The sequence below is a fragment of the Lithobates pipiens genome, unplaced genomic scaffold (genome assembly GCF_037356315.1).
Source record: "Lithobates pipiens isolate NorthernLeopardFrog02 unplaced genomic scaffold, aLitPip1_a1.2 Scaffold_8, whole genome shotgun sequence".
Lineage (NCBI taxonomy): Eukaryota > Metazoa > Chordata > Amphibia > Anura > Ranidae > Lithobates > Lithobates pipiens.
This window is the reverse complement of record NW_027507903.1, coordinates 252352779-252424867: the sequence shown is the minus strand read 5'-3', so window position 1 is coordinate 252424867 and position 72089 is coordinate 252352779. Positions and strand designations below refer to the sequence as shown.

Here is a 72089-nt window from a genome sequence, read left to right as displayed (position 1 = left end):
CACACAAATAGAGCTTTCTTTTAGTGGTAATTAATCACTAGTGGGTTTTTTATTTTTTGTGCTATAAATAAAATAAAACATAAATTTTGTGAAAAAAATGCCTTTTTCTTTGTTTCTGTCATAAATTTTTGCTAATTAGTAATTTTTCTTCATAAATTTTGGCTAAAATTTATACTGCTACATATCTTTGGTAAAAATAACCCACATTAGTATATATTATTTGGTCATTGTGAAAGTTATAGAGTCTACAATCTATGGTGCCAATCACTAAAAATTCATCACTTCTGATCAGGCCTTCAGTACATCAGGTGTACCTCATTTCTTGAGACTCTAACTAGTCAGGAAAGTACAAATACCCCCCAAATGACCCCTTTTTACAAAGTAGACATCCCAAGGTATTAAGTAAGTAGCATGGTGAGTTTTTTTAAGTTGTCATTTTTTCCCACAATTCTTTGCAAAATGAAGATTTTTTATTTTTTTTTATTTTTTTTTACTAAATTGTCATATTATCAGGTTATTTCTCACACACAGCATATGTATACAACAAATTACCCCCCAAAATACATTCTGCTACTCTTCCCGAGTACGGCGATACCACATGTGTGAGACTTTTACACAGCCTGGCCACATACAGAGCACCAACATCGATGTAGTACCTTCAGACGTTCTACGAGCAAAAATGACGCATCTCATTTCTCAACCACCTATTACACTTTTGAAGGCCCTGGAGTACCAGGACAATGGAATTTCCCATAAAATCACCCCATTTTGGAAAGCTAACACCCCAACGTATAATCTGTGAGGCATAATGAGTCTTTTGAATGGTTAATTTTTTTCCAGAAGTTTTTGGAATATGTGGAAAAAAATTAAAACGCATTTTTTTTTACACAAAATTGTCAATTTATAAGATATTTCTAACACATAGCATGTATATAGCAAAAATTACACCCCAAAATACATTCTACTACTCCTCCCGAGTACGGCGATACCACGTGTGTGAGACTTTTACACAGCCTGGCCACATACAGAGCACTAACATTGATGTAGTACCTTCAGACGTTCTATGAGCAAAAATTACGCATCTCATTTCTCAACCACCTATTACACTTTTGAAGGCCCTGGAGTACCAGCACAATGGAATTTCCCATAAAATTACCCCATTTTGGAAAGCAAACACCCCAACGTATAATCTGTGAGGCATAATGAGTCTTTTGAACGGTTCATTTTTTTCCAGAAGTTTTTGGAATATGTGGAAAAAAATTAAAACGCATTTTTTTTTTACACAAAATTGTCAATTTATAAGATATTTCTAACACATAACATGTATATAGCAAAAATTACACCCCAAAATACATTCTGCTACTCCTCCCGAGTATGGCGATACCACATGTGTAGGACTTTTACACAGCCTGGCCACATAGATGGGCCAAACATTGAAGTAGTACGTTCAGGCGTTCTAGGAGCATAAATGACACATTATTACTTATTTCATTCCTACCCATCACACTTTTGAAGGTCCTGGACCACCAGGACAGTGAAATTACCCACAAAATGACCCCATTTTGGAAAGCACAACGTATATTCTATGAGACATGGGCTGCAAATAGGTACTCGGGTACTCTGATGGGCTGGAGATAGGTACTCGGGTACTCAGATGGACTGTGACAGGTACTCGGGTACTCAGATGGACTGGAACAGGTACTCGGGTACTCTGATGGCCTGGTGACAGGTACTCGGGTACTCTGATGGCCTGGTGACAGGTACTCGGGTACTCTGATGGCCTGGTGACAGGTACTCGGGTACTCTGATGGCCTGGTGACAGGTACTCGGGTACTCTGATGGCCTGGTGACAGGTACTCGGGTACTCTGATGGCCTGGTGACAGGTACTCGGGTACTCTGATGGCCTGGTGACAGGTACTCGGGTACTCTGATGGCCTGGTGACAAGTACTCAGGTACTCTGATGGCCTGGTGACAGGTACTCTGATGGTTTGGTGACTGGTATTTGGGTACTCTGAAGGGCGGTGACAGGTACTCAGATGAACTGTGACAGGTACTCGGGTACTCAGATGGGCTGTGACAGGTACTCCGTACTCTAATGGACTGTGACAGGTACTCGGTACTCTAATGGACTGTGACAGGTACTCGGTACTCTAATGGACTGTGACAGGTACTCGGTACTCTAATGGACTGTGACAGGTACTCGGGTACCCTGATGGGCCGTGACAGGTACTCGGGTACCCTGATGGGCCGTGACAGGTACTCGGGTACCCTGATGGGCCGTGACAGGTACTCGGGTACTCTGATGTGCCGTGACAAGTACTCGGGTACTCTGATGTGCCGTGACAGGTACTCGGGTACTCTGATGTGCCGTGACAGGTACTTGGGTACTCTGATGTGCCGTGACAGGTACTCGGGTACTCTGATGGGCCGGGACAGGTACTCGGGTACTCTGATGGGCCGGGACAGGTACTCGGGTACTCAGATGAACTGTGACAGGTACTCGGGTACTCAGATGGGCTGGGACAGGTACTCGGGTACTCAGATGGGCTGGGACAGGTACTTGGGTACTCTGATGGGCTGGGACAGGTACTCGGGTACTCTGATGGGCTGGGACAGGTACTCGGGTACTCTGATGGGCTGGGACAGGTACTCTGATGGGCTGAGACAGGTACTCGGGTACTCTGATGGGCTGGGACAGGTACTTGGGTACTCTGATGGGCTGGGACAGGTACTCGGGTACTCTGATGGGCTGGGACAGGTACTCGGGTACTCTGATGGACTGGTGACAGGTACTCGGGTACTGAGATGGACTGGTGACAGGTACTCGGGTACTCTGATGGGCTGTGACAGGTACTCGGGTACTGAGATGGACTGGTGACAGGTACTCGGGTACTCTGATGGGCCGGGACAGGTACTCGGGTACTCTGATGGGCCGGGACAGGTACTCGGGTACTATGATGGGCCGGGACAGGTACTCGGGTACTCTGATGGGCCGGGACAGGTACTCGGGTACTCTGATGGGCTGGGACAGGTACTCAAATACTCTGATGGACTGTGACAGGTACTCTGATGGACTGTGATTGACAGGTACTATGAGGGGTGGTGACAGGTCCTCTTTATTGGGGGGGGGGGGGGGCAATCAGTATGTTTGGTGTACACTGTATGCGGTAACGAGATGTTACCGCAATCTCCTCCTCACACACGATCGGTGTGTGAGGAGGAGAACCCGGTAACATCCCGTTACCGCGGTTTGTTTACATTTTAGTGATCGGCTGTGAAAGGATCACAGCCGATCACGTGGGTAAACAGCCAGCCAATGGCTGTTTACCAGTGTCGGTGACGAGCAGTGTTCCCGCGATCGCGCGCATGCGCCGTGCACGTAGGGGGTGTGACCATCTGTTCACCCCCTTCGGTGGCGAGCAGTGTCTCCGTGACACGCCGCCACCGAAGAAACAGGGATGCGCGTGCACGATCGCGCGCATCCCTGTTTAAACGGGAGGCCGTCATATGACGGCCTCCCGCCACAATAGCTGCGCCGCCTGGCCGTCATTTGACGGCCGGCGGTCAGCAACTAGTTAAAGGACAACTGTGCTTTTAGTACAACTGTCCTTTTTTTCAATTCCTCCCCCCACCCCTGAGTGCAGCCCACCTGCTTACTTACCTTTCTCCCTATCTAGCAATCTTCTCTGTGTAGTACTGCACAATGCCATACAGCTTTTCCAACAATAATATCCCAACCAGGTCTAACTCTTAGTGCGCATGTATAACAGAGCCCCATTAATTTCTATGGATAAGCCATTCATAGAAAAACGAAGAAGATTATTTTGCAGAATAGGCTGTGCGGTGTGGGGCAGAGCTGCACAGTAATGATTACTGGATCAAGGAGGGAGGTAAGTATTTGAGCTGGTGGGCAGCATTCAGAGGTGGAAGAGAATTGATTAAAGAACCACTGTACCAAAGATATATCCTAGCTGTTCTTTAAACAGCAGAATTGAAACAAACTGAACTAATACATTTGGATTCTGTTTAGCATAATTCAAATTAATCTTACTTCTTGTTAAAAAAAATAAAAGTTTTACCTGTCCTAAAACTTAAGGTGAGATGCCTGCATGTATCTGCATTAGCCTTCAAAATCAATTCCTGTGTCATGTAAAGCCCCTGAAGATCCTAGGTTCCAACTGTATGTATCTGCCCAAGTTGAGATAAAGTGCTGCTTCCTCCCAACAGTAAGGCCGCGTACACACGGGCGGATTGTCTGCCCAACTAAGTTCGTCAGACAATCCGACAGACAGTCCGTTCAACTTTTGAATGAACGGACTTGACCACACACGATGAGCAGACAGTCCGCCGAAAGCTTGCGCGATGACGTGTACGACGGGACTAGAAATTCGACGTCCAATACACTGCAATGCAACCTTGGGCGTGTAAATCCTTTCTGAGCATGCGCCATACTTAGTCCGTCCAACTTGCCTACACACGAGCGGATTGTCCGCTGAAACCAAGTTTGGACGGACAAAATTACGGAAATTCCGAAAGACTTAGTCCGTCAGACTGTCCGCTGAAAAAGTCCGCTGAAGCCCACACACGAGCGGATTGTCCGCTGAAACACGGTTCAGCGGACTAAGTTGGGCAGACAATCCGCCTGTGTGTACGCGGCCTAAGTCCTATGCCCCGTTATTTATCTGTCAGATCTTTCAAAGTCTAAATCTGTTTTGTTCAGCTTTAAATTGCTGCATCGGAAACATGGCACTTAATAATCAAAACAGGGGTTATTGGGCAAGTATGGTTATTTTTTTGTATCTATGTAGCACTGGTCTCACACAATGAAAATGGAAAATCTTTGTGTCAAAGCTATGTTAGTCAAAGCCAGTACATTTATGACAACATTTTCAGAAGCCGCCTTTCACAATGATTATGACGTGGTATAGTGTGAACAAACAGACATTTCCTCGAAGTTGATGCTCTTACCTTGTAATTTCTAGCTCCATTATTGCGATTTCCTTCTCTGTTCACTTCTTCAGCTCCATGTAAAACTGCCTATTCAAATCCTTTAAAGGTAGCTCAATAGAACAGAGATGCAGTAAGTTATATGTTTGGGGTCTGTATTTTACAGCAGTTACTGACATATGAAAGAAAGCTGCAGACAAAAAAACATATACTTGTAAAAACGTTGGGTCATTCTTTTTCTGCTAGGTACAGTTTGCATGTGCGGAATGCTGTTGCAGTTAAGTATCTATGGTTCTTTCTTGCTTAATAAAGGACATCTTTGTATCATTTATCGTAGTGTTCTTAGTTGCCTTTCACCTGCACATCATTCTGGGCAATGCAAGATATTGTAATGTGAAGGTTCACATTTACCCGAGTCATTGTGTAGCTATAGTTTTAGAGTTAGTTTCAATATTTCAAACGAAAACAAAGGGAGAAGCAGAACACAGATGTAGCACCCTTCTGGGCCCAAGTTGTCCAAGAGGCTAAGTGAGTCTTCATTACCCTCACAAGAATAGAGCCTGGTAGAAATCAGCAGGGGGAAACCGTTCATCCTGTGGCTGAGTGAGACCTCACGTGCTGCAAAGATGACTGTGTAGAGTCTTAGCCCTTGTACACACGATTGGACATTCCGACAACAAAATCCGTCTGATTTTGTCCGAAATTGGTGTTGCATACACACGGTCGGACAAAGTTGTCGGAAAATCCGACCGTTCGTAACGTGATGACGTAATTTAGTTATGACGGGACTACGTTCAGGCTAGTAGCCAATAGCTTTGGTCTAGGAATTTGATCTGAGCATGCGTGGCACTTTTCCGATCGGAATTCTCTACAAACGATCGGACAAAGTCCGATTGGATCATGTTGTCAGAAAATGTTTATATCCAGCTCTCAAACTTTGTTGGTCGGACATTCTGACGGAAAAAGTCAGATGAAGCCCACACACGGTCGGATTATCCGACAACACGGTCCGATCAGGCATTTTCTGTCGGAATGTCCGACCGTGTGTACAAGGGCTTAGTCTTTGGAAGAAGACAGGACCACATACAGCATACAGACTCTATAGGACTTTGGCTAAGAAAAGTACAGGCTGAAGTGTACCAGTAAAGCCAAGCAGGGGTGCAATACCATCAGGGTTTGTAGCAGCTGAAAGAGCACAAGCTTTTTTTTGTAAAGAAGTGGACAAGTGCAGCCAGAAAGTTAGTAGTCCTCAATCAGTTCAAGTTCCGGGGAGGGGGGGTTGTTAAAGTTTTTCTGACAAAAACAGTAAATATTAGTGGGAAAAAAAAAGCTATTTTCTGATTTATCAGTAATAGCTTAAAAATAGACAGTTGCACACAGATTTCTCAGTAAATTTGTCAGTGGAGGCACTGCAAATGTGATAAAACAATCACAGTGATCTATTTTCACCTAAAAAATTTTCACATTGGTGATGTTAGGATCAGGTAATGTTAGGATCGGGTGGAGATGGAGGGGGGAAATAAGGAATGGATGATACAGCTTATGATGATGATATCATGTGGGATATTAGGGCTGTCATGTCCAAGTAAATCTAAGCTGAGGGTCCAGACCACCACAGACTAGTCCTCTGTCTGGCAGAGAAAAGGGACTACAGGGCTGAGGTGTGCTGCACCACCCTAGCTGCCATGGTGGGTGTGGACAACAGCTCCCATGCATAGGTGTGTCCTACCCGCTGTCAGCATAAGTAGCACCCGCCAGTCGGTGTGCTGTGAAGGGCTTACTGGTGAAGTATAGCTTGCATATACAGAACCAGAAAAATTGGGAAGAGTCACAGAAATTCCAATGAAAGCCCTTTTGAAACTATTGGGGGAGAAGGTACACGGTAAAGGAGAAAATAATGTTTTTGAAAACACAGGCAGCAAAAAAGTAAAGTAAAAAAAACATTTAAAGCATCAGTAAACAAATACAGAAAAAGGAAAAATACAAATATGCATTTAATGAAAAAAAAACAACCTAATTAAACCCCATCCTAGAGCTGCACAATATTGGGAAAAAGGAGAACCACGATTTTTTTGCTTAGAATAAAGATCACGATTCTCACAGCATAACATCATCTCTCGCATTATACAAAAAAATTAGGCTAACTTTACGTTTTTTTTTTAATCCATTAAAGTGTATTTTTTTCCCCCAAAAATTGCATTTGAAATGCACAATGCACAAATACACTGCGACATCAAATATTGTATATATATAATCTTCGGGGGTTCTAAGTAATTTTCTAGCAAAAAATAATGATTTTAACTTGAAACCAACAAGTGTCAGGAAAAGGTTTAATCTTTAATTGGTTAGACTTCCCTCATTTACAGACCAAAGTTCATTCCTTTGATCTAAAGAACAAAACGTTACAATGTTTATAGTTAGCTCAGCGGCTGAGGAATGTAAAACTTGGCAGACTGCCTGATATTTTGGGTTTTTTTTATGACAGCTGGCGGCTTGAGCAGAGAACTCTGCATACAATCAGGAAAATGCTTTAAGATCATGATCGTTTTAAAAAAGTGCCAAGGATGAAAGTTCCTCCTTATGAAGGTAGGGAGATGGCCAGTTACTGGCTTGCGAGTGTTACAGAGCTTGCAAAGCAACATGGGAATGTTTTCTTAAAATTTATGTTTTTATAAACTTTCCCCGAAGCAGTGCCGCATGGTGAAATGAGAAATCAATTTTTCAGATATCTCTTGATTCATCCCTACTGTAGCTAGGTATGACTAAAGAAAAGCTTATAGTACCTGACATTTTTCTGAGGATTTTTACTAGGATTGGAATGGATTGGTTTTAAAATCATGTACTAAATGTGCTTGTACAGTCAGGCTGATGAATTGTCTATACTGCACGGTAACACAAATCTCACCCAATGTCTTACTTAGAAAGTAGCAGTGTGAATTTTTCTCTCAGGATATGATCAATACAAATGCTCTGCTATACCTATATTATTATTATTATTATTATACAGGTTTTATATAGCGCCAACAGTTTGTGCAGTGCTTTACAACATGAGGGCAGACATTTACAGTTTCATTACAATTTGGTACAAGAGGAATCAGAGGGCCCTGCTCCTTAGAGCTTACAATCTAAAAAGGAAGGGTCAATTGATACAAAAGGTAATAGCTGTGCCCCCCATGAGCTGATGGAGGAAGTAAAACAGTGTTAGTTAGAAGCAGGATAGGCTTCTTTGAAGAGAAGGGTTTTCAGGGATCGTCTAAAGATGGATAGATTAGGGGATAGTCGGACAGATTGGGGTAGGGAGTTCCAAAGGATGGGAGAAGCTCTGGAGAAATCCTGGAGGCGAGCATGGGAGGAGGTGACAAGGGAGCTAGAGAGCCGGAGGTCTTGGGATGACCGAAGAGAGCGGCTTGGTTGGTATTTTGGGACTAGGTTAGTGATGTAACTAGGGGCAGAGTTATGGATGGCTTTGTACATTATTGTTAGTACTTTGAATTTTATTCGTTGGGTGAGTGGAAGCCAGTGGAGGGATTGGCAGAGAGGGGTGGAGTACACTCAATGGCTGGTAAGGTGGATGAGTCGGGCAGCAGCATTCATTATGGACTGAAGGGGGGATAGTCTATGTAAAGGTAATCCAATGAGGAGAGAGTTGCAGTAGACGAGGCGAGAGATGACCAGGGAGTGAATTAGAAGCTTGGTGGTGTCATTAGTTAAAAAGGGGCGTATTCTGGAAATGTTGCGGAGGGCTTGTATGTGGGCCTGAAAGGACAGTTCAGAGTCTAAGGTTACCCCTAGCACCCTGGCATGTGGGGACGGACTGATATACGTGCCATTGATCTTGACAGAGAAGATCTTGACCTATATATTCAGCTATTTTCACACTTGCCATGTATCCCTTTTGGGGCATTTTCATTGTATGTGTGTGCAAGTTCTAGGGAGAGGCATTGATTTGCAGTGGTTCTTTTTATATTGACCATGAACACTCTATCTAATCTACTTAGTACTGAGTGCACATATGATTATAGTGAATACATGAACCTTTTTTTGTCCCGGTGACACTTCTGTGCCGTTTGTATATATTGGAATATTGTCTAGTCAGCTATAAATTTGCCTTTGGACACATCTGAATATTGCCAAGCTAAATATTTGGGCGCTTGTCAAGTAGAAATGAATGGGCCATACACTAATGCGATTACCATTGTATAACCAGCTTTAGTAAGTATAGGACTCACAGTCTCGCCTGTCAGCTTCCTGCTCCAATGTGTTTCACCCCACAAAGGTCTTAATCATGGAGACATAATGAAGTCATTTGTAGGTGAAACGTGTTGAAGCAGGAAGTGGACGGGGGGGGGGGGGGGGCGTGACTATATGTTGTGAATCCTCTACTTATTAAAGCTGGTTTTACATCAGTGTGCAGCCAATTCCTTTCTACCTAACAGAGCAGCTGAGCAGTGATGAGCTCCTGAGTGTTCCTGATGAGAGGTATAGGTCAGGGGAAGTGGCAAGTTTGGACAGGTATACACAAACTGTGAATATTTTGGTGGGTTTATTTAGAACACAATGTGAGTCTCATTTGTGTCTATAATCGTATTTACTATTATCTGCTTCCTCAGTATAGTAATGTATAGACTATTTGTACAATTAAATATGCTTTATTAAAGATGAAATTTATATTCTATTGATAGTGATACCTATGTGTCCCCAGATCTCATTTTAATTTGACCTTTTATAATTTCTTTCCTCATTAAGTCCTGAAAGATAAACCGTAATAAATCCCCTATTTGAAATAAGATAATCCCATAACAATAGCTCAGCCACATATTTATTTACTGGTAAAGATGTGTCTGGAATATCTGTTACAACGCTAAAAGCCTGTGTGATAAAAAATCGAATAGAATTAGCTATTCCCCAGATTGTGAACCACATACTTCTACTGAAGCAGTGACTTCACCCCACAGGGAAAGGGAATAGGATTCATTTCACTGCTTAACACTAAAAAGAAGAACACGAGTAAAGCAATGGCTGCCTTTATCACAGCATTATTGCAGAGGTTTTGCTCTGTGACAGATTCCATGTGATGCACTGCACAGAAGTCTGGTGAAATATTTCTAATGAGACTGTCTGTTCCCCTGTTAAATTTCTACATTTCTGCTTTGGAAGCTTGCCTTAAAGAGGAAGTAAACCGTGATGGGTTTTACTTCCTTTTTAGTTCCCTGCAGGGTAAAAGAATAATGTGCTAGTGTCACTTACCTGTAAACGAAGACCGCAAATTCCCCGCTGGAGGCCGCATCCATCTTCGCCCTTCTTCCTTCCGGGGGCCACAGACTCTGGCTGGAGTAGCGTGACGTCACTCCCACGCACGCGTGTGGGAGCCGCCAGTCACGGCACTCGCTAGTGAAGAAACGGCACAGAGGACCGTTTCTTCACAGGACATGCACTGGTGACATCGTTGGCGCACTACAAGGTAAATATCTCCTAAACGGTGCACGTTTAGGAGATATTTACTGTACCTATCGGTAAGCCTTATTATAGGCTTACCTATAGCTACAACTTCCGCACTGGGGGTTTACAACGATTTTAAAGTGACACTGTCCTTGAAAAAAGTGCTAGAGCCCTACAGGTCTAAAGTGACACATTAGTAACATGTCAGCTGGGTAGGGAGGGGAGATATATTTTAAAATGCTGTATTTGCTAGTCTCTTTCCAGCAACAGTGTCTCTAGGAATTGATCTTATATATGGGGGTTCAACATTCATCAGTCATACTTAGGATCATGTTTTTTTTTGTAAATCTATGGTCACAGCATACATTCTCATTAGTGATGGCCGAACGGTTCGCCCGGCGGTCGTTTCGCGGCGAATTTCGGCTGTTCGCGGTCCGCCCATTCGGCGGACTATTGGCGCCATTCGCCCGGCGGACTTCCGTGTTTACTGTGTAAAAGAACTTTGACCTATGATGACACCTCCATCATGGGGTACAGGACAGCCAATTGAGACATTACAGCACATGGACACTTGGACATTCCCCCTAACTTATAAATACACCCGATCCGGCGGCCATTTTACATTCTTTCTTCTGTCACTATAGGGAGAGGTTGCTGTGTGGAGCAGGGAGAGATTACAGTGACCCAAATCGCTAGCTATTTGGTACACAAAAGTTCTTTTCAGGACTGGTATAGGTGTTAGGTGTAGTTCAGGATAGGCAGTGCTGTGCTAGTGATTGTTGCAGCAGCCTGAGTGTCTTTTGTCAGTTTAGAGAAAGGGACAGGACGGTGTGTGCTGCAGGGACAGCCAGTTTAGTCATTAGCTGTTACTATCAGGTCCACAAAAGTGCTATTTCAATTATTGTTCCAGTAGCCTCTGTATTGTCAGTTTATATAGGGACAGGCAGGAAGCAGTGTGTGAGGCAGTGAGGGTCAGTTTAATCAGTAGCTGTTACTATTAGTTCCACAAGGGTTCTTTTCAGGACTGGTATCAGTGGTATGGTAATAGGCTTGTACACGTATAATATTCTTTCTTCCAAATATAGAAAGAATATTATACTTGCTGCAGTCTGCTAATCACTCACACACAACCTACTTAGTCCACAAAGCTCCTTATAAGGACTGGTAACTTGGTCTGTCTAGGGTGCTACAGTATATAGGGTTGAGTGAGGTACAGTCTGCCATTCTATAAGGACTGGTATAGGTCCACAGTACATAGGGTTGAGGTGCACTACTGCTGACCGCTGCCCTATACTGCAGCAGTCCTTCATCGGTATAGGGACTGACCTACAGTCTGCTAATCACTCACACTCAACCTACTTGGTCCACAAAAGTCCTTATAAGGACTGGTAACTTGGTCTGTCTAGGGTGCTACAGTACATAGGGTTGAGTGAGGTACAGTCTGCCATTCTATAAGGACTGGTATAGGTCCACAATACATAGGGTTGAGGTGCACTACTGCTGACCGCTGCCCTATACTTCAGCAGTCCTTCATTGGTATAGGGACTGACGTACAGTCTGCTAATCACTCACACACAACCTACTTGGTCCACAAAAGTCCTTATAAGGACTGGTAACTTGGTCTGTCTAGGGTGCTACAGTACATAGGGTTGAGTGAGGTACAGTCTGCCATTCTATAAGGACTGGTATAGGTCCACAATACATAGGGTTGAGGTGCACTACTGCTGACCGCTGCCCTATACTGCAGCAGTCCTTCATCGGTATAGGGACTGACGTACAGTCTGCTAATCACTCACACACAACCTACTTGGTCCACAAAGGTCCTTATAAGGACTGGTAAGGTATAGGGTACTACAGTACATAGGGTTGAGTGAGGTACAGTCTGCCATTCTATAAGGACTGGTATCGGTCCACAATACATAGGGTTGAGGTGCACTACTGCTGACCGCTGCCCTATACTGCAGCAGTCCTTCATCGGTATAGGGACTGAGAGTTTTGTCACAGGGTCATTAAAAAAATGACAGGCAGAGGAAGAGGCAGGCCCTTCCGCAGGGGTGGTAGGGGTAGGGCAGGAGCAACAGGCTTGAGCCAAAGTGGGAAGTTGCAGAAGGTGCGTTCAATTACTTTAAAGGACGCACCAGACTTGGTTGAGTGGCTCGCTCAGCCTTACTCTTCTGCACCCTCCTCATCCTCTCGATCTGCACCCTCTTCTTCACTCTCTGCTATGTGCACCCCCAAAGACACTACCACGAAAAACACCACCACCACCACCACATACCTTCCGCTTGAGTCACAGGAATTATTTTCCGATCCATATCAAGACATTTCTGATGCGCAGCCACTCTTGGTATTGGATCAGGAAGAGGAGGCAGCAACAACCGTTACTTAGCAGTCTGACGACAGTACCCAGATCAGCCCAAGGAGGAGGTTGGTCCCCGGTGTTGCTGCCTACTCCGAGATCTCTACTTATAGCGGTGGGGAAGGTGACGTTGATGATGACGTGTCTAGTGATGTCACGAGGGTGCCCACAAGAGAGGAAGAGGAGGGGAGTTCAGAGGGAGATATGGACCAGCAGATAGGGAGGAGAAACAGGAATAACTTACATTGCACAGGAGGGACAAAGCAGACTGCAAATGTATCAGGAGCGAGTCATCGACCATGTACGGTCACATCTGGCGCTCCCAGGACACCAGCACATGGCTCCGCAGTGTGGGCTTTTTTTAACGTGTCCGCTGCTGACAATAGCGTTGCCATCTGCAATCTTTGCAGTCAACGCATTAGTCGCGGTAAGCCCAACACTCACCTAGGGACGACCGCCTTAAGAAGGCACATGAGCAGCCATCACCGAGCCAAGTGGGAGCAACGGAACACACAAAGCCACACTGCAGGCTCTCACCGTCCAGCCTCGTCTTCTACTTCTCCTTCTCCTCTCTCCTCACAATTGTCCTCCACTCCACCTTCCATCACGCCAAGCTCACGTTTTTCTGCAAAAAGGCAGGCTTCCGTGGGCCTAATGTTCGAGCGTAAAAAAAATGATGACGCCGGATAACCCTCTTGCCCAACGGTTGACGACTGGCTTGTCAGAACTCATAGCCCGCCAACTACTGCCATATAAACTGGTGGACTCGGAGGCCTTTTGCAAATTTGTGGCCATTGGAACACCACAATGGAAGGTCCCAGGAAGGAAGTATTTCTCAGAGAAGGGCATCCCAGAGCTATATGGCCATGTTCAGCGGAAAGTGAATGTATCACACAGTGTCGGTGCCAAGATACATCTGACCACAGACACGTGGTCTAGCAAACACGGGCAGGGAAGGTATATCACTTTTACTGCCCACTGGGTGAACCTTCTGACGGCCGTCAAGCATGTAACCCGTGGCACCCGTGTAGATTTGGTTTTACCGCCACGGATTGCATGCAGGGCTGACTCTTCTTCTCCTCCTCCTCCTACTCCATCCTCCTCCCTCTCCTCCTTAGCTGACTCCTCCTTTTCCGCTGCTAGCGTCTCTTCCGCTGCGCCGCCCAAGCTCCCCAGAACCTATTCGACATGCCAGGTGAGACGTTGCCATGCCGTGCTGCGTCTGTTGTGCCTGGAAGCCAAGAGCCACACTGGCCCGGCACTCCTTTCAGCTTTGCGTTCACAGGCAGATCAGTGGCTAACACCGCTCAATTTGACAGTTGGTAAAGTGGTGTGTGACAACGGTGCCAATCTGCTTAGCGCATTGAAACAGGGCAAAATCACGCACGTGCCATGCATGGCACACGTCTTAAACTTGGTCGTGCAGCGATTCCTTGTCAAATACCCTGGGGTCCAGGACATCTTGCGGCAGGCAAGGAAAATCTCGGCCCATTTCAGAAGATCTTACACGGCCATGGCTCGCCTTGCTGACATTCAGCGGCGACACAATCTGCCGGTCAGACGTCTTATTTGCGATTGCCCGACGCGATGGAACTCAACCTTCTATATGCTTGATAGGCTGCTCCAGCAAAAACGTGCAGTTAACGTCTACCTGTATGAACTCTGCGGCGGAACCGGTTCTGGGGAGCTGAGGTTTTTTTCACCGCGCCAGTGGCTGCTCATGCTCGACGCATGCAGACTTCTGCGCCCATTTGAGGAGATCACCAAACTGGTCAGTCGCAGCCATGGCGCCATCAGTGACATGGTACCTTATGCCTTCTTTATGGAGCGTGCATTGCGTCGTGTCATTGATCAAGCTGTGGAGGAGCAGGAGCGGGAAGATGAGGAAGTCACAATGCTGGATGAATTCCCAGGGGGGGCTACTCTATCTGAGACAAGTCAACAACAGGAGTCTGAAGAGGAGTCAGAGGAGGATGGTGCCGGGGCGGATGAGGAGGAGCAAGAAGAGCATGCTTTAAACCTTTCTGGGATCCCTGTTGTGTGTGGATGGGGAGAGGAGAATGAAGAGGACGAAATTATCCTGGATGATGAGCAGGAGCCAGGCCACCACACCGCTTCCACTTTAGTGCAAATGGGGGCCTTCATGCTCCAGTGTTTTAATAGGGACCCCCGTATAAAAAGCATAAGGGTCAAGGACCAGTACTGGGTGGCAACGTACTTAGACCCCCGGTACAAACACAAAATGGCGGAAACGTTACCGCCGTCACAGAGGGCTGTCAGAATGCAGCACTTCCAGGCCTTGCTTCGAGAAATGCTGCATTCTGCTTTTGCGTGCGCTGGCAGAGGAGCAATTCCCACTCCCAGAGAAGGAGTTGCGGGTACCAATCCAACAGCGCCTGCAACAAGAGGCCGGTTTGAAGATGTGTTTGTGACTTCGGATATGAGGTCATTCTTTCAGCCGACCCATCGACAGGTGTCATCCGGATCCAGCATCAGGGAACGCCTAGACCGTCAGGTGTCCGACTACATCGGGTTAACAATGTGGACGCTCTGAGGAGTGATGAACCCCTGGACTACTGGGTGGGCAGGCTTGACCTCTGGCCAGAGCTTGCCCAATTTGCAATCGAACTGTTGGCTTGCCCCTCATCCAGTGTCCTGTCCGAAAGGACGTTCAGCGCAGCAGGGGGGATCGTGACCGATAAGCGTACTCGCCTAGCTCACGACAGTGTTAACTACCTCACATTTCTAAAAATTAATGAGGCATGGATCTCGGAGGAATTCACATGTGACCAATAGACCATGTATATGTCTATAAACAATTTTTTTAATCGAGCACAGAGACCTTCTTTCTTCATTTGGCTCACTTCCTTGTCCAAAAAAAGCACACCGTACTATATGCCCGTACCCTCCTCTTTGAAGAGGTTGAGCAGTGTCATATTTCTACTGGGGCTGCTTATTATTAGGGGCTCCCACCATCCCTGTGCTGTGCTGACATCCTCCTGGGGCTGTACCTCTGCTGTGCATATTATGAGGGGCTCCCACCATCCCTGTGCTGTGCTGACTTCCTCCTGGGGCTGTACCTCTGCTGTGCATATTATGAGGGGCTCCCACCATCCCTGTGCTGTGCTGACTTACTCCTGGGGCTGCTTATTATGAGGGGCTCCCACCATCCCTGTGCTATGCTGACATCCTCCTGGGGCTGCTTATTATGAGGGGCTCCCACCATCCCTATGCTATGCTGACATCCTCCTGGGGCTGCTTATTATGAGGGGCTCCCACCATCCCTGTGCTATGCTCATTATGAGGGGCTCCCACCATCCCTGTGCTATGCTGACTTCCTCCTGGGGCTGCTTACGGTGCAGGTGTCAGTGCTGTATATCACGGTGCTGGTGTGAGTGCTTTATGTCACGCTGCTGATATCAGTGCTCTCTATCACGGTGCTGCTGTCAGTGCTGTATATCACGGTGCTGGTGTGAGTGCTTTATGTCACACTGCTGATGTCAGTGCTCTCTATCATGGTGCTGCTGTCAGTGCTGTATATTACGGTGCTGGTGTGAGTGATTTATGTCACGCTGCTGATGTCAGTGCTCTCTATCACGGTGCTGCTGTCAGTGCTGTATATCACGGTGCTGGTGTGAGTGCTTTATGTCCCGCTGCTGATGGCAGTACTCTCTATCACAGTGCTGTTGTCAGATCACTCTATCACGGTGCAGGTGTCATTGCTGTATGTCACGCTGCTGATGTCAGTGCTCTCTATCACGGTGCTGCTGTCAGATGACTCTATCACGGTGCAGGTTTCATTGCTGTATGTCACAATGCTGGTGATCATCTCCTGCACCATCTTCTTTGCCTACCCTGGTCCCTGACCTTCCCTCTCCTCCATTGCCTTCATGCGCTCCACAGTCCTGAATTGTCACAACAATTTCCCATATAAAAAAATAATGCTTGTAGTTGTCGATCCCAGATTCACCTCATACATGTGTTATGTCATTGGCCATGTGGTGGGACTATGTTTGCACAGCTATTAATTATTTTGTGGCTGCAAATTTGACCTGTAGGTTTGCGAAGTTCGCCTCCCATTGAAGTCAATGGGGCCCGCCGCGAACGTTTCGGTTCGCGGACTATCGTCCACGTTCGCGGTCCGCGTTCGCGGTCCGCGGTCCGCGTTCGCGAAACGTCCCGTCGGAAGTTCGTCCATCACTAAGGCCGCGTACACACGGGCGGACTGTCTGCCCAACTTAGTCCGCTGAACAGTGTTTCAGCGGACAATCCGCTCGTGTGTGGGCTTCAGCGGACTTTTTCAGCGGACAGTCTGACGAACAAAGTCCTAAGGCCGCGTACACACGGGCGGACTGTCTGCCCAACTTAGTCCGCTGAACAGTGTTTCAGCGGACAATCCGCTCGTGTGTGGGCTTCAGCGGACTTTTTCAGCGGACAGTCTGACGAACAAAGTCTTACGGAATTTCCGTAAGACAGTCCGTTCAAACTTGGTTTTGTCCGTTCAAACTTGGTTTCAGCGGACAGTCCGCTCGTGTGTAGGCAAGTTGGACGGACTAAGTATGGCGCATGCTCAGAAAGGGTTTACACGGCCGAAGGTTGCATTGCAGTGTATAGGACGTCGTTTTTCTAGTCCCGTCGTACGTGCTGTACACGTCATCACGCACGCTTTCAGCGGACTGTCTGCTCATCGTGTGTGGTCAAGTCCGTTCATGCTAATTTTGAACGGACTGTCTGTCGGATTGTCTGCTGAACTTAGTTGGGCAGACAATCCGCCCGTGTGTACGCGGCCTAATTCTAATTTTATAACATCAGCATTGTGAATGCAATACAAACCATAGTTATTTTTGACAATAAAACTTAAGCTTACTGAAAAAAAAAAAGGTCCCTTCAAGGGCTTTGTGAACACTGCTCGCTATCCTGCTATTTTATGGTAAAAAGGCCATACTGCTTAAAGTGGAAGTAAACCCTTCTATCGTATTCAGCCAAGGAAGCTGCCATCTTGGCCTCTGTTTAATCTTCAACTGTCATGATGCTGCACATGTGATCAGTTATGACACCAACCATTGAATGGTTTGACAGTTTGGTTGAGAGCACAACCAATGTGACGGTTAGCATTTCCGGCTTGCCGGAAATGTAACTGTTTTTTGAAACTATTAAATCGATGGGTTTACTTCCACTTTAAGTGGAAGAGCAAACAAGCCCCGGACATTAATTATTTGAAGCACCTGATCAATTCTATGTTACCATATTATAAAACAACATACAGGGTGAGAGGATGTGGAAAAAAATTTGATAAGGTTTGGAAGGCCTGGTATGAATCGGATAACACAGTGGGATGAGTGAGGAATACTTGAGATTCGTAGCCATATCTTAGGGGCAGAACGAATGTGAATTCAGAACTAAGGATATCACTATGATTTTATTGAAGGATATGAAAAGCCGAACAAATATGTAGGAAAATAGGAGGTGGAACCAAACACAAAGGAGATATAATTTCTACCGGAAACATCTAATCAGAGCGAGAGGGAGCCCATGTCTGAGAATGCAATCCGCATAACAGAGGGGCTGAGCTGCGGCAAATAGGGGAGGGGGGATGGTTGGGGAGTAGTTTGGGGAATTGTTAGATAAGGAATGTTAGGCCCTGCGTGGTCGGTTGGCGGGGTTACTGTTATGTTAACATGGCCCAGAAGTTGTTGTATAGTGTTTATATGAAAAACTTAATAAACAGAAATTATAAAAAAAAAAAAAAAAAAGCTTACTGAAAAAAATCTCTTTTCATGCTGTAAGAGCTATCTGTCTGCTGGTCATCTCTTTCTACAACAACTTCCTAGATTCCCTACATGCTTTGCAGCTTCCCCTTCACTGTTCACTCTTAAATTTAAATTCTAAGGACTACATATCCCATGATGCCTTGCTGCCTGCAAACTGTGATTCCGCCTCCAGAAACTCCTCCTCTTAGCATCTCTGCAGTGAAGAAGGTAGGCTCTGTGAATTGTGTGACACAGCAGTGTCTATCATGGCATGGTTGAATATGTGTCACAGAATTAAAGAGGAGCTCCAGGCTCCTGCAGAAAAATTTAAAGTCAGCAGCTCCAAATACTACAGCTGCTAACTTTTAATATTAGGACACATATCTGTCCAGGAATCCAGTGGTGTCTTTGCCCGAGCCGATTTTTCAATCGGTTATCGGCGGGTGCTGCCACCGCCATATCCACTAAGGGACCCGGTAGTGAACACTTGTGGCTTCACAGCCAATTCTCTAACTTCCAGTTGAGTTCACAGTGGTGAAGTCAGCTGAAAGTGAGAGCGGGTACCTGTGAAAACCAGAGGCAGACAAGTGGAGCTTCCCTATTTGGGTGGAGCACCGCTTTAAGAAGTAAATGTTTGAGGATCTTCACAAAGTGAGTTTACAAACTTCAAGATCATGCACATTAAGAGTAGGCTAAAAAAAATTATTGAATTACAATGTGGAAATTAATATATGATTTTACATTTTTATACATGATATTCAGGGACAAGAAGCAATCTTGTAAATACATGATCTCTCATTTAGGAGGTAAGCAAAATCTCAAATTGAAGCTCTTGTAACGTAAGAAACAAAATTGTAAATAAGGTTATATTGAGGGTCTATGTCACAGAGATTCTGTCCCTAGCTAGGCATAACTTGCCAGCAACAGAATCCCGAACACTAAACGCACAGCGGCAGGTCGGGTGCAAGGTTTCCACCAGGGAGAGAATATTGATTAGTGAATCTATTTTGGTGATTACACCGCAAGTGAAATGTTGCCATGAGCAGAATTGCCAGCATGACATAACCCCTAAAGCTCCGCCACTACAAAATGATTGAGTCAGACCACAGTAAGATGAAATAATGCTTAGTTTAGCAAAGATAAAGAAGGATCTTGAGTAAACATGCCAAGAAACCTAAGAGCTGCCCTGCATATTATAGATAGATTTGGTAGATTCTCAGGGGGTCCATATCATATCAAAATCAGGCCTTTTTGCCCTTCACCCCTCAGTTTTGCGTGGCGATACCCATACGCTATTACAGTGGGTGGAGGAATTGGAGTATCTGGGAATAAAAGTGCGCAGTACGTTGGATACATATCTGGAGGATAATTTGCATGTATGTGTGAGACCTGGCATACTCTGCCGTTGTCGCCTGTGGGTAGAGTTAATTTTGTTAAAATGCTTTATGTACCAAAATGTCTTTATTTCTTCAGGAACACCAGTCCCAGTGTCTAATGTGACTTTTGTCCGACTGGATGGTATCATTACTTCATTTATATGGGCTGGAAAGATCCCTCGATTGGCCAGAACAACTCTCCAATTGCCCTCCTCCCAGGGAGGTCTCCCCCTCCCCAACCTTCAGATGTACTACTGGGCTGCGGTGTTAGTAACGGTTCGCTGGTGGTTGTGTCAATCCACCCAAAACTCGGCAACTACACTTGAGGTGGCACCACTAGGCTCCCATGCTGCATTGACTAATCTAGTTTATCGCGGACCTAAGGCACATCTGAGGGTCACTGGACCTATGAGCACTACGCTTCATGTGTGGGTCCAAGCTAGAGGTATATATAGGACAGAGGGTACTTTTTCACCCCATACCCCCCTATGGGGTAATCCCCAATAGAGACATCTTACTCAGATCCCAGAACCTCAATTATGGGCGGTTAAGGGTATTGTTACTCTAAAACATGTTATCAAAGAGGGGAGAATCTCCTCCTTTGCTGCACTGAGGGAAGGATTTGCTCTGCCTCTATATCCTTACAAAATTTTCAGTTACTTCACGTACTTAGGGCTCAGTTGCGGGAACCTATCACTTTAGAGACTGATAGGATTAAGAAGCTGTTGATGTCAAGACTGATGGACAAACTCCTATCCTCCTTATAGCTTAATTTGACAGACTCGTATATCAAAACCTCTAGTAAAACTTTTGACAGGTGGAGAATGGATATACCAGAGCTTACTACTGATGACTGGGAGGACTGTGTAGACTCTGATTTAGGGACAATGATTTCAGCTAGGGACCACTTTATACAGTTAAAGTTCCTCCACAGGGTTTTTTATACCCCTCAGATGTTAGTAGTTATTTACCCACAGCTTAGCTCTAACTGCACCCGCTGTTTGTTCTATACTGGAACCTTTTTTAACATGGTGTGGCAGTGCCCAGCTATGCGCTTGTACTGGGAATCTGTGATTGCAGATTTGAACGGCTTGACCCCTGCTGGGCATTATGGAAGATATTGTAGCCTCTAGATATAAGAAACTATGTCTATTCTTTACACTCTACTATGTGCAGAGATTCTCCTTAGGTGGAAGCAACCCAGTCCGCCAACGCTTACTAGTTGGGTGTCTGCAGTTAATGCAGTTTTACCGCTGTATAAATTGACCTATGAAAGCAGAAACTGTCCAAAAAAGTTTGATATGGTGTGGTCTACCTGGATTGATGTTTATAGTCCAGCTGAATAGATAAAATCTTTTTCCATTCTTGGAATCAAATTTGATGTGGTGTGGTGGTGCTTTCCTTTTATTCCTCAGTATTTTTTTATGGATCCTTCTGCCTTCCCCACCCGGCTCTACGTTGGGACCCCCTCTCCCTCCCCACACCCTTCTTTTTCTTTTTTTTTTCCCTCAAAGGAGTTGGAGGATACACAAACAATCTGCATTTTTAATGCTAGTTTATATGATGTGTTTGTTGTATGTCTTAAAGCTAACCCTTATATGTCCAATCTGACTTGTGCAGACTTTGGTTTCCCTGTATTATATATGTGCAATGTTTCAATAAATATTATCTGTTGAAAAAAAAAAAACATGCCAAGAAAAATGTCCTGAAACATATTCTTAGGGCTGAATAATTAAAGCAGATGTCACTGCGCAGTTATAATATGCTTTGAACTGTAATGAAATGGGATTTCTTCCTATTTATGGTGATTGAAATTGTCAGTAAAGATGAACAAGAATGAAAATGCTGAGCACATATGAAAGCTGCCTGTACTATTTGCAACAGTAAACTATGCCAAGTCAAAGTTTCTGCTCAGTAAACCTTAAAACAGATTTTTTTTTTCTTTTTGAATCATACATTCTTAGGTAGATGCAACATCAGTCTGTTGTCCCTGCCAGCTCTAAGGCCGAGAACTGAGCGATCAAAGACTGCTGATCGCTCAGTTCTCGGAGCTCTGTGAGCACAGAGCTTGTAACTGTCAGACACCGGCTCTCTGCTTTGCCCCCCCCCCCCCCGCGCTCACTGAATCACTGGGCTGTGGAGGGGTGGGAGAGGCTGACTCAGGCTCTCAACGGCTTGCTGAGAGGCTGAGCCAGGTACTGAGCCAGAGTTGTCAGTGGATCCCGACTTTATTGTTGCGATCTAGCCCAAGCCTGGATGGGCTCTGTGATGTCAGCCGACAGCGGGCTGTCACAGGAGTGCAGGATGAACTGAGCTTTGGCTGTACTTTACCTTTACGGTTTTAAGTAACTTTCTACAGACTGTGCAAAGATTACAGCATAGACTTGGACAGGACTGTGGCTTCTTGCCAATCCATTATGTGCTTGACAACCTTGCACTAGTCTACTTCAATGTTCCAGAAAGTTCTTACTCAATGACCACGGGCTTGTACAATTAGAATGGGGACATCTTGGGCCTACATGGTTACAGTATATGGGGAGTATTTAATGAGCCTAGTTTTGAATCACTTGGCATGCAGAACCTTAGGCTGGGATATTTTCAAAACACCAGGTTTATAGAGATGAGAAACTATTGCTTAGTGGTGTATTGAAACAATGCCAAGCTGAAAACCATGCCTTGGACAGTTAAGTTGACCCTCCTGTACTCCTTTCCTGTACCATTTCATGGTAAAGGTTTGTGTTTGTATGTGTATAATTCTGTTAATTTTATAGCACTGAATTTAGTACAGAACATTAACTATGCATTAAAAAAGTAAATAAATATAGGAAGTATTTCCACAATATATAGAAATCCTTTATGAATTCTGATCTGTGCTGTGGTTTTGCGCTGAAACCCTCTTTTTACCTTTGTTTGTTATGACTTCACCCCATAGTGATGATTAAATTGTCGGCATCCTATGTAAGAGCTAAAGTAGAGCACTAAATCCATGACCCCCTTTCAGATTCTCACACTGCCTTGGTTTAGCTCTTGCTAGCCCTGCCATTGCTAATTAATTCATCTGACCACTGCTAGTAATCAGGAAAAATAAATGAAAGAGAACCACCTATAATACTGGAAACCTTTGCCACATCCCAATTCGAAAGAGGAAAATGCAAAAAAGGGGGTGCCCCAGAGAAAGGAGTAATAGAAATCAGGGCTGGACTGGGACAAACATTTGGCCCTGAACTTCATCATGACCGGCTCACTTTAACTTTGAGTGTCCCCATCAGAAGCCCCCTTCACATCTGAGTCCTCACCAGCTGCTCCCTTCACATCAGAGAGTCCCCACCAGAAGCCCCCTTCACATCAGAGCGTCCCCACCAGAAGCCCCCTTCACATCAGAGAGTCCCCACCAGCAGCCCCCTTCACATCAGAGTTCCCGCCAGCAGCCCCCTTCACATCAGAGTCCATGCCAGCAGCCCCCTTCACATCAGAGTCCCCACCAGAAGCCCCCTTCACATCAGAGTCCCCACCAGAAATCCCCTTCACATCAGAGTCCCCACCAGCTGCCCCCTTCACATCAGAGTCCCCACCAGCTGCCCCCTTCACATCAGAGTCCTCACCAGCTGCTCCCTTCACATCAGAGAGTCCCCACCAGAAGCCCCCTTCACATCAGAGAGTCCCCACCAGCAGCCCCCTTCACATCAGAGTCCCGCCAGCAGCCCCCTTCACATCAGAGTCCATGCCAGCAGCCCCCTTCACAGCAGAGTCCCCACCAGAAGCCCCCTTCATATCAGAGTCCCCACCAGAAACCCCCTTCACATCAGAGTCCCCACCAGCAGCCCCCTTCACATCAGAGTCCCCACCAGCAGCCCCCTTCACATCAGAGTCCCCACCAGAAGCCCCCTTCACATCAGAGAGTCCCCACCAGGAGCCCCCTTCACATCAGAGTCCCCACCAGAAGCCCCCTTCACATCAGAGTCCCCACCAGAAGCCCCCTTCACATCAGAGTCCCCACCAGAAGCCCCCTTCACATCAGAGTCCCCACCAGAAGCCCCCTTCACATCAGAGTCCCCACCAGAAGCCCCATTCACATCAGAGTCCCCACCAGCAGCCCCCTTCACATCAGAGTCCCCATCAGGAGTCCCCACCAGCAGCCCCCTTCACATCAGAGAGTCCACACCAGAAGCCCCCTTCACATCAGAGTCCCCATCAGGAGTCCACACCAGCAGCCCCCTTCACAACAGAGTCCCCACCAGAAGCCCTCTTCACATCAGAGTGTCCCCACCAGAAGCCCCCTTCACATCAGAGTCCCCACCAGCAGCCCCCTTCACATCAGAGAGTTCCCACCAGAAGCCCCCTTCACATCAAAGAATCTCCACCAGAAGCCCCCTTCACATCAGAGTCCCCACCAGAAGCCACCTTCAGATCAGAGTCCCCACCAGAAGCCCCCTTCACATCAGAGTCCCCATCAGGAGTCCCCACCAGCAGCCCCCTTCACATCAGAGAGTCCCCACCAGAAGCCTCCTTTACATCAGACAAAAAGAGAGGGGGAGGGAGAAAGTTGGGACTTTAAATGAGGCATTGAATGTATCAATTCATCTGCCTCCATCCCTGGTTCAATATAAAAAGAATATTTTATGGTGGGACTTTAAATGAAGCATAGCTGCACAGTAGGTATGCAAGGACATGTCCGAAATTGATTGGTTGAGTTACAGAATTCAGAAAGTATAAAGTAATGAAATCATAAACAATAATATCAATAAGTTATATTTCATATAAGTATATATACAAGCGCATATTGCAACATGATTTACAGTAGTAATCAACATCTTAGTAAAATCCATAATTGTAAAAAAAGAAAAAATAGTCTTCAATTGATTGAAGCATGCGGCATTGTAGGTAAAGTAGGGGGGGGGGGGGGAATTTCAGACATATGCTTGCAGATGGTAGCATAAAAGCGCTCTACGCGTTTCGTGGAGTTCATCCACTCATCAGGAGCAATTCCAGGGGTTAAAATTATCTACAAAGAGATAAGTAAACACATGAGGATCAAACAGGAACAGCACAAAAGGGCAGAGGAACAGAGGGGGGGAGAAACTCAGCTCCCCCAAACACTCTTACCTACAATGAAAATGTAACTTGAAGAGACAAAACCATTAGCAAATAAGGACGCTATGAGAACAAGTCTTCTCCGGAGCTGAGGCAGAAATCTCAAAGACCACAACGCACCACAGTTAAATCGAGGGTGACGAACTCTAAAACACTGTAATCCCAGAGTGACCATATAGGGGAATTCCAAAGGACCTCTGTAGAGGAGTAAATTGATTAGGTATGTAGATGTGTCTATGCAGAAATACGTTGATCGAAATTACAGTGCAGAAGGTGATGGGATCAATGAATAAACTTGTTCTCATAGCGTCCTTATTTGCTAATGGTTTTGTCTCTTCAAGTTACATTTTCATTGTAGGTAAGAGTGTTTGGGGGAGCTGAGTTTCTCCCCTCCTCTGTTCCTCTGCCCTTTTGTGCTGTTCCTGTTTGATCATTATGTGTCTACTCTTTTTTTTTTTTTACAATCATGGATTTTACTAAGATGTTGATTACTACTATAAATCATGTTGCAATATGCGCTTGTATATATACTTATATGAAATATAACTTATTGATACTATTGTTTATGATTTCATTACTTTATACTTTCTGAATTCTGTAACTCAACCAATCAATTTCGGACATGTCCTCCTTTACATCCGTCCACACCAGCAGCCCCTTCGCATCAGAGAGTCCCCACCAGAAGCCCCCTCCACATCAGAGTCCCCATCAGGAGTCCCCACCAGCAGCCCCCTTCACATCAGAGTCCCCATCAGGAGTCCCCACCAGCAGCCCCCTTCACATCAGAGTCCCCACCAGAAGCCCCTTCACATCAGAGTCCCCATCAGGAGTCCCCACCAGCAGCCCCCTTCACATCAGAGAGTCCCCACCAGAAGCCCCCTTCAAATCAAAATCTCCACCAGCAGCCCCTTTCACATCAGAGAGTCCCCATCAGCAGCCCCCTTCACATCAGAGAGTCCCCACCAGAAGCCCTTTTCACATCAGAGAGTCCCCACCAGGAGCCCCCTTCACATCAGAGAATCCCCACCAGGAGACCCCTTCACATCAGAGTCCCCACCAGAAGCACCCTTCACATCAGAGTCCCCACCAGAAGCCCCCACCAGCAGCCCCCTTCACATCAGAGAGTCCTCACCAGAAGCCCCCTTCACATCAGAGTCCCCAACAGCAGCCCCCTTCACATCAGAGAGTCCCCACCAGAAGCCCCCTTCACATCAGAGTTTCCACCAGAAGTCCCCTTTACATCAGAGTCCCCACCAGAAGCACCCTTCACATCAGAGTCCCCAACAGCAGCCCCCTTCACATCAGGGAGTCCCCACCAGAAGCCCCCTTTACATCAGAGTTTCCACCAGAAGTCCCCTTCACATCAGTCCCCACCAGCAGCCACCTTCACATCAGAAGCCCCCTTCACATCAGAGTCCCCACCAGAAGCCCTCTTCACATCAGTCCCCACCAGCAGCCCCCTTCACATCAGAGTGTCCTCTCCCTCCCACATGTACTCATGGTTCTGAAGGCAGCTTTTTGTTTCTCTCTCCAGTCATGTGATGACAAGTGATAAGGGGAGAGAGTCCCCACCAGGAGCCCCCTTCACATAGTTTCATAGTTTCATAGTTTCATAGTTAGTAAGGTTGAATAAAGACACCAGTCCATCCAGTTCAACCTGAGTGAGTATCTACATTTGTCCCTGTACATTGCACACTCACATTGGCCCCTACCCTCAAGGACCCACAATCCAAGGGAGGAGTCACAGACCCCCAAAGCATCCTTCCAATATACTATGGACAATTTTGGACAGAGGCCAATTAACCTACCTGCATGTCTTTGGATTGTGGGAGGAAACCGGAGTACCCGGAGGAAACCCACGCAGGCACAGGGAGAACATGCAAACTCCAGGCAGGTAGTGTCGTGGTTGGGATTTGAACCAGCGACCCTTCTTACCGCTAGGTGAGAGTGCTAACCACTACACCACTGTGCCGCCCCTTTACATCAGAGTCCCCACATCAGAGAGTCCCCACCAGAAGTCCCCTTCACATCAGAGTCCTCACCAGAAGCCCCTTCACATCAGAGTCCCCATCAGGAGTCCCCACCAGCAGCCCCCTTCACATCAGAGAGTCCCCACCAGAAGCCCCCTTCAAATCAGAGTCTCCACCAGCAGCCCCTTTCACATCAGAGAGTCCCCACCAGCAGCCCCTTTCACATCAGAGAGTCCCCACCAGGAGCCCCCTTCACATCAGAGAGTCCCCACCAGGAGACCCCTTCACATCAGAGTCCCCACCAGAATCACCCTTCACATCAGAGTCCTCACGAGAAGCCCCTTCACATCAGAGTCCCCATCAGGAGTCCCCACCAGCAGCCCCCTTCACATCAGAGAGTCCCCACCAGAAGCCCCCTTCAAATCAGAGTCTCCACCAGCAGCCCCTTTCACATCAGAGAGTCCCCACCAGCAGCCCCTTTCACATCAGAGAGTCCCCATCAGCAGCCCCCTTCACATCAGAGAGTCCCCACCAGAAGCCCTTTTCACATCAGAGAGTCCCCACCAGGAGCCCCCTTCACATCAGAGAATCCCCACCAGGAGACCCCTTCACATCAGAGTCCCCACCAGGAGACCCCTTCACATCAGAGTCCCCACCAGAAGCACCCTTCACATCAGAGTCCCCACCAGAAGCCCCCACCAGCAGCCCCCTTCACATAAGAGAGTCCTCACCAGAAGCCCCCTTCACATCAGAGTCCCCAACAGCAGCCCCCTTCACATCAGAGAATCCCCACCAGAAGCCCCCTTCACATCAGAGTTTCCACCAGAAGTCCCCTTTACATCAGAGTCCCCACCAGAAGCACCCTTAACATCAGAGTTCCCACCAGAAGCCCCCACCAGCAGCCTCCTTCACATCAGAGAGTCCTCACCAGAAGCCCCCTTCACATCAGGGAGTCCCCACCAGAAGCCCCCTTTACATCAGAGTTTCCACCAGAAGTCCCCTTCACATCAGTCCCCTTCACATCAGTCCCCACCAGCAGCCACCTTCACATCAGAAGCCCCCTTCACATCAGAGTCCCCACCAGAAGCCCTCTTCACATCAGTCCCCACCAGCAGCCCCCTTCACATCAGAGTGTCCTCTCCCTCCCACATGTACTCATGGTTCTGAAGGCAGCTTTTTGTTTCTCTCTCCAGTCATGTGATGACAAGTGATAAGGGCAGAGAGTCCCCACCAGGAGCCCCCTTCACATCAGAGAGTCCTCACCAGGAGACCCCTTCACATCAGAGTCCCCACCAGAAGCACCCTTCACATCAGAGTCCCCATCAGCAGCCCCCTTCACATCAGAGAGTCCCCACCAGAAGCCCTTTTCACATCAGAGAGTCCCCACCAGGAGCCCCCTTCACATCAGAGAATCCCCACCAGGAGACCCCTTCACATCAGAGTCCCCACCAGAAGCACCCTTCACATCAGAGTCCCCACCAGAAGCCCCCACCAGCAGCCCCCTTCACATCAGAGTCCCCACCAGAAGCACCCTTCACATCAGAGTCCCCACCAGAAGCCCCCACCAGCAGCCCCCTTCACATCAGAGAGTCCTCACCAGAAGCCCCCTTCACATCAGAGTCCCCAACAGCAGCCCCCTTCACATCAGAGAGTCCCCACCAGAAGCCCCCTTCACATCAGAGTTTCCACCAGAAGTCCCCTTTACATCAGAGTCCCCACCAGAAGCACCCTTCACATCAGAGTCCCCACCAGAAGCCCCCACCAGCAGCCCCTTTCACATCAGAGTCCCCAACAGCAGCCCCCTTCACATCAGGGAGTCCCCACCAGAAGCCCCCTTTATATCAGAGTTTCCACCAGAAGTCCCCTTCACATCAGTCCCCACCAGCAGCCACCTTCACATCAGAAGCCCCCTTCACATCAGAGTGTCCTCTCCCTCCCACATGTACTCATGGTTCTGAAGGCAGCTTTTTGTTTCTCTCTCATGTGATGACAAGTGATAAGGGGAGAGAGGAAAGAAAGTCTGCCGGCTGTCTATCTCCCCCTGCAGGCTGGAGGGAGCATAACGCTTAATGCTCTCTCCAGCAAGTGACGGAGCTGCTCCTCCTGACAGGAGTGAAATCGCGATCACTCACTGTCAGAAAGGAGTGGCTCCAGGACTGCCCCAGACTGTCCCACTGAGCCATCGGCCCACCGGGAATCTCCCGGTAGTCTTGATGGCGAGTTCACGCCTGATAGGAATATGTCAAAGTTTATACAAAATGTATTAAGTACAAAGCAATAATATAATTAATACACACAGGTATATGAACCTAAAAACAAAACTGCTAGTAATCAGGGCCGGTGGTACCACTAGGGAAACTAGGCAGCCACCTAGGGCACAGCCACGGCCACTAGGGGTGTTGAAATAATCAGCGGCAGAACAGCTGAATTGCAATGCCTCTCCTCGCATCTTCCCATCCCCCTTCTTCAGTCAGAGGCACCCCCCCTCCCTCTCCCCATCGTTCGCACCATGGCTCCCTCAGATTGCTCAGTAATTCCTCAGAAGGCGATGTGCGGAGTCCTGTTCAGTACGGATTAGGAGGGAAGATGAACTCTGAAAGGTGGAATTGTAGGAAGTCACTGAGGAGGCGGGGTTGGATGGTTCGGAGTGAGCAAGAGGGCAGAGGGCATGGTTGGTAATGGAGGAGAGCGAAGTCGGTGTCCGATGATGTGAGGAGCCAGAATAAATGGGGCTCCGTACTCATCACACTGCTCGCCATCTGCCTGACGGTGAGTCACCTCTCCACACAGCCTGACTGCCTCGTGTGTGTGAGAGGACCTACTGCCAGGGGGACACGACCTCCCCACACAGCTTTCTGCATACCAACTGTGCCCAGGGGGGTGTATTGTACATCCCACCCGCCTCCCCCACCAGTATACTGTACACCACCACCTATATACTGTACATTGGGGGCATTACATGGGGGGGTTACATTAGGGGCACTGCACTGGGGGGGTTACAAAAAATCTCCACCCACCACATTCACTGTATACATGGCAAGGGCAAAGGGGGTGGAGTCGGGGTGGCAAAATTAGGTTTCGCCTAGGGTGTTGAAAATCCTTGCATCAGCCCTGCTAGTAAGCATCCACCTGCAAAAGTAAATTCAAGGGGCTAAAAAAAACACTCCCAGAGCACGATCACAACACACCATATTTACTAGCAGCTGACAGATTGATCACACAGCCCTGCTGGCACTATCTGATTCTTTACTACTATAAAATGAGACTGCAGGGAGCAGGAGACAGACGACAGCGTGGAGTGCAGCTCAGGACCAGAGGTCCATGTGTGCCAGGAGTTGCTTTGCTGATTCCTTAGCTTAGTAAACTGGGGGGGGGGGGGGGATGTTGAGGAGCCAGGGATGTCACCTGCAGGAACTGGGAAAGATGCTTGGGAGGTAATTCATGGGGGCTTGCACATTCCCCCATTGTACTACTATTGTATTTCTTGGGGTGGATTTACTAAAGGCAAATAGACTGTGCACTCTGTAAGTGCAGCTGCACTTACTTTCCCCAGTGTTTAGTAAATGTGGGAAGACTCTGCTGATTTTAATCATCCAATCATGTGCAAGCAAATTTTTTTATCATTTTTTTTATTTTCCTTGCACCTGGGTACTCTTTACAAAATTAAGCTTTACCAATATTACTAAAAACTTGAGGAAAATTAGTGCAACTGCACTTGCAAAGCGCACAGTATATTTGCCCCCTAGTAAACCCACTCCCTTTTGTTGTGATAATGCTGAGTGTGGAGGAATGTTTACTAGCAGACAGCATTTACTATTTGAGCCACTTCAGATTCAGGTGGTTTTACCCCCTTCATGACCAGGCTATTTTTTGCTATGTGGTACTGTGTTACTTTAACTCACAGTCATGCAATGCTGTACCCAAACTAAATTTATATATTTTTTTTTCACACAAATAGAGCTTTCTTTTGATAATATTTGATCACCTCTGAGTTTTTTTTTTTAATACAAACAAAAAAGACTGACAATTTTGAAAAAACATTTTTTACTTTCTGCTATAAAAAAATCCCATAAAAAGTTGAAAAAAATCAAATCTCCAAATAAATTTTGGCCAAAATGTATTCTGCTACATGTCTTTGGTATAACAAAAATCCCAATAAGTGTATATTGATTGGTTTGTGTGAATGTTATAGCGGCTACAAACTATGCAATATATACTGGAATTTTTTTTCAATACCTGTAATGGTGGCAATCAGCGACTTAATGGAATGTGATAGTGCGGCGCAAAATATGACACTAACTGACACTAGGGGGAACTAATTGCGTATCACTGAACACAGCTCTGTATTGTTTACATTCACAGAGCTGTGTTTGGTGAAGCTCAGAGCTGATTACCGATCATTGGCCAGGACCCAGTGATCGGCATGTGCTGTCTACTCGCGCACGACAGGCACCCTGTAGCAGTAAATCTAAGAGGAGGATTACATTGCTTTTGTCTTTCATGTTTGTGGTACATATGTACATTTCCATGTCTAAATATTTTAAACTTGTATATATTTTTAGATTTTATTTACCCATTTGGTACCATGTCCTTCAATCTACTTTGTTACTACTTGCTGTGCTGAATGACAGCTCTTATATTCCTGTTGCCAGAGAAAAAATACTGTCAACCAGTGCTAAATAAGTTATTCTTCTCCTACAAAGCTGCATAGTCAGACAGCAGTGGTGGAGTGTCTTTATAAGCTACCTTAGTTTTATACGTTTATAAAGTTAATGAAAATCTGGCTGTTTTTTACCATGCTTGTATCTAGTTCATATGGCTTTCACAAAGTCTGTCGAGCAACGTTCATATTTAATTTGCAACATGCACTGCAACACCCCCTACACCTTTTGCGTTTGTTTTTTCATGGACTACAAAGCAAGTGCCAGAACAATCCTACTTAGCTAGGCTTTCCAAAATGTGAGTGGCTGTCACATGCAACCACTTGTGTATAAAATATATGTAAACTCAATGAAATTATTTTATTTGGTCCTTTTTGGGTGGTTAAATATTCCATAGAAAGTGTTTTCTTATATCTTCATAAGTTGAAAACTACCCGTTGATCTTGATATACAGTGGGGAGAACAAGTATTTCATACACTGCCGATTTTGCAGGTTTTCCTACTTACAAAGCATGTAGAGGTCTGTAATTTTTATCATAGATTCTCTTCAACTGGGAGACGGAATCTAAAATCCCGAAAATCACATTGTATTATTTTTTTTAAAGTAATTAATTAGCATTTTATTGCATGACATAAGTATTTGATACATCAGAAAAGCAGAACTTAATATTTGGCACAGAAACCTTTGTTTGCAATTACAGAGATCATACATTTCCTGTAGTTCTTGACCAGGTTTGCACACACTGCAGCAGGAATTTTGGCCTCACTCCTCCATACAGACCTTCTCCAGATCCTTCAGGTTTCAGAGCTGTCGCTGGGCAATATGGACTTTCAGCTCCCTCCAAAGATTTTCTATTGGGTTCAGGTCTGGAGACTGGCTAGGCCACTCAAGGACCTTAAGATGATTCTTATGGAGCCAATCCTTCATTGCCCTGGCTGTGTGTTTCGGGTCATTGTCATGCTAGAAGACCCAGGCGTTACCCATCTTCAATGCTCTTAGGAAGGAGGTTCCAGTTGTCCTGTTCCCTTTGCAGAAAAGCAGCCCCAAAGAACAATGTTTCCACCTCCATGCTTCACGGTTGGGATGGTGTTCTTGGGGTTGTACTCATCCTTCTTTCTCCAAACACGGCAAGTGGAGTTTAGACCAAAAAGCTCTATTTTTGTCTCAGACCACATGACCTTCTCCCATTCCTCCTCTGGATCATCCAGATAGTCATTTGCAAACTTCAGACGGGCCTGGACATGCGCTGGCTTGAACACTGCAGGATTTTAATCCATGACGGAGTAGTTGTTACTAATGGTTTTCTTTGAGACTGTGGTTCCAGCTCTCTTCAGGTCATTGAACAGGTCCTGCCGTGTAGTTTTGGGCTGGTCCCTCACCTTCCTCATGATCATTGATGCCCCATGAGGCGAGTTCTTGCATGGGGCCCCAGAATGAGGGAGATTGACCGCCATCTTGAACTTCTTCCATTGTCTAATAATTGCACCTACAGTTGTTGCCTTCTCACCAAGCTTCTTGCCTAATGTCCTGTAGCCTATCCCAGCCTTGTGCAGGTCTACAATTGTATCCCTGATGTCCTTACACAGCTCTCCGGTCTTGGCCATTGTGGAGAGGTTGGAGTCTGTTTGAGTGTGTGGACAGGTGTCTTTTATACAGGTAACGAGTTCAGACAGGTGCAGTTAATACAGGTAATGAGTGGAGAACAGGAGGGCTTCTTAAAGAAAAAATAACAGGTCTGTGAGAGCTGTAAGGCCCCTATCACATTGGGGCGGTGCGGGAGTCAGCGGTAAAGCGCTGCTATTTTTAGCGGTGCTTTACCGTCGTTTTAGTGGCAGTATGCGGCCGCTAGTGGGGCGGTTTTAACCCCCACTAGCAGCCAAAAAAAGGTTAAAACCGCCCGTAAAGCGCCATAGCCGCGCTGCCCCATTGATTTCAATGGGTAGGAGCGGTTTAGGAGAGGTAAATACACCGCTCCTAATATGCGGCTGGCAGGAATTTTTCCACCGTCCTGCCAGCGCACAGCTCCAGTGTGAAAGCGGCCGGGTTTTTCAGGTGCTATACAGGTGCTATTTATAGCGCTGTAGCGTCTGAAAACTGCCCCAGTGTGAAAGGGGCCTAATTGTTACTGGTTGGTAGGCAGAGGCATCGCTGGGAGGTGACTATTGGGGCTATAGCCCCAAATCTGGGGCCCATAGCCCCGAGTCTCTTGCTGCAGGATCCCTGCCTAATCAGCGGGCCATGGCCATTGGGGGCAGGCTGGCTGCATGAGAGAGGCGGAGGAGAGGAGAGAAGCGAGCGGGCAGATGAGCAGAGATGACATCATCTCTCTCCGACCGCTCCACATCAGCACTCTTCACAGTCGGGCCTTTTCAATGTGGGAGCAAGGTGCATCATCTCTCATTGCCCGCCAAGCATCACCAATCTCATAACCTCCTACCCTTACTAAATGGACCAGTGCTGCCAGCCTGTCACCAATGCAGCGACAATGCACATTTGGTGGCAATAGCTGTCATGGCAGGTTACAATCCACATCTGGTCTCAGGTGACGTGGCAAGTGCCAACCCACATCTAGTGGCAGGTGACGTGGCAAGTGACAATCTGCAAATGCTGGCAGGAGACGTGTCAAGTGACAATCTGCAAATGGTGGCAGGTGACGTGGAAAGTGACAATCTGCAAATGGTGGCAGGTGAAGCGGCAAGTGACAATGCACAATTGGTGCCAGCTGACAGAGGCAAGTGACAATCCACATTTGGTGGCAGGCGACATGTCAAGTGACAATCCACATCTAGTGGCAGGTGACGGTGGCAAGTAACAAGCTGCATCTGGTGACACGCTGCATCTGGTGGCAGGAGATGTGGCAAGTGACACGCCCAGGGCTCCCACTGATTCTGCATTATGGCGAGTTGAACCACTTGCTTACTACCAGCGTGCCCCCCCCCCCGCGGGCCTGCAAAAAGGTTGGCGACCGCAGCTATGGGCTCTAGCCCCAGATCTTTTGCAGACCTAGCAATGCCCCTGTTGGTAGGTTATCAAATACTTATGTCGTGCAATAAAATGCCAATTAATTGTTTAAAAATCATACAAATGCTATTTTCTGGATTTTGATTCCATCTCTCACAGTTGAAGAGTACCTATGACAAAAATTACAGACCTCTACATGCTTTAAAGAGGAGGGCCGGTTTAAAAAAAAAAAAAAAAAAAAATTTAAAAGTCAGCAGCTGCAAACACTGTATCTGCTGACTTTTAATAAGCACACTTACCTGTCCAGGGCGCCCGCGATGTCGGCCGCCCGAGGCGGACCCATCCCTCGGTCCCGGCGCCGCCATTTTGGCTAAAGAAAACAGGCAGTGGAGCCTTGCGGCTTCACTGGCCGTTTCCTACTGCGCATGCGCAAACGCTTTGCGAATGGGGCGTGCTGTGTTCTGGGACACACAGTTCCCAGAACACAGCGCAACCCATTACCCAGAAGATGCCGCACGGAGGAGAAGACAGAAGATCTCCGCAGAGGAGGAAGAGGCAGATTAGGATGATGTACCTAGCAACAGGCATTTCTGGTAGGTTAAAAAAAAAAAAATTCATTTTTTTTTTCAGATTTTTTTTTTTTCAGGGTGGCCCTCCACCAAGTAGGAAAACCGGCAAAATCGGTAGTGTATCAAATACTTGTTCTCCCCACTGTACATCCAATGAGCCGATAGCTTCCTGTGCTCTCTGTTGATGCCAATTATTATATTATGCTCAGCTAATTCTTGAGATCTATAGAATCATGTTCCTATGTGGTATGTACAATAGAAGAGGGACAGGTATCTGTAGTCTTATCTGGTTTGTTGTCCTGATACAGAAGGGTGAGCATTGTCATCCTAGGACTGCAAGTGTGTTACTGGCAGAATAACTAAGTAAAATTGTACATAATGCAACCATTACATTGAAGGACTGGTAAGATGCAATATTACGTTTTTGGGTTTAGGCTTTAACCACTTGCCAACCACCTCACGACGATATATGTTGGCAGAATGGCACGTGCAGGCAAAGTAATGTAGGGGTACGTTACTTGCCTCCCGCGTGGCCCAAGGCGGTTGGCATTGATCCAGGAGCGATCCGTGCTGAGAGAATAATAAAAAAAAAAAAAAGGAACAGTTTAAAAATAGGATAAAAAAAGCAAAAAAAATAAAAAAAATGAAAGGAACAGCCCTTTCCCTCTGTCCCCCCCTGCTCTCGCGTAAGGCGAACGCAAGCGTCGGTCTAGCGTCAAATGTAAACAGCAGTTGTACCATGCATGTGAGGTATCACCACGAAGGGCAGTAATTTTAGCAGTAGACCACCTTTGTAAATCTAAAGTGGTAACTTGTAAAGGCTTTTAAAAATGTATGTAGTTTGTCAACACTGCACGTTTGTGCACAATTTTAAAGCATGTCGTGTTTGGTATCCATGTACTCAGTCTAAGATCATCTTTTTTATTTCATCAAACATTTGGGTAATATAACGTGTTTTGCGCAAATACTGTGTGAAAAAAAAAATGAAACACCCACCATTTTAATCTTTAGGGTCTTTGCTTAAAAATATATATATATATTCAAAGTAATTTTCTTGAAAAAAAAATATTTTATCATGTAAACAAAGTGTCAGAAAGTGGTTAGAAGTGTGGGTGATGTGATGTGATGTGCGACAAGCTTCTAAATGTTGTGCATAAAATGCCAGGACAATTCAAATTCAAATAGAGAAGAAAAATGTATTTTTTTTTTCAAAACTTTGTGACAAAAAGCGAGGTCTGCAAAATACTCACCATACCTCTCAGCAAATAGCTTGGGGTATGGTGAGTATTTTGCAGACCTCGCTTTTTGTCAAAGTTTTGAAAACTGAAAAGAAAAATAAATAAATAAAAATAAAATGTTTGCCTCTCAAATAGCTTGGGGTGTCTACTTTCCAAAATGGGGTAATTTTTTTTGGGGGGGAGGGGGGTGTGCCATATTGGCATTTTATGGCTTTAGAAACTGTGATAGATGGTGAAGAGTGAAATCAAAAATTCCACATATGCCCATAGCATGTTTGAGCAATATATCATTTAGTAACAACTTTGTGCAAGAAACAAAATGTTTGCCATTTTCCCGCAACTTGTGGCAAAATATAAATATTCCATGGACTCAACATGCTTCTCAGCAAATAGCTTGGGGTGTCTACTTTCCAAAATGGGGTCATTTGGGGGAGGTGTGCCATCTTAGCATTTTATGGCCTTCAAAACTGTAATTTACGCCGAAATGCAGAAATCCTGAAGGTGGTGCTTGGTTTTCAGGGCCCCTTACGTGGCTAGGCTGCCAAAAAGTCCCACACGTGGTATTCTCATACTCAGGAGAAGCAGCAAAATGTATTTTGGGGTGCAATGCCACATATAAACATGGCATGTGTGAGCAATATATCATTTAGTGACAACTTTTTGTAATTTTTTTTTGTAATTTAAAAATGAAAAAAATAAAATTAAAAAAAAATGGCCCTTTAAGAGCTGTGGGCGGAAGTGATGTTTTGACATCACTCCCGCCCAGCAATTGTATGGAGACAGGTGGGGGCCACTTTCCCCTCACTCGTCTCCATACTGAGCCAGCAAGAGGACGTGATCCTGTTTAGAATAGGGATGAATCAGGAGACTTATTTAATTGCATCTTCTTCTCCACCATGGTGACCCATTGGGAATGAAAGAAAGGAAGGGAACCAAATAGCTTAATTCGGTTTTATTTATAAGAAGAAAAAAAAAAGGGGGGGGGGGGGGGAAACAAACATAAAATACCTGCATATTTCTTCTAGTGCCTTTTCCGGACACTAGGGATGGCTCGCATTGGATGCAGATAGGAGCCGCACACCGCTCGGCTCGCACTCAGTGATAGCCGTGCATTCCACTCCCGTTAGGAGACCAAACCAGAAGACAGGACCCAGAAGTGACCGGAAATGGCCTCTTTCCGGGTCATGTCACTTCCGGGTCCTGTCTTCCACTAATTCTTTTGTTTTAAAAAAAATATTTAACACTTGTTTTCCATGTTCTATGTGTGGTCATAACTGTATTTAGCACTACCACCTACCCATTCACACTGTGGATTTGTCATTTAGCGCCCTCTATCACTTTTTCTTTACCTATGCCATTTAATGTTCAAGGGGCATCCTGACAGCAGGAGAAGCTGAGGATCATGGGAACAGAAAAGTGATGGGATAAGAATGTCAACAGAACATGCAGCTGGGAAGAAGATATTACTATAATGACGACAAGGTCCCCCACCATCCAGGTAGGCCGATGAGTACAGTAGGTGGGAATGGAAATACCTGACAGATATGCTTCACAAGATTTATTTTTTATGTATTCCTTACATATATTTCAAAGATTAATTTTCAGTTCAGTTAAAAAAAAATGCAATGAACCACCACTTTGAAAGAAATTTAGGTTTATTAAATATTGAACCATAATACAACTGGCATTCTTTTTTAAATCTTAGATGATGGAGGAGGAACCCACTCCTCTATCTTCTTGCGAGTGGTAGAGTATGGTACATACTGTCCTGGAGTTGCACTCAGGTTGAACTGGTGATTCTCCCAAATAAATTTATGAGCAGCAGGAGGGTGAGTGGTAGGAGGATCTTCTGTCATGCAATGCAGCCAACGATGCCTGAAAAAAACAAACAAAACACGATGATGCAATTTTACCTATAAATGGCATAGAAATATGTCTACTGCTTAAAATCTTTGTAGAAGAAATTCCAGAAATATATCGTGACATCATTTGGTCTCTAGATAAGTCATGATTTCAAGTGGTGGTAGACTGACAGACCTGTTTATAGTAAACATAACTAAACATTAAAGGAAAAGAAAAACACGAGTGGACAAAATCATCATTAGAGGATGCACCGAATGGGTTTTTTGGTGCCGAAACCGATACCGAAAATGAAAAATACACTAGGCCGAAAACCGAAACCGAAACAGCACCGATACCGAAAATGACTTTTTTAAAAATATTTTTATATAGGAGGTGGTCAGAGACTGGGGACATGGTACAGGAGATGGTCAGAGACTGGGGACACGGTACAGGAGATGGTCAGAGACTGGGGACACGGTACAGGAGATGGTCAGAGACTGGGGACACGGTACAGGAGATGGTCAGAGACTGGGGACACGGTACAGGAGATGGTCAGAGACTGGGGACACGGTACAGGAGATGGTCAGAGACTGGGGACACGGTACAGAAGATGGTCAGAGAACGTGGTACAGGAGGCATCCCCCATTGCAGCCAGTGTGCCATTTTGCAGCCAGTGTGTCCCATTTTGCAGCCAGTGTGTCCCATTTTGCAGCCAGTGTGTCCCATTTTGCAGCCAGTGTGTCCCATTTTGCAGCCAGTGGAGTTGATAGACAGATCATCCGTCCAATCCTGCGGATGATCTGTCTATCTAAGTGCCCGGACAAGGGGGAGGGGCTGTGTGTGACGGCGCGCGGCCGGGAACACACAGCTATTGAAATGAAAGCTGTGATGTTCCCGGCGCTGTGATCAAAACAGGCGGCGGAGGCGGCTCTCCTGCGCTATGCACCCCCCATGATGGGCGTCACCAGGGGCGGGGGCGGAGCCCCGCCCCCACCCAGGCCACACCCCATTTTCGGCTCAATTATCGGCCGTTTTTCTCTTTCGGCAAATTGCCGAAAAGGGCATTTTCGGCCGATATGTTTCGGCGGCCGAAATTTCGGTGCATCACTAATGATGATACATTAAAAATGTACGACAGAAAATCTGCATGTGTTGTATTCAACTACATTAGGTGCCAACTACTCATTTTAAAAGCAGTTGTAAACTGCTGGACATTTTTTTTTTTTTTGGACACTGCAAGGTAGTGTCATAATGTGCTAGTATATATTGCCCATCTTCACCCGTCTTGCTTCCGGGTCCGTGGAATCAGACTCTGACTGGCCTGAGCCACAATGATGTCACTCCGGCACTTGCGATTGGGGGCCACCGTTTACGGCCCAGGGCTCTGAAGGAACGGTATGGGTGGGCGTTCCTTCAGAGTGCATGCGCCAGTAATGTCACTGGCTGCATGTACAGTAAATATCTCCTAAACGGTGTGCGTTCAGGCGATATTTACACTACCCATGGGTAAGCCTAATTTTAGGCTTACCTATAGATAAAGGCAAGAGATGGAAGTTTACTTCCACTTTAAGCCAGTACAAGTATCGCGATAGCCATCTGCACTGAATTTTTTGTGTTAAAAAGGAAGATACAAATCTCAACTATAATGGTCTTAAACCAATATACATATCAATATATTGCTATTTACCATATGAACATTTACTACATGACAAAGAAAGCCCTGAGCAGCTTTCCAACTATAGCACAAGTGGTCTCTTTTCACATATATTGAAGCCTTAGAAAGGTAGCCTTCTAGAGCATGCCTAATTATTGAATGCTTTGTGTTAATTTCAGCTTGACCTACTGAACTCTGTTAACAACATGCTGTTTTTTTGTTTTGTTTTTACAACAGGTGGTTAGGGAAACTGGAAATATAAAAGCAGCCTGAAGTGCCAGGATACAATAAAAAAAAATTATATACATTAAAAAATATTTTTATTAGTCATGAAGAGAGATATATATATATATATATATATATATATATATATATATATATATATATATATATATATATATATATATATATATATACACATACATACATACATACACACACACACACACACACACACACACACACACACACTAAATCACTATACCCCCTCTCCTTCAAAAAGTGACACTCTCCCCAGGAATACCTGACCAGCAACATCAGATATACAGGTCAGTAGTCTCTTTTACAACACATAACCGCAAAGGTAATGATTCAAGTCAGAGTTATGCAAATTGGACCACAGGAATCTCCCATTATTTCCTCTTCCAATTAGATTCTCTTTAAGAGTCAAAAATTTCATAAAAACTTCCCAAAGTAGAAGTAAATGTAACCCTTGACATGGTTTTAATAGGAAGGGGAAACCACATGTGTTAATCGTGTAGCGAGGACTACAGAAGATGAAGTAACGTTTTTTATTAATTTAATCATCTTGGTCTATTGGCGGCACAGATATCAATAAAATAATTGAGGTTCTAAATCTTCCTCGCTCTACAAGTAAAATGTGCTCTTCTTGTTGCCCGTTTCCCCCATTGGGGGGGGGGTTGTCTTACTCACTGCTCTGTCAGACACATCATAGAGGGCAAGAAGCACGTAGAGATTTCCCTCACTTGCTTATGGAGAAATTTCCCAAACAGGCAAAACAGCTACAAAGATTTGGTTTCCTGGTAAAGAGAACCAACAGTGTGATTTTCTTTTTGAAGGTATCAATGTAGGAACCATAACAGTTTTATCTCATGATTTTATTATATTTTTTGCTACAAACTCTTGATCTGCCTTTAACAGTCCCACTACTGTGCGCTCGACAAACCCCCGGCGCCAGGTTGCATTTGCGATTAGAATTAGTGACCTGGCGTCTGGGGCAGCACAGGTGGGGTTATCCTGTCTCCATGCGCACCATGGAGACACTGGTGTCAGTTTTTCAGGCAGACCTGATCGGACCCTTAGCGGGGATATGTCCATGCAAGGCAGGAAATAAAAGCGGTCACGTTCGTTCTAGTAGTTTTTCTGTGTAAATTTACAATTGGTTAATTTTTATATTGAAAATGAAGCTTTGTTGGTCGTGGGACTACAGTCCACATCTAAGCTGAAGAGTGAACCAGGTCTGTGGATGACAACATTTAAACAGCTTTTTATGAATTAGGTGTAAGAAGTGTAAAGGAGAAAAAAAAAAAAAAAAAGGAGGTTAACTGACTTTCATCTCTTCCATTAATCAAAAAGATACTATTAATTGATAATAGCGAGTAAAAATTATAGCCGATATGATACTTAGCACGTAGTATACACCAAATCAACCACCAAATGTTTAGGAGGCCCCTCTTTCTGCAAAAACAGCCCTGACCTGTCGAAGCATGAACTTACTAGATCAACAAAGATATGCCATGTTATCTGACACCAAGCCATGAGTAGCATAGATCCTATAAAGTTTGTTATAAAGGCAGAAGTTTTTTTTTTTTTTATTTTTTTTTTTTATCTGAACACATTCTATGCATTAAGATAAAAATCCTTGTGTGTGCAGTAGCCCCCCTAATACTTACCTGAGCTTCATATCGAGCCAACGATATGCATGAGAGCCTCAGCTATCAGGGATTCTCCTTCCTCATTGGCTGAGACACAGCAGCGGTTGCCACTGGCTCCCGCTGCTGTCAAAGTCAGTGAGCCAATGAGGAGAAACTCGGGGTGGGACTGAGTCACGGCTCCGTGTCTAAACTAACACACAGAGAAGAGGCTCGGCTCGAGTGCCCCTATAGCAAACTGCTTGCTGTGGGGGCACTCGGCAGGAGGGGGGGGCCAGGAATGATGGTAAGAGACCCGAGAAGAGGAGGCTCTGGGCTTCTCTGTGCAAAACCACTACACAAAAGCAGGTAATAACATGTTTGCCATTTTTAAAGAAAAAACCCCCACAAGAATTTAGTATCACTTTAAAGCACGAAAGTTACAAGGTAGGGAGCACATCCCACAGATGCTCAATTTGATAAAGATCTGGAGATCCTCCATCAGGGAATACCATTTCTATGAAGGGGTCTACTTGGTAAGCAACAATGTTTAGGTAGGTGGTACGTGTCAAAGTAACATCCACATGAATGGGAGGACTTAAGGTTTTCCCAACAGAACATTGCCAAATGCATCACACTGCCTCTGCTAGCTTGCCTTCTTCCCATACTGCATCCAGGTGCCATCTCTTTCCCAGGTAAGCGACACACAAGCATCCGGCTGTCCACATGATGTAAAAGAAAAAAAAGTGATAAGACCAGATCTCCTTTTTCCATTGCTTCAGTTCTGATGCTCATGTTACCATTGTAGTCACTTTTGGCTGAGGACATGGGACAGCATGGGCAGCCTGACTGATCTGCGGCTATGCAGCCTCATATGCAACAAATTGCAATGCCCATTTTTCTGCTTTCACCACATTAAAGTTTCACTAAACCCACATCATACCAAACTATCAAATTCTGTATCACATGCTGTTCATACTCACTCAGCCACTATAAGGTTTGTTTTCTGTATTCTGTTCTCTCGCCCTCTTCTGTCCAAGTCCCTAATGCAGTTGGGGATTTTGCAGAGCAGTGTTGGCAGCTCTGCACGTGCTCAGTTTCCAGAGAGCTTCTATGCTGAGCATTTCCTCATTATTAGACCTCCTCCATGCCCACTAACCGGCTAAACACAATATGGGTGAGATATTACATCTTGATTGATGGAAGCTTCTCCTCCCTGATATTCTAAGATCCAAGCTGGAGGAGCGTGCGACTGTCAGAAATCCACCCACACCATGTTATTGCCAAAAATAATAAAGATTTAATTTCAAATATATATCTGTATGACAAACAGTTTGATATTATTTATTTTTATTCTGTATTGCAAAGGCTTTTTTTTTTTTTTTACATGTGACCAGCAGCAGAGGACTAGAAGCGCCTTAGGATTCCCTTCAGACAGGCTGGGAAAGAGCTGGGTCATGTGACCGCTGTATATCGATTAGAAATAAGGTATTTTAGATGCTTTTTTAATTAAAATAATTACAGTGCCAGTATCCACATACAGAAAAAGGAGGGACAATGTAAATTAAACAGTGTGTGTTCAGTATCACTTTAACTTCAGGGACAACTTGCTACCTAATATATCCCACCCACTTTCAGGTGCCACTGTAATGGGATAAATCAAGGTTTTTCAATTTACCCGTCAGTGGTTAATGCTATGGTTATATTTACCCGTCATAGGTTAATGCTATGGTTATATTTACCCGTCATAGGTTAATGCTATGGTTATATTTACCCGTCATAGGTTAATGCTATGGTCGATCGGTGCATGTAACCACTCATTAATGCATCAGGCTGATTTGCAGGAAGGCCTTACATGTACAGATTTGTAAATATAAAATATCTACAGGCGGAGGTGGCTTTGTTTTTAAATAGAATATATATATATACACACATACATATATATATATATATATATATATATATATATATATATATATATATATATATATATATATATATATATATATAGTTTTTTTTTTTTTTTATCACCAAAGAGCATCACCTACATGAAAAACATCCAGTCCTGAAAGCCTTTAATGAAATGATTAGCCATAATTAACTTGGTTGGCATAAAATCTAATCTCCAGCTCTGTATTAAAGCATGTAATTACTGTGCACTTTCAGGACTTTTACACCAGCAACGTTAATTTGTGATAGATTGCCTTCAGTCCAGAAAACACAGCTGATTTCATAAACTCCATTTATTATGTCTCCCTTGATGCTGCCCTTAGGAGATGGAGAGGTTAATCTAAAACCAAAAGGGCAAACCACAAGCGTCAGGATACGGTACGTCTGAAGACTCAGTGGATAAGCGGTTATTTTCAGCCTTTATCGCTATATATGGCAGAAAGTCTAACTGTCCAAGTCATTCCTGAAAACAACCAGAGAAAAAGGACTTAACTGAGAGTCAATAAAACGCACAGGTGATTCTTGAAGACATTTCACAAGCTTAGTACATCTCTACTCCAATATAGCTTGAAGTTTATGAACCTGTTTTTTTGTACCTTGCTTAAAAAGTAATCAAGATCTCAAAAACTGCTCTAAAGTGCAAAAAAAAAAGCCTTAAAGCGGAACTCCACCAAGAGGAAGTTCTGCTTTAAAGCCTCCTCCCTCACCCCTTTTTAACCACTCGAAGACCAAGTCTTTTCTGGCACTTTTTGTTTACAAGTTTAATCAGTAATTTTTTGCATATATAATGGCTATTGTTGCAATTTTTTATGTCACACTGTATTTGCGCTGCGGTTTTTCAAATGCAATTGTTTTAAAAAATAAAAAAAAATAAAAAAAATAAAAGTAAAAATAGATACCCAACATGTCATGCTTTAAAAATTGCACACGCTTGTGGAATGGCGTCAAACGTCGGTAATGAATCTCCATAGGCAACGCTTTACAGGTTACCCGTTTAGAGTTACAGAGGAGGAGGTCTAACATTGGTGGCGATACCTCATGTGTGGTGCAAACACTGTTTACATATGCGAGCGCAACTTACGTATGCGTCCGCTTCTACAGTTTCTGTAGCTGCTGACTTAATTTTCTGTAAAATTACTTTAACCACTTCTCGTCCACCTTATAGTAAAACAACAGCGGGTGGGATGTGCTCTCATTCTGGGAAGAAGTCATATGATGGCACCCCAAAACCAATGTCCTCGCGCGCAGCAGCGTCGTGTTCCCAGGACACCGTGCAACCCGATCATGGTAAAGAACAGATGAGCGCCTCTTTACCCACGTGATCAGCAGCGTCCAATCACAGCCGGTCACATGTAAACAAGGAAGTGCCGTTTATCAGCTCTCCTTGGCTCATACTCTGCTGTTTAAGAGGCACTTTTTGGCTGATAGCAGGGCGCTTTTAACTCCCGCTCGTGGCCGAAGGGGTCAAGAGTGCCCATGTTGCGGCGCTTCCAAAGCGCTGACCATTCATTTCGACGGGCAGGGCATTTTGGGAGCGAGCTCAGGAAAAACGAACCAGGCAGTTTAACCACTTAAGCCCCGGAAGGCTGTCCCCTTCCTGACCAGGCTATTTTTTGCGATACGAGACTGTCGTTTTAACTGACAATTGCGCGTCATACGACGTTGTACTCAAACAAAATTGATGTCCTTTTTTTTTACCCACAAATAGAGCTTTCTTTTGGTGGCATTTGATCACCTCTGCAGTTTTTCTATTTTTTGCGCAAAAAATTATTTATATATATATATATATATATATATATATATATATATATTTATATATATATATATATATATATATATATATATATATATATATATATATATATATATAAACAAATTTTTACAATATTTTGTACTTTTTGCTATAATAGCCTTCAGTTTAGGCCGATATGTATTCTTCTACATATTTTTGCTAAATAAAATAAAATATCACAATAAGCGTATATTTGGTTTGCGCAAAAAAGTTATAGCATCTACAAGATGGCATTTTTATTATTCTTACGGCATTTTTTATTATTCTTATTTTTTTTACTAGTAATAGCGGTGATCTACGATTTTTATGGGGACTGCAACAAACACATTGGACACCTTATTGGAACATTTATACAGCGGTCAGAGCTAAAAATAGCCACCGATTACTGTATAAAGGTTACTGGCCGGGAGGGGGTTAACACTAGGGGGCGATCAAGGGGTTAACTGTGTTACCTATGCGTGTTTCTAACTGTGGGTGGGTGTGGCTGATTAGGAGCAGGAGACAGATTGTTGTTCCTACTTAGTAAGAACACACGATCTGTCTCCTCTCCCCTGACAGAACCAGGATTTGTGTTTACACACATACAGATCCCAGTTCTCGATCTGTCATGTCTTAAAGAGCCGCCGTACAGCTACGATAGCTCGCTGCGGCGGCTGGTCGGGAAGCGGCTAAATAGCCAGAAGGGGCTGGCTATTTGAGTGACGAGCAGGAAATGATCAACAGGGGTGCCACAGTGGAACGATGAGTGCTGGCAATTAACTGACAGCTGAGCAACTTGAGCACTGAGAAGGGAGAGCTGAGAGACCAACCATGACATGACACCTGTGTCACAATTGTTTGTGCTATATTATTCTTTTAATTTGCTATTAACCCCAATTAACCACTTGCCGCCTGCAAAGTGGTTGCAATATCCTTACTGGCTGCGCACCCTGGGGGCCCTGTTGTTGCGGCGCGTCAGTCTGACACACCGCAACTCCGATCTAGGTAAAGAGTCTCTAACGGAGACTCTTTACCACGTGATCAGCCATGTCCAATCATGGCTGATCACGATGTAAACAGGAAGAGCTGTTTATCGGCTTTTCTTCACTCAATGAGGTGGCTCCCTGGACAAGGGGGGGGGGGGGCGGGGTTTGTGCCGATTGTTTATGAGCGCAGTCCACCCCTCGGATGCCCACCCAGAACCACCAGGGATGGCCACCACTAATGACTACCAGGGATGCCATCCCTGGTGGCCATGGGTGACAATGTGTGCCCTCACATGCCAACCAGTGCCCACCAGCAATACTTGCCAGTGCCTCCTAATCAGTAATGCCAATCAGTGCCACCCATAAGTACCAATCAGTGCTGCCTTTTAGTGCCCAGTGTCACCTATCAGTGCCCTTCCAGTGCTCCTTGCTGTTAAGACCAGTTATAGGTGGGGACACCTTTGCTGCCAACCCTCCTGCGCCTTTAAGGAGGGTTGGGCTCCCTCCAGTCATCTGCCCTTCATCTATCAATTAGAATAGCGCTATACACAAAAAAATAACGCCAATTTTGGAAAAAAAATAAAAATAAATAAATCACAATAGGCATTTATTGATTGGTTTACGCAAAAGTTACAGCATCTACAAAATAGGGGATAGTTTTATGGCATTTATTTTATTTTATTACTAGTAATGGCGGCGATCAGCGATTTTTATCATGACAACATTATGGCGGACAGATCGGACACTTTTGGAGCTATTTTAGGACCACATTTATGCAGCGATCAGTGTGATTAAAAATGCATTGATTACTGTGTAAATGTGACTGAAGGGGTTAACCACTAGGTGGCGAGGTAGGGGTTAAGTGTGTCCTAGGGAGTGATTCTAACTGTGGGGGGAGGGGCTATGTGTGACAACACTGATCACCGCTCCTGATTACAGGAAGCTGTGATCTGTAGCCAGTATCAGCAAGCGCTTAACACGGTTGTCAGTATTGATGAGGACAAGGCTGGAAATCACTCCATAATGCTGATTGAGTAATAACAACAGACTGGATGCTTAAAAAAGGAGGGTGGTGCTTGAAATCATTGTTCTTCCTCTGTTAACCATGGTTACCTGCAAGGAAACACATTGCTTTGCACAAAATGGGATTTACGGGCAAGGATATTGCTGATACTAAGATTGCATCTAAATCAAACATTTATCAGATCAAGAACTTCAGAGAGATTCAACTGTTGTGAAGAAGGCTTTCAGGGCACCCAAAAAAATCCAGAAAGCACCAGGACTGTCTCATACAGTAGATTCAGCTGTGGGATTGGGGCACCACCAGTGCAGAGCTTGCTCAGGAATGGAAGAAGGCAGATGTGAATACATCAGCATGCACAGTAAGGCGAAAACTTGAGGATGGCCTGGTGTCAAGGGCAACATAGAAGCCCCTTCTCTCCAGGAAAATCAGGGACAGGGATTGGACTTTTGAGGACTGAAGTAAAGTCATTTTCTCTAAAGAATCCCCTTTACGATTGTTTGGGACACCCAGAAAAAACCTTGTCGGGAGAAGAAAAGGTGAGCGTTACCATCAGTCCTGTGTTATGGCAACAGTAAAACATCCTGAGACCATTCATGTGTGGGGTTTCTTCTCAGCCAAGGAAGTGGGCTCACTCAATTTTTCTTACGAACACAGCCATGAATAAAGAATCGTACAAAAACGTCCTCCAAGTGTAACTTCTCCTAACCATACAAGAAAAGTTTGGTGACAAACAATGTCTTTTCCAGCATTATAGAGCACCTTGCCATAAAGCCAAAGAGTGATAACTAGTGGCTTGGGGAACAAAACATCAAAATTTTGAGTCTATGGCAAGAAAACTCTCCAGAACTTAATCTCAGAATTTGTGGTCAATCCTATAGAGGCAGGTGAACAAAACCCCCCGCAAATTCTGACAAACTCCAAGCATTGATTATGCAAGAATGGGCTGCCATCAGTCAGGATGTGGCCTAGAAGTTGACAGCATGCAAGGGCGAATTGCAGAGGTCTTGAAAAAGAAGAGTCAACACTGCAAATATTGACTCTGTGCATAAACTTTATGTAATTGTCAATAAAAGCCTTTGACACTTATGAAATGCTTAGAGTTATACTTCATTATACATAGCAACATCTGACAAAAAGATCTTAAAACACTGAAGCAACAGACTTTGCAAATTAATTTGTGTAATTTGCAAAACTTTTGGCCAGGGCTGTAAAAAAGCCTATTTTTCCATGCACACATAGGCTTTTAGAGGAGGTTAATGGTAGAATAATAAAAATGAGATACACTGCTAGTGCACAACCCTCACTCCTGTAACCAGTTTTCTTATCAAGGTACATACACTATCATCCAAGCCAATGCACAATTGTAATTTTATGAGGCACTGTATCAAATGCTTTAGTGCAAATACAGATATATTACACCCACAGGCATTTCTCTATCAAGAATACAGCTTATGTCCTCATAGATTGTTAACAGGTTGGTCTGGCAAGAACAATCTTTCATAACTCCATGCTGGTTACTAACAATACCCTTTTAACCGCCCGTCATGCATGCATGCATGTATAATATTAGAGATATAGATAGATAGATACACACACACACACACACACACGATCACTTCCCCAGGAGTAGTACAATGTTACTATTATATTGCTCTGGTCAAAGTTTTAAAAAAAATAATAATAATAATAATAATAATAATAATTCGTAAAAAAACAAGTGTTCCTGATCACCGCCGCACCCGTTATGACAAAAAATTCCCAAATTACCAAAATGTCCCAAAAAGTATGATTAAAAAAAAAAAAAAAAAAAAGAAGAAATTAGATAGGCCATCATTACATCAGGATTGATAAATTTTTCAGATATATACCATAGTTTGTGGACTGTGTAACTTTCCTGCAGACTAATATACACTGATTTGGGTTATTTTCAAAGAAATGTAACAATCTATTTTGGCCTAAATTCAAGAAAGTTATTTGAAAAACAGAAACCAAAAAAAATAAGTTTTTTTTCTTCAAAAGTTTTCAGTCTTTTCTCGTTTATTTAGCAAAAAAAATAAAAACCCCAGTGGTTATTAAATACACCAAAAGAAAACTAGTTGTGTGAACAAAATGATAAAAATTTTGTTTGGCAACAGTGTTGCATGACCACGCAATTGTCATTCAAAGTGTGACAGCACCGAAATCTGAAAATTGCCCTGGGCAGGAAGGAGGTAAAAGTGACCGGTATTGAAGTGTGGGGTGTTTTTCAGGGTTTTTTGGACTAAAAAATTGCACCTGTAAAGCGCCTTAACGCCTCCCGTGCAGCCCCAGTGTGAGAGGTCGAGTCCTTTCACACTGAGGCGGTGCGCATGCCAGATGTTAGAAAAAGTCTGGCAAGCAGCATCTTTGAGGCGGTGGAGGAGCGGTGTATACACCACTCCTCAACCACCCCTGCCTATTAAAATGAATGGGCAGCGCTGCTAAAGCGCTTGCAAAGCGCCACTTTTCGGGCGCTATTAACCCTTTCTATGGCCACTATTGAGGGTTAAAGGGGCCCTGCTATGGGCCGAAAAGCTCCGCTAAAACTCTGCTAAAACAAGGAGGCGCTTTAACGCTAATGTGGCTGACAGCCAGTGTGGAAGGGCTCTTATATCAATCGGTAAATGCAGTAATCGTCTGTATTGTGGAAAAAGGCTCTTTGATCTTCTCTTAACATCCCCTTCTTCCACAGTCCGCAATCTATCTGCTAATAGAACAGAGCTTTGGGGGCAAGCTGCACATGCTCAGTTTGGGGAGTATTGCTAGAGAGTTTTTTGTTTTTTTTCCTCTTGGGAGCATGCATGTGATCAGCACAGGGCCAATCATCACTGGCCATACGAGGGTCAGGGGTCCTGCAGCCTCATAGGCCAATCACGGGATAATGAAAGTCCTCCTACAAGCTTTAACCAGACACATAAAAGTCACAAGACTGCTCTAACTGCAGATTAGTTGTTACTAATTAGTTGTCACTGTTACTTTGTAAAAAATGAGGAGAAGAATGTATTTAATACACCTGCTTTCTCCTTGTAAATTGTAACTAACTTCCCCTGATTATCCTCTATGGGTCCAATACATCTGATCATGCCTTTTTACTATTATATACTATATATTATACATATTATATTTCATAAAGCTTTTTTCTTTTTTACTCTCCTTCACTATGCGTCTTTTGTGGTCTATTTTAGCTGCCTTGATCCCGCTTTTACATTTCATAGTCATACTGCACTATTTGTAGTGTTGGAATACCGATGGTGACCTCTTGGTCTTTTTGTCTCTTTTTTTAAAAAAAAATTAACGCAAACAAAATATATTTACCTCTACTGCGCAGTTCATTTTGCACAGAGTGTCCCCAGCCTTCCTCTTCTGGGGTCACTCAGCGGCGCTGGTGGCTCCTCCCCGCATCGAGTGTCCACGCCAATGGCTCTGCTGCTGTCAATCAAATCAGGACATGAGACACCAGCTAGAGCTGGTGTGCTCATTCCCAGCTGGAGGATGACAGCATTCCAGGTAAGTAAAACAGGGGGGGGGCTGCAATTACTACAGGTGGTTTTTCACCTTAATGCATAGAATGCATTAAGGTGAAAAACCATAAGGGTTTACAACCCCTTTAAAGTGCTTAATTACAAAAACAAAGATAACAAACATGTCTATACGTATAAGCTGTGTTGCAATGAATTTGCACAGAGCAGCACAGATCCTCCTCTTCTCCCTCTACTGTGCTCCTGGCCCCTCCCTCTTGCTATGAGGGCACCCAAGCCAGAGTCACAGCTCCCTGTGACCAGGGAGCTGCCCTCACTCTCTTCTGATTGGCTAGCTGACAACACCAAGGAGCCAATGGCGTCACTGCTGTGTCTCAGCCAATCAGGGAGAGTCTCGGACTGCCGAGACACTTAATGCATAAAGATAAAAAAACTTCTGACTTTACAACCCCTTTAAATATTTCTCCCACCAGTTATCAGATTATCCATCATCAGGGAGGCAGATCTAATAGGAAGATAAGCCCTATTCCTCTACCGAGCTGACCACCCTAAAAACAGTTGAGAACAAGGCAACAAGTAATTCAGTAATGGGGGAAAAAATAAAATAAAAGGACTACTCTCTGTTACAAAAATAATAACTGTATGTAGAGTAACATGAACTTACCATTCAGGGGGCACCATGCTTCCATCCACATTCCAATAAGTATATTTTCCATTCATCTCAGATGTGTAATCGACCCACCGGTGACGCCCTGCAAAAAATAAAAAATAAAATAATGGACAAGCTACGATTTAGATTACATTTTTTTTTGTGTTTTTTCTATGGGCACATCTTATATGGGTATGTGCACATGGGTAGTTGTAGCTGCTGGGTTTACTGTAGTATAGTTTCCCTAAACAGCTGGGGGAAAGCTATAGGTCTCTGGTTCCAAACACAAAGCTCCCTTTTGCCCCTCCGAGTGTCGGGTACCAGATAAACCAGGGGTTGACAAATTTGCTTGGAATCTAGGAGCCAGCTTAAAAAGTTAAGAGCCAGGTCCGTGACGGCGATCCGGACCTGTCCCTGGCCTGACATGGAGACGAGTGAGGGGAAGATAGCAGCGCCGCCATGGTCAAGTAAATGGCATAAGAAGCTGCCAAAGTTCCTTTCTTCCAGCTGCAGGTAAAGTTGGCCTTCAACTGACAGTACCAAAACTACAAAATGTATTAGATTAAGTACATTGCAGATAACCTAGGAACGCATTCCAACGATTGCCTTAATAGCACCTTTTTTTTTAATCTATAGGGAACCAATGAAGATGACTATCATCTATCTGAAAGTTGTCTCTAAGTGATGATAATACCAGGACAATATGAATGCAGATATTTCACTCTGCGGGACACTTACTAAAACTGCAGAGTGCAAAATCTGGTGCAGCTGTGCATGGTAGCCAATCAGGTTCTAACTTCAGCTTGTTCAATTAAGCTTTGGAAATGAAAACCTTAGAAGCAGATTGGTTTCTATGCAAAGCTGCACCAGATTTTGCACTCTTCGGTTTTAGGGGTTGATTTACTATGCGTCTGGCGAGTTTTGGGAAAATGAATGCGATATATGATATGATGATATTTGGTTGTAAATGTAAAAATTGCTATGTGCATTAAACCCCCTTCATGGCTTGTTCATACGAGCTGCATTAGCCAATACATTTATTTTATCTGTTAAATCTGATGGACTAGAAATCTGGAATGTGCATAAGTTTGGGTGCCGTTAGTACTTAGTAAGCCTTTTAGTTAGCCCCTTTGCAAAAAAAAAAAAAAAAATTCCAACAGTTTTTAGTAGCCAGCTGCAGTCATTTTGATCTCGATTTAGGATACTTTTACCCATTCCAGCAAAATGCTTTTAGTTCAGAAATATTCTAAAAGTGGTTGTAAAGGCTGAAGGTTTTTTACTTTCATGCATTTTATGCATGAAAGTAAAAATCTTCATGTAGCTTCCCCTGCAGGACCCCCCCCCCCCTTCTTACCCAAGCCTGATCCAGTATTGTGCATGAGAGCCGAGGCTCTCTCCTCATTGGCTTACATACGGCGGCAGCAGGAGCCACTGGTTCCCGCTGCTGTCAATCACAGCCAGTAAGGTGGGGGCGTGGCCAAGCCGTGCTCTGTGTGTTTCATAGTCACACAAGGTTGGCTCAGGAGTGAGCATGCACAGGTGCCTCATATCTTGAGAACAATATCTGGCAATGCCAAGAGATACAATCGGATATTCAGTGACGGGGTCAATATGACTTGAGTGCCCTGAGCCATGTCATCTAAAAAGTATTACAATATCGGCAATAAATTTAGAACAGTAATAAAGTGGAAGTGGTCATGGGTCCTAATACTAACGACCACTTTAAAGAAAAAGTGTGGGTAAGCTCCATTAACAATAACTTTAGCTATTAGATAAATGTAATGGTGCTTTGAGGGGACGGACACTCTTGCATAAAGACTGCCGCATCAGCAGCCCCAAGGACCCCACAGGCAGCACCCAAACAGGACCCGACCCTGGGCCATCCGCGCTCTCAAAAATCTAGATGTAACCTAGAGAGAAAAAAAAAAAAAAAAAAAAAAAAATCCCTCTGCTCTTAACATTGTTCCTGCCAGACCTTGAGAATCGCAGGACCTTTCCACTCAAATGAGTGGGGGTGCTCCTTCATGAGAAGGCCTTAGCATTCTGCTTCATGGGCTTGCTGCCCCTGTCGAGACTGCCTAAAAGGCAGATACCCCAGGTATTAGGAGAGGCTGCCTGATTAAAAGGAGAACTGTTTGAACCTTCTTTATTGGTAAAGAGAGCTTTACCCCTTTTGGATGTACTTATCCACTCTAAATAGTCGTACTCCAGGAAGGGACACAGACTGGCTAAGGGTTTTCACCTGGTGCTTCGCCTGATCAATACCTCAGCCATGGACCTCTGCAAAAATGCACTAGTCCAAGTATAAGCCATAGGGCTTAAACAATAGAGTCCTTCAATAGCATCTGTGAGACACAGTGCTTCAAATACCCCAGCCCCTTGCCGGGCCTGCTGATCAGGCAGAACATACAGGCATCTGACACCTGTTCCTTAACCCCTTGGAGTCCCCATTCCAATGCATTGGCGTGACTCAAAATGTGCTCCACCACAATAGTGGAACAGGCGTTTAAAGGGTTAATGGACTGAGCTACTCCAATTGCAGCCAGAACTGCAAAAGACATCTTGTCCTTAAGGCTCCTTTCACACTGGGGTGATGCGGCCGTCGGCGGTAAAGCGCTGCTATTTTTAGCAGCGCTTTACCGTCGTTTTAGCAGCGGTCTGCGGCTGCTAGCGGGGTGGTTTTAACCCCCGCTAGCGGCCAAAAAAGGGTTAAAACCGCCTGCAAAGCGCCGCTGCAGCCGGAGGGCTTTCACACTGGAGCGGTTCGCTAGCAGGACGAAAAAAATAAAATAAAATAAAAAAAGTCCTGCTAGCCGCATCTTTGGAGCGGTGTATTCACCGCTCCTAAACTGCTCCTACCCATTGAAATCAATGGGACAGCGCGGCTATACTGCCGGCAAATATGTATAGCCACGCTGTCCCATTGATTTCAATGGGTAGGAGCAGTTTAGGAGCGGTGAATACACCGCTCCAAAGATGTGGCTAGCAGGACTTTTTTTTTTACCGTTCTGCTAGCCCACCGCTCCAGTGTGAAAGCTCTCCGGCTTTCACACTGGAGTGAAAGGGCCGTTTTTTTCAGGCACTACACAGGCGCTATTTTTAGCGATGTTGCGCCTGAAAACCGCCCCAGTGTGAAAGGGGCCTAAAAGGAAAATCCAATCTTAACTTGTTGGATCCTTTAACATCAGTGCATTATCCACTGCACCTGTGAGATTCTGCTGACTGAGGTGGTTGCAGCATTAATAGCTGGAACCCCCCCCCCCCCCATTTCTTTCATAGAAATGTTCCCATTCAGAATGCATAACTTATGCATGAATAGGATAAAACAGCCCCAGGTGGGGGAGGTTCAAATGAACCCTATTAGAGGTAGATACCTCAAGAGCCTGTGGCAAGCAACAAAAGGGTTAAGCAAGGCCCTTCACACGGACGATCCGTTCAGGTCTGCCTATCAGTTTCAGACGGACCTGAATGGATGCTCCATAGAGGTCTATGGAGCATCGGATGTCAGCGGTGACATGTCCGCTGACATCCGAAAAAGTGTGATGGAGGAAAAACCTATTTTTCCATCTGTAATCGGATGACGATGGACACTGCGGTCTGTCGACATCTGATCTCCCATAGGGGAGAGCGGCACTCTGACAGGTCCATCCCTGTGCAGAGACGGACCTCTCATCTTCCTGCTCAGTCCTACTATGGAGAGACATCATAGTAATAATCTTTTAAATGGTAGAAGAAAAACCTGTTTGTATGAAATACACAGGGACAGAAGTGTTCTAACCTTCATCTGACCGCCTGCATTTTTCTATTTACCTCTCGGGAGGAAGGCATTCTTTTGGAAGGGTTTTTAGTTTGTTGTGTACCATTAACCCCTTAGAACCCTTAGAGGGGTTCCTGGTCCCTTTGTCACTCATAGCTTACAATATAAAGCAGAGGCAGTACCAGCAAAAGACTTTCACTTGCTAGGCTATAGTACAGTACAATAACTGCTATTAATCCTAGCTACACAGTACAATATTGCCAAAAGGAAAATGCCTGTGTCACCAAACCAGACCAGCAACCACTCAGCTCTGTCCCTCCACCACCAGGCAGTAGCTTCTCTTGCAGAGCTCTAACTACTTCGTACTTATGTGGCCGGTGTCTGGCGCCATTTAGCCACGCCCCCCCCCCTTCCTGATTCAAACAGGGAAGCAAATCTCCCGCGTGAGCACTGACATCATGGCAGGCAGGGGTAAATTCTCCGCTGGGCGAGCGGCCGCGACTTGCCCTAAAAAAAAACTTTTTTCCTTTTTCTTTATAACAAGGGGAAGAAGCAGCTGGCTGGCATTCAAATAGATCAAAATCGTCAATCTGGGGGCCCAGTAAGTGATCGGACGGCCCTTCTTACCTGAGGGCCTGAGCTGGCTTGAATGGAGAGGAGAGTTGAGCTTCTGCTGTTTCCAGCGTCAGAATGGCGAGTGCTCAATACAGCCTCCAGTGGCGACACAGACATGACAATACAATACATGGAAGGAGAGAGGCTAGGCACGGTAGGCTCTGAGACCTTGAAAGGAAAACTTCAGGAACAGGGGTACACTCAGGTAATCCCACAATCCTGGACCTGCGAGAAGACCCTGCCAGTAAACTTTTATTGGCCTCAATACCAAAAAGTACTGGATCCCAGAGCCCAGCTTTAAAAGCATTCGCAAGCAAAACCTCGTGTCTTCGCATGACGAGGCCTGGGTACCATTCATTTAGTCCATTACGGAGACATCAGAATGGATCCGGTCAGGATGGCTGGCTCTCAAAGGATTACTGCCCGTGGAGCTCAGTACACAAATCCTTACACGTGCTCAACACCTTAGACACTGGCGAAAAAAAACGGAGGCAGGAATTGGAGGGGTTATATGGGGGAAGTTTACGCCTTAAGGGGCGTGCCAGTGTCCAGCACCTGATATGCAGATATAACCCACATAGTTATTACTATGGCTCTGTGTACCCTGATGTAAGAAAAGAAACATGAATGCATTTTACTGGGATTTTATGGGATAGACCAAACACAATGATAAATGGTTTGCAATTTTTTTTTTTTTTTTATAAATATCTGAAAAGTGTGGCGTGCATTTGTATTTAGCCCCCTTTACTCTGATACCCCTAACTAAAATCGAGTGGAACCAATTTCCTTCAGAAGTCACCTAATTAGTAAATAAACTCCAACTGTGTGTAATTTAATCTCAGTATAAATAGAGCTGTTCTGTGAAGCCCTAAGATGTTTGTTAGAGAACCTTGGTGAACAAATAGTAGGGGTGCAACGGATCAAAAAACTCGCGGATCGGATCGTTCCTCTGATTAGAGTCATGGATCGGATCATTTAATAATTGAATTTGAAAAAATCTGTGAAAATTCCACCACCATATAGTCCCCACTGTAATAGCCACATCATCTCCCCTAATGCAATATTGGCTGAGCATGGCAGGGTACTGCAGAGTATTGGCAGGGTACATAAGTTGATGGGAAGATAATTGGAGCCAAATACAGGGCAATCTTAGAAGAAAATCTGTTAGAGTCTGCAAAAGACTTGAGCCTGGGGCAGAGGTTCACCTTCCAGCAGAACAATGACCCTAAACATACAGCCAGATGCCATGGAATGGTTTAGATCAAAAGCATATTCATGTGTTAGAATGGCCCAGTCAAAGTCCAGACCTATATCCAATTGAGAATCTGTGGCAAGACTTGAAAATTGCTGTTCACAGATGCTCTCCATCCAATCTGACAGAGCTGGAGCTATTTTGCAACGAACAGACAGAAATGTCACTCTCTAGATGTGCAAAGCTGGTAGAGATATACCCAAAAAGACTTGCAGCAAAAGGTGGTTCCATAAAGTATTGACTCAGGGTGGCTGAATAATTATGTACTCCACACTTTTCTTCCATTTCACAATTATGTGCCACTTTGTGTTGGTCTATCACATAAAATCCCAATAAAATAAATTTGTGTTTTTGGATGTAACATGACAAAGTGTGGAAAATTTCAAGGGGTAAGAATACTTTTTCAAGGCATTGTATTTCCTTCCTAAAAGTCACAGCTTGTGAGTGTGAGAAAAGCACGAGACACAAAAGTGTTATTGGCCTTAGCTTAGCGTCTGGAAATGTGAGAGGCAGAACCATCGACTGGGACAATTATTGCCTCTGCCTCTCAGTCACTAAGGCAAGTCAGACTATGCGATTACCTTTCTGCAGAAAAAAAAAATAAAATAAAAAATCAACACCATCAATCTCAGCTGAACCAGCCGAGATTTGATCCATCTATGGCAGGCTTAAACCATGACATTGGGAAAGAAGTAGCAAGGAACAAGGTGCCTATTGGATCTCAAGGCTCCTCTTGAGATGAAAGGCGAGTACAAAGGTGCTACTGTTTGCTTTTACAAGGCATGGGGGAGGCAGGTGGAACTAAAGTCAGTTTCTCAATTAAAGTACTCTTAACATCAATCAAAAGTATGTTCTTTAAATATAAAACAGGCAGTGACTAATCTTACCAAAAAAATGACGTTTGTCTTCATAATATTTATTACCATACTTGTCCACACCAATAAGTGTACCCGTTTTCAGTTCAGCAGACCTGCAAATATTTAGAAAAAAAAAAAAAAAAAAAAAAAAATTAGCTAAACAGCATCAGGCTTTCTTTTATAAAGTAAAAGCTGGCAGACCACATCCCATGCAACTGAGAAACAAACAACTATTGTGGTGGAGCACATTTTGAGTCACGCCAATGCATCGGAATGTGGACTCCAAGAAGGAAAGAAAAAAAATAAAAATAAAATAAAAAGTGTGGGCATCCCCCCCTTTTTTTTTTTTTTTTTTTTAAAGGAGGTCCCCAGAGTATTTCTCTGGAAACCGCATGACCCTTTGACTTGGGAGTGTGTGCCCACTAGGACTGCTGGGCCCACACCATGCATGATATCTTGCCCCCAGGGCACAAGTTCATGGCGGCCTGGATTTCACAGTAAGTGGGTTGGATGATGCTGGGTTTTCAATCCTGAAAGATTAGTGGTGACTTTTCAGGAATAGAGCCAGAGTGGGGGTAAAGCCTAGTACACACAGGCTGAATGTCGGGCAACATTAGCCGGTTCAATAAAAACCTGTCAACATTCGGCCTATGTGCAAGGCAGCTAGCTTCTGTCGGATGAGCATGCTGGAAAACCAGTAGCGGAACGGCTCCCAATCAGCGTCCTCAGCCAATGGCCGGGGGCTGTCCCCCCGTCAGAACATAAAAGAACAGCAAAGGGAGATCGCTGTATTAATGTTGGATTGTTCATATAGTGGCTCTGACCGTTGGTTTATTAAAAAAAAACAAAAAAAAAAAACAAACACACACACACACACACACACACACACACACACAACTAGTGGTGTTACCAGGCTTAAGTATTGCAGCCATAGCTGTTTTTTTAACATGTCGACCCACTGGCGGTCCCCCCCCACCCCCCCCCCCCCTTTTCTTTATTATAAATGTAAAATGTGGGCTTTGAAGGCATGTTCACAGGCGCTGATTTAGTGTGTGGGCTGGTGTCTATTTTGTTGGATGGTGAAGGCAAGTGTAATACGCTGTTTCAGTGCATCACACAGTTTGCATTAATTTTTTGTTAACTTTATTTAGTGTAGACAGTTACACCCCATTCAAGTCACTGCATTGCAGCATATTGTGGTGACTTACATTGCCATCGCACTTTACACCAGTGTTGTGGTATGAATAGGACACAGAAAATATTTGCTTTTCATATGCCCTTGCAGTGACTGGCGTTGATCAGGTGCAGAAAAATGCCATTCAATGCACATAGAATGAACAGGCCCTAAAGATAAAGTGCTTTCCATTTTACATTGCTTGATACTTTAAGTACATTATACTTTAAAATTAAAGTATAGGTAAAACCTCTTAACCACTTCAGCCCCAGAAGGATTTGCCCCCTTCCTGACCAGACCATTTTTTTTTTTCAATACAGCACTGCATCACTTTAACTGACAACTGCGTGGTCATGCGAAGTTGTAGCCAAACAAAATTGATGTCTTTTTCCCCACAAATATTTTTTATTATACAGGAGTTACACAGCGCCAACAGTTTACACAGCGATTTACAATAAAAAAAAAAAAAAAAGAGACAATTCAGTTATAATACAATAAAATACAAGAGGATTGAGAGGGCCCTGCTCAGAAGAGCTTACAATCTAATAGGATGGGGTAGGTGGTACAAAAGGTTGTAACTGTGGGGAATGAACTGATTGAAGTAGTAAAAATATTAGTAGGAGACTTGATAGGCTTCCTTGAAGAGATGAGTTTTCAGGGATCGCCTGAAGATATCAAGAGCAGACCTCTGTGAATGAATGATACAACTGGGTGGGCGGAGCCCCACGTGGCTGGCTTTTTTTTTTTATGACAGCGTGTGCAGGGAGAAGATTCCCTGCTCGCTGTCACAGTGGGGCTTGGGGGGGTGCAGGGGCTGCTGCAACAGTAACATGTCCCACCCTAAATATGGGTGTAAGGCCCTTTTCACATGGAGTGGATCCATCCAAGCAGAATCCCCACTTAGCCGGTGGATGACAGGTCCGTGTCCGCTCCGCTATGCAGAGCGGACGCTGCACACTCGCCTCTATGGGGCAGTCAGATGGAAACGGACTGCATGTGTTTCCATCCGATTATCCTCAGATCTGCAGGACGGATGGTGGACATAAGGCCATATGTCTATTTTAAAAAGAAGATTTTGATGGATCGGATGCCCAGCAGGTGTAAGTAGTGCTTCAATGTGCTTGTGTTTTCCATGTGCTGACTATAATTTAACATGCATTTTTAACAAGACGCCGTATGCTGTCTGAACACAATGCACCGATGTAAACAGCCTCATAGATTATAAAGGTAACTTTTTTTTTCCCCGAAGGCTTTCATAGCACCATGATCCTGCATTGTATGACACATGAAAAAAAAAAAAAAAAAACACAGTTGTTATCTTGCCAAAAGGATAAGAGCTGGTTCACAACATATCCTCCAAAATGACACGCCATAATAAACTCCAGAAACCTCTGCTCCTGAATAGGAGACTGAATGTCCTCCAAACTCACTCCTGTCTGTACTTCCACTTTGTGCCATTTGTAATACAATCAGCTGTGGGAAGGGGCATGCTGCAGTACATATAAAAAAAAGTGGTGATATGCTGGTGATACCAGTGCCCTTATATGGACGCATGGCTCATATTTAGTCAATGTCATTGGCAGTGACATCACCAGCATCACATAGCTTTGTTTACACATTTTGCGGGGTGATGAATGACCAGGTCCAAGGCGCATTGGACTCCAAAAGTGGAAGTCTACATAGACCCGAGCGGCTCTCTACTCCCGAACAGGACCGTTGCTACCACTAGGTGAGCTAGGCAGCCGCCTAGAGGGCGCGTCTATGGTCCCATGGAGCTGCAGGGCACGGCAAGGTACAGGCAGGATGACACCTAGAGATCCTGGCTCCAGCGACTACCATGTGCCATCTCCACAGTACGAGCAGGCAGCTCAGAACATGGAGACCATGGGGAAGGAGAGCAGTGCAGGCAGGATGAGCACCGATAGCCTGAGAGGGAGAAGACCTCTGAGGATGCAAGCACAGCATGCCTGGAGTCCCTGAACTCCTTTAACCTCCTCTCCACTCCCAGGCCCGAAGGAGAGAAAAAACGGAGGGACCGGAGAATGAGAACGGGTGGGAGGCGCAGGCAGCCAGGGACTGCTCCACCTCAGAGATCCGCTGCAGTGCACCTCCATGACCACAAAAATGGGTCCTGCCTGCTGCTAGCATGGAAGGTACTCTACTGATCATCACACACACCTTATGGGAGACAGGGACTGGGACATGGGGGCACAAGGGGGGCTGCAGGTCTCTGTCACCCTCCCCCCTCTGTCAGGGGGTGTATGGGCAATGCATGGAGCGTGCTGCGAGTGTAGGGGGTGTATGGGCAATGCATGGAGCGTGCTGCGAGTGTAGGGGGTGTATGGGCAATGCATGGAGCGTGCTGCGAGTGTAGGGGGTGTATGGGCAATGCATGGAGCGTGCTGCGAGTGTAGGGGGTGTATGGGCAATGCATGGAGCGTGCTGCGAGTGTAGGGGGTGTATGGGCAATGCATGGAGCGTGCTGCGAGTGTAGGGGGTGTATGGGCAATGCATGGAGCGTGCTGCGAGTGTAGGGGGTGTATGGGCAATGCATGGAGCGTGCTGCGAGTGTAGGGGGTGTATGGGAAATGCATGGAGCGTGCTGAGAGTATGGGGATTGCATGGAGTGTGCTGAAAGTATAGTGGGTGTATGGGGAATGCATAGAGTGTGCTGCAAGTATAGTGGGTGTATGGGGAATGCATAGAGTGTGCTGCAAGTATAGTGGGTGTATGGGGAATGCATAGAGTGTGCTGCAAGTATAGTGGGTGTATGGGGAATGCATAGAGTGTGCTGCAAGTATAGTGGGTGTATGGGGAATGCATAGAGTGTGCTGCAAGTATAGTGGGTGTATGGGGAATGCATAGAGTGTGCTGCAAGTATAGTGGGTGTATGGGGAATGCATAGAGTGTGCTGCAAGTATAGTGGGTGTATGGGGAATGCATAGAGTGTGCTGCAAGTATAGTGGGTGTATGGGGAATGCATAGAGTGTGCTGCAAGTATAGTGGGTGTATGGGGAATGCATGGAGTGTGCTGCAAGTATAGTGGGTGTATGGGGAATGCATGGAGTGTGCTGCAAGTATAGTGGGTGTATGGGGAATGCATGGAGTGTGCTGCAAATATAGTGGGTGTATGGGGAATGCATGGAGTGTGCTAAAAGTATAGTGGGTGTATGGGGAATGCATGGAGTGTGCTGAAAGTATAGTGGGTGTATGGGGAATGCATGGAGTGTGCTGAAAGTATAGTGGGTGTATGGGGAATGCATGGAGTGTGCTGAAAGTATAGTGGGTGTATGGGGAAGGCATGGAGCTGGTCTTGCCTAGGGTGCAGACTAGTCTAGCACCAGCCGTGCTCCCGAACAGCCCTCAAAAAAGTCCAAAGAGTGTCCAGAGCTTTAGATCAGAGAGGTACCGAGAAGCCCAGAAGGAGAGTGTTGTGAACCTTAGGCCCCATGAACACGGGATGTTATTACAACCTTTCCTGAATGATTTAACTTGACAGATAGTAACCCACGTTTAAAACGTCCGCTTTGCTGCATTTACATGCCATGTTTGGTTAGAAGCATTAAAAAAAAAAAAAAGGGAAATCGATAGATATTATATATATATATATATATATATATATATATATATATATATATATATATATATATATATATAATATTTTTTTTTTTTTTTTTTTTAAATGCCCAAAAAACTAAAACACCTATAAACAAAATACGGCTAAACGCAGATTGCCGCGTTTACATGTGTTTAGCATCAGAAACTTCTGCGTCTGAACCCATTTTTTTCCTTTTGAAGAAATGGAGTTAAACGTAACTTCCTAAAAATGAGACAGTGTACATGGTCACATAGGATAACATTGAATGAGTTCAGGTGCAGTTGAAAAAAGCGCCCAACTGCCTCTGAACGTACATTCAGCAGCGTCCCGTGTACATGGGGCCTTACAGCATGGGTCATGTTGGTGTACCTAGGACATGTATGACAAATACACAACCATAAAAGTACCAGCAATGATGTCCATACGCCCCCCCATAATGCTATTAATGCATGTGACTGATCAAATGTAAACAGAGGTCAATCAGTGTCATCTCTCAGCCAAGGTGACAGCAAGGTGGAAGGGAAACAAAAGACAGCTGGACCCGTTTACAAGTGGCCCTACACGATCATGAGAAGCTCTCCCAGTCTAACCTGAGCAGCTCCCAGAAGGAGCCAAACAATCCCCGCGCCCGGACCTGCTGCAACCCTCTCTGCAGCACTCGCAGGTACTCCGCCATCTTTAGTTTGGCTGCCCGAGTCCGGCACACAAAGCTTCCCCCGGAAACAACAACGTCACAAATAGTTCCGCACACTGTCCGTACAGTGGTGTTCTGCCTCTGCTCTAACCAGGGGTTGCCATTCAGCCTGTTTCAGGCGAGTCTCTACACATGATTTGAGCAAGTAATGTCCTTACAAAAGATCAATAAAAAATAATATGACATTTAAACGATTGTGCTTTATTTTACATACACCAATCAACCATAAATGTATGGCCACCCACAAAATATTTTTCCCCCTAAACATTGCTGTTATGTACTGGAGCTTTTTCAAATAAAGATAGTTTGGATGATAGAAATGGAAGAAGAACACCAGCCATGTGCATTATCCTTGGTTTATATTTATTAGAAAGATAGAAAAGAAAAGAAAATTACAAACGATAGTAAATATTTTTGCCATATGAGTAGTCGACAAGTAGCAGTCAAAGATGAACGAGACTTCTCAAAAGCGCCACAAAAACACTCACAAGAGTCACTGCCAGCTGATGTGTTTCGAGGGTCTTCCTCAGAGCTCAGCAGTCAACTGCCCTCTTTGTTCTTCTGCCATTTCTGACTTCTGGGATTCCCTCACTTTTGAGGGCAGCAAGGCCTGTGTCATTGTATTGCTGGTCTGGCGGTTCGCTTATGCGAAGGAGGGTTTCATTTCTGTGTATACAAAATAGTTTGGATGATACCCTGGAGTGCTGAAAATCTATTTCATTATAACGGACTTTATTGCTCTAAAGGGGTTGCAAAGTAAATTTTTTTTAAATAACAAACATGTTATACTTACCTCCACTGTGCAGCTCGTTTTGCACAGAGTGGCCCCGAACCTGGTCTTCTGGGGTCCCTCGGCGGCTGTCTCGGCTTCCTCCAGCAAGTACTTCTCATGTTCATGCGAGCTCCCTCGCATGGTGAGAAGAACTTGCGGGCATGCTCCCATGATACAGCCTGGCGGCAATAGCCAATCGCTGTATCACTCAGCCCCGACCCCGGCGCACCACGTCATTGGATGTGATTGACAGCAGCGCAAGCCAATGGCTGCCCTGCTTTAAATCCATCCGCTCTAGCCAATCAGCGGCCAGGCTGAGTGGTAAAGAGGACGTCAGGGGCGAGCGTGGAACTTTCGAGGGGTCAGGTATGTAAAATAGGGGGGGGGCTATGGGCGCCGGCACTGTCAGATGTTTTTTCACCTTAAAGCTTTAATATTTACCTTGACAACCCCTTTAAGGTAGAAGTATAGGTAATAGTTTTTTTTTTTTTTTTTTTCAAGGGAGGGTTATAACCCCTGTAAGGTTTATTTTTGTTCCAGTGGGGAAATATTCCTGTCCCATAGCCAAGCAGGAAGTGAGAGGAAATCCTTGCAAATTAAGGGAATCTCTTGGGGACCCCCAGGTCACCAGAATTAGTGTCACTATTGGAAGATTTCCCCTCTATTACGTTTCTGGGGACAGCTCAAAATTTGGGATTTTCTTTTACTTTCAATGATCATGGTAAACAGGACAAATGTAGATGGTGAATTTCCCTAACGGGGGCACAGACAGCAATAAAAACCTGACAGGTGTTCTAATCCATTTCCCCTCTAGCAAAAACAAAAAAAAATGTTTTGCCTTTAGTTATAATTTAAAGAGGCAGTTGGTAAATAAAAAGCTTTGACCTGTGCGAAAAACAAGTTAGAACGTGTGTCTTTAGAAGTGAATCAAATGCAGTATTGCTTACCAGGTGCTCTCTGAGATGCTTTGACTCATTTTTGAGTTACTTCTAGTTGCAGGAAGCTGTTCCCAATTTGCATTCACATTGAGTGGTATGCAGGGGAAAACTCAGATGCAAACAGAAGTCCATGTACATAGAGAAGGGTGGCCTCCATAGGAGCACTGAGCTTCAACAGACCACCATATGGATGAATGTTAACATTAGCTGCCACCCCTAGCTTTAGGCTGGGTTCAAACTATCTTCACATGCGTCTCACAGCAGGGGTGCGGTGCGTCCCCGTTCAGCATTACGGATCTGATTTAAGCCTGAATTTTTGGATGAATTCGGACCTGAAACGGATCAAAAGACGCACACAATTTGCACTGGGGCCACTGCGGAGATATGTGAACCAGCTACATAGAGAAACAGCCAAAATCTTCTGCTATCCAATTCGCAATAGAGTGAACCCAGCCTTATGCCGCGTACACACAATCGGAATTCTCGTCGGAAAAAGCTCTGATGGTTTTCCTGATGGAATTCGGCTCAAGCTGTCTTGCCTACACACGGTCACATCAAATTCTGATCGTTTATAACGCGGTGACGTACAACACGTATGACGGGACTAGGAAAAGGAAGTTCAATAGCCAGTAGCCAATAGCTTCTGTCTCGTAGTTGAATCTGAGCATGAGTGATTTTTGGTGTGTCAGAAATGCATATACACGATCGGAATTACAGATAGAAAGTTTTTCCGTCAGGAAAATTGAGAACATGCTATCAATTTTTGGCTGGCGGAAATTCGGACAGCTAAATTCCGATGGAGCATACACACGGTCGCATTTTCCGATGAAAAGCTTTCATCTGTCTTTTTCTGGCCGGAATTACGATTGTGTGTACGCGGCAATAGAATTCTTCCCCACTGTAATGCCGCGTACACACGGTTGGATTTTCTGACAACAAATGTTCGATGGGAGATTGGGTGTGTAGGTAGGGTTGCCACCTTTTCTTCGAGCCAAACCCGAACACTTTTCTGGTACACGGCATTTTTTTTATAATACACTATAGACAATAGGATTGTAAAAGACCTTGGACACCTTTGGGTGGCTTAAAGTAGTAGTAGTAGTAACACAGTGTACTGCGTACACCACGATGAACAGAGGGCGTAGCCACATTGTGTTAACCGTGGAATGGGCCTAAATTTGCCCACCCCTAGAACACCCCTTACTATCCACTGCACCCCAACCTTCCACTGACAGTGCAAAGTAGCCCTTCCTACCTATAGCAACCCACACTATCAACACCACACCAAATTTGCCCATTCTATCTCAACACTCCAAATCAGTCCATCATATCTAAGGCACCCCAAAGTGGACCATCCTAACCACAGCACCTTAAAGAACTCCACACCAGCAAGATGCAGAGGGGGAGGCAGCGGGGTGGATGGTGAGGGGGCTGCAGAGTGGTCAGGGAGGCCACAGAGTAGTCAAAGGGGCAGTGGAATGGACAGGGGGACATTGGGATGCACAGCAGGACAGTGGGATGGACAAAGGGGACCGTGGGATGGAAAGGAGGACAGTGGGATGGAAAGGAGGACAGTGGGATGGACAGGGGGACAGGGGGACAGTGGGATGGACAGGGGGACATTGGGATGGAAAGGGGGACAGTGGGATGGACAGGGGGACATTGGGATGGACAGGGGGACATTGGGATGGACAGGGGGACCGTGGGATAAACAGGGGGACCGTGGGATAAACAGGGGGACCGTGGGATAAACAGGGGGACCGTGGGATGGACAGGGGACTGTGGGATGGACAGGAGGTCAGGGAAAATATGGGATAAACAGGGAACAGTGGGATGGATGGGAGGACAGTGGGATGGAAAGGGGGACCGTGGGATAAACAGGAGGACAGTGAGATGGACACGGGGAACTGTGGGATGGAAATGGGGACAGTGAGATGGAAATGGGGACAGTGAGATGAAAAAAGGGGGACCATGGGATAAACAGGAGGACAGTGGGATGGACGAGGGACCGTGGGATGGATGGGAGGACAGTAGGAATATGCAGGGCCAGATTAACGTAGGGGCTATTGGAGCTGCAGCTCCAGGCCCCTACCTCAATTTAGGCCCAGCAGGGACAGACTGATCATTTGGATACTGCACTGCATGAGACGCTCCTTGTACCTCCTACAGCAGTGGGAATCTGAAAGTCGGGGGTGATCGGTGCTGCTGGCAATCACAAGCACCATCACCATGACAGCCTCCCTCTATGGCTCTCCATGAAGCCTCTCAAAGCCATGCCACCTCCTCTAGAGGGAGATCGGTGCTTGTAATTGCCCCCCCCCCCCCGTACTGATCACCCCAGACTGTCCATTAGATTCCCCCAGCTCTGGGCCTCCCCTGTGTATGCAGTACTGACACCTTCCACTGCTCCATTCTCCCAAAAAAGTATTGTGAAAAAAATTAAAAAAATTTAAAAACTCCACAAATAATAATAAATGAAGAAAATTATTCAAAAATGTAATAAATCATTTAAAAAATTAAGGGCTCATTCACATGGGTTCTCTTGCACATACAGTGTGAATGAGTGGCTTGTTTGAAAACTTTTTTTTTTGTTAAAGTAAATGAAATATTTTATTTTATTTCCATAAAAAGGCCCATCAAAATCCTCAGCATCAGGCCCATGATACTCTTAATCTCGCCCTGGGAATATGGGATAAACAGGGAACAGTGGGATGGACGGGGGAAAATGGGATGGACTGTGGGATGGACGGGGGACTGTGGGATGGACGGGGGACCGTGGGATGGACGGGAGACCGTGGGATGGACGGGAGACCGTGGGATGGAAGGGGACTGTGGGATGGACTGGAGGACAGTGGGATGGACAGGGGGAGAGTGGGATAGAAAGGGGGACCGTGGGATAAACAGGAGGACAGTGAGATGGACAGGGGGACCGTGGGATGGACGGGGAACTGTGGGATGGAAATGGGGACAGTGGGATGGAGAGGGGGACAGTGGGATAAACAGGAGGACAGTGGGATGGATGAGGGACCGTGGGATGGATGGGAGGACAGGGGGAATATGGGATAAACAGGGAACAGTGGGATGGATGGGGAGACAGTGGGATGGACGGGGGGACAGTGGGATGGACGGGGGGACAGTGGGATGGACAGGGGGACCGTGGGATGGACGGGAGGTCAGGGGGAATATGGGATAAACAGGGAACAGTGGGATGGATGGGAGGACAGTGGGATGGACAGGGGGAGAGTGGGATGGAAAGGGGGACCGTGGGATAAACAGGAGGACAGTGAGATGGAAATGGGGACAGTGGGATGGACAGGGGGACAGTGGGATGAAAAAAGGGGGACCGTGGGATAAACGGGGGGACTGTGGGATGGATGGGGGACTGTGGGATGGACGGGGGGACTGTAGGATGGATGGGGGACTGTGAGAATGGACGGGGAGACATTAGGATGGACGGGGACAGTGGGATGGACGGGGGGGACAGTGGGATGGAAAGGGGGACCGTGGGATAAACAGGAGGACAGTGAAATGGAAATGGGGACAGTGGGATGAAAAAAGGGGGACCGTGGGATAAACAGGAGGACAGTGGGAAGGACAGGAGGACAGGGGGAATATGGGATAAACAGGAAACAGTGGCATGGACGGGGGGACAGTGGGATGGACGGGGGGACAGTGGGATGGACGGGGGGACTGTGGGATGGACGGGGGGTTAGTGGGATGGACGGGGGACCGTGGGATGGACGGGGGACCGTGGGATGGACGGGGGGACAGTGGGATGGACGGGGGACCGTGGGATGGACGGGAGGACAGGGGGAATATGGGATAAACAGGGAACAGTGGGATGGACGGGGGACAATGGGATGGATGGGGGACCGTGGGATGGATGGGGGAACAGTGGGATGGACGGGGGAACAGTGGGATGGACGGGGGAACAGTGGGATGGACGGGGGGACAGTGGGATGGACGGGGGGACTGTGGGATGGACGGGGGGGACAGTGGGATGGACGGGGGGGACAGTGGGATGGACGGGGGGACATTGGGATGAACAAGGGACATTGGGATGGACGGGAGGACAGGGGGAATATGGGATAAACAGGGAACAGTGGGATGGACGGGGAACAATGGGATAGACGGGGGACCGTGGGATGGACGGGGGACTGTGGGATGGACGGGGGGACAGTGGGATGGACGGGAGGACAGGGGGAATATGGGATAAACAGGGAACAGTGGGATGGACGGGGGGACAGTGGGATGGACGGGGGGACAGTGGGATGGACGGAGGGAATGTGGGATGGACGGGGGACAGTGGGATGGATGGGGGACAGTGGGATGAAAAAGGGGGGACAGTGGGATAAACAGGAGGACAGTGGGATGGATGGGGGGACAGTGGGATGGAGGGGGGGACTGTGGGATGGACGGGGGACAGTGGGATGGAAAGGGGGACCGTGGGATAAACAGGAGGACAGTGGGATGGAGGAGGGACCGTTGGATGGAAGGGAGGACAGGGGGAATATGGGATAAACAGGGAACAGTGGGATGGACGGGGGACAATGGGATGGACAGGGGACCATGGGATGGACGGGGGGACAGTGGGATGGACGGGGGAACAGTGGGATGGATGGGGACAGTGGGATGGATGGGGGACAGTGGGATGGACGTGGGGACAGTGGGATGGACGGGGGGACAGTGGGATGGAAAGGGGGACAGTGGGATGGAAAGGGGGACAGTGGGATGAAAAAAGGGGGACCGTGGGATGGACGGGGGACTGTGGGATGGATGGGGGGACTGTGGGATGGACGGGGGGACTGTGGGATGGAGGAGGGGACTGTGGGATGGACGGGGGGACTGTGGGAATATGGGATAAACAGGGAACAGTGGGATGGATGGGGGACAGTGGGATGGACGGGGGACAATGGGATGGACGGGGGACCGTGGGATGGACGGGGGGACCGTGGGATGGACGGGGGGACAGTGGGATGGACGGGGGGACAGTGGGATGGACGGGGGGACAGTGGGATGGAAGGGGGGACTGTGGGATGGACGTGGGGACTATGGTGCTCAGTGGGGGACTGTGTATACCTCTCTCCTGCTGTCCCTGTAAGCTGTGGGTTTCTCCCTGTACTGAGGCTGATTGCTAAACTGGCTGCTCCTTTTGCTAGGCCCCTGCAAGTAGTGCTGCATTGAGAGGGGTGAGGAGGGGGACCGACATGATTAGTCTGTAACTTACCTGTCATTTCACAAACAAGACATTAACTCTGCTGGAGGCTGGAGCGGGGGAAGAAGAGGAGAGCGTTCTGCATGTGCTGATCGGCACATTGACGGGGGGCGATGGGGGGACTCAGTCGGGAGTGCTGCTTACCACTGAAGACAGGTGGGATTGGGAAGTGGGGGAAGGGGGGTTACTGCTGTCGGGAGAGAGCACATCAGAGTGGGGAGCAGGATGAGGCACTCACCACTGAAGCCACGGGAGTGGGGGGAGTGCTGCTGGCGGGTCTTGGGAGAGAGCGCATTCAGCAGGGCGGCATGTGAGGGCATGGTGCTGGTGGAGGGCTGCAGGTACTTTCCACACTGGCTGGAACTAGAGAGCGCTTATGCTGTGGTGTCCGGGTTACAAGAGGATAAAAACCCGGGCAGAGTGTTCAAAACCCGGACTGTCCGGGTCATTCCCGTACAGGTGGCAACCCTATGTGTAGGCTCTATCTGACATTTTCTGTCTGAATTTCTGACAAAATTTGAAATCTGAATCTCAAATTTTCTGACAACAAAATCCGTTTGTGTAAATTCCAAAAAGTTTCACGCATGCTCTGAATCAATTACGAGATGGAAGTGCTCGGTCTGGTAAAACTAGCATTCATAATGGAGATAGCACATTCGTCACACTGCAAATTTTGAAATCTTTTAATGCAGCGCATTCTCTTCTTCTTTATAATGCTAGAATAATGAAGTTGTTTTCCTGCTCATATTCACATAGCATTCTGACAACCTGATTTCTTTATTATTTCTCATGATCTCATCTTTCATTTTTGTTTATTTTTTTATATTTTTTTTAACCACTTCAATACCAGGCACTTACGCCCTTTCCTGCCCAGACCAGTTTTCAGCGCTGTCACACTTTAAATGACAATTGTGTGCTCATGGAACACTGTACCCAAACTACATTTTTATCATTTTCTTCCCACAAATAGAGCTTTCTTTTGGTGGTATTTGATCACCACTGCGGTTTTTATTTTTTGCTAAACAAACTAAAAAAGACCAACATTTTTGAAAAAAAAATTAGTTTTTTTTAGTTTCTTTCATAAAATTTTGTTTTCCCGTTCACTGACGGGCACTGATGAGTTGGCACTGATATGTAGAATTGATGGGCACTGATATGCAGCACTGATGGGCACCAATAGGCGGCACTGATATGCAGCACTGATGGGCACTGACAGGCCACACTGATGGGCACTGACAAGTGGCTGTGATGGGCACTGACAGGAGGCACTGATGGGCTGTACTGATTGGCACTGATAGGTGGCACTGATAGGCAGCACTGATGAGTAGGTACTGATATGAACTGACAGGTGTTACTGCTGGGCAGTGATTGGCACTGTGGTGGGCAGTGATTGGCACTGTGGTGGGCACTGGCACACTTTAATGTTGGGGCACTTCTGGGCACTGATTGGCAGGTGATTGTTACATTTGAGGGGTCTGTGCTGATAATGTGCTGATTATCAGCACAACCCCCCCTCTGACAGGGAGAGCTGCCAATCTGCTCTCCCTGTAAGCGCGAACAGAGGAATGCCATTTACCAGCACTTCCTGGTTCACTCGATGATCAGCTGT

At 45.7% G+C, this 72089-nt stretch overlaps 1 protein-coding gene across 1 annotated transcript; it reads right to left on the bottom strand.

Annotated features, from left to right (window-relative positions):
• Positions 1-38001: 38001 nt before the first annotated feature.
• On the bottom strand, positions 38002-63603 carry NDUFA12 (NADH:ubiquinone oxidoreductase subunit A12). The gene is made up of 4 exons (XM_077470328.1): positions 63452-63603; positions 58120-58202; positions 51624-51711; positions 38002-38239 (listed from the first exon to the last, which is right to left on the bottom strand). Exons 1-4 carry the CDS (start codon positions 63535-63537, stop codon positions 38059-38061), a joined length of 438 nt encoding a protein of 145 aa, XP_077326454.1. The 5' UTR covers positions 63538-63603; the 3' UTR covers positions 38002-38058.
• Positions 63604-72089: the final 8486 nt, after the last annotated feature.

What these genes read in the sequence shown, in the direction of transcription:
- NDUFA12 (XM_077470328.1), bottom strand. Translation starts at nt 63,537, where the DNA reads ATGGCGGAGTACCTGCGAGTGCTGCAGAGAGGGTTGCAGCAGGTCCGG. An exon ending in AGACAAACGTCATTTTTTTG is followed by an intron (nt 51,712 to 58,119) that starts GTAAGATTAGTC and finishes TATTTTTTGCAG; the next exon opens with GGCGTCACCGGTGGGTCGAT. An exon ending in AGCATGGTGCCCCCTGAATG is followed by an intron (nt 38,240 to 51,623) that starts GTAAGTTCATGT and finishes TGTTTTTTTCAG; the next exon opens with GCATCGTTGGCTGCATTGCA.